The sequence below is a fragment of the Oryctolagus cuniculus genome, chromosome 5, assembly GCF_964237555.1.
Source record: "Oryctolagus cuniculus chromosome 5, mOryCun1.1, whole genome shotgun sequence".
NCBI lineage: Eukaryota > Metazoa > Chordata > Mammalia > Lagomorpha > Leporidae > Oryctolagus > Oryctolagus cuniculus.
Window position 1 is genome coordinate 18,041,980 of NC_091436.1, and position 58,150 is coordinate 18,100,129.

The 58,150-nt window shown below is 50.6% G+C and overlaps 2 protein-coding genes and 1 long non-coding RNA gene across 5 annotated transcripts; 2 read left to right on the forward strand and 1 right to left on the reverse strand.

The window, feature by feature from the left end:
• Positions 1-14,027: 14,027 nt before the first annotated feature.
• On the forward strand, positions 14,028-20,539 carry LOC108176261 (uncharacterized). Of its 2 annotated transcripts, none has more exons than XR_001792926.3 (3): positions 14,028-14,443; positions 18,531-18,741; positions 19,963-20,539. It is a non-coding gene; the product is annotated as an uncharacterized lncRNA (long non-coding RNA). The 2 variants fall into 2 exon arrangements; XR_001792925.3 differs by lacking the exon at positions 19,963-20,539 and adding an exon at positions 19,468-19,732 and having other exon boundaries at positions 14,177-14,443.
• A 1,436-nt stretch (positions 20,540-21,975) lies between these two features.
• On the forward strand, positions 21,976-37,401 carry LOC100342552 (UL16-binding protein 2). 2 transcript variants are annotated; one of them, XM_070074606.1, is made up of 12 exons: positions 21,976-22,078; positions 24,956-25,213; positions 25,603-25,878; positions 26,696-26,827; positions 27,635-30,248; positions 30,526-30,801; positions 31,615-31,746; positions 32,947-33,139; positions 35,460-35,717; positions 36,107-36,382; positions 36,749-36,854; positions 37,213-37,401. In XM_070074606.1, the coding sequence occupies exons 8-12, from the start codon at positions 33,052-33,054 to the stop codon at positions 37,223-37,225; spliced, it is 741 nt and encodes a 246-aa protein (XP_069930707.1). In that variant the 5' UTR covers positions 21,976-22,078; positions 24,956-25,213; positions 25,603-25,878; positions 26,696-26,827; positions 27,635-30,248; positions 30,526-30,801; positions 31,615-31,746; positions 32,947-33,051; the 3' UTR covers positions 37,226-37,401. The 2 variants fall into 2 exon arrangements, 1 of the variants encoding a protein (XP_069930707.1); XR_011388940.1 differs by lacking the exons at positions 35,460-35,717; positions 36,107-36,382; positions 36,749-36,854; positions 37,213-37,401 and having other exon boundaries at positions 21,982-22,078; positions 32,947-32,962.
• An 8,558-nt stretch (positions 37,402-45,959) lies between these two features.
• LOC103347344 (UL16-binding protein 1-like) lies at positions 45,960-52,313 on the reverse strand. The gene is made up of 5 exons (XM_051841273.2): positions 51,827-52,313; positions 49,417-49,674; positions 48,751-49,026; positions 47,800-47,931; positions 45,960-46,992 (listed from the first exon to the last, which is right to left on the reverse strand). The coding sequence occupies exons 1-4, from the start codon at positions 51,912-51,914 to the stop codon at positions 47,807-47,809; spliced, it is 747 nt and encodes a 248-aa protein (XP_051697233.2). The 5' UTR covers positions 51,915-52,313; the 3' UTR covers positions 45,960-46,992; positions 47,800-47,806.
• Positions 52,314-58,150: the final 5,837 nt, after the last annotated feature.

Sequence of the window (58,150 nt, forward strand, 5' to 3'; positions counted from 1 at the left end):
TTTTGCTACAGATGTCAGCATTTCCTTCCTGCTTTTTATGACTAATACACCATTGTGTACATAGACCACATTTTCCTTATGCATTCACACATCAGTGGACACTTAGGTTGATTTCATAACTTGGTTTTCGTGAATACTGCTGCACTGAACATAGGAGTGCAGGCATTTCTTTTAAATGCTGATCTCAGTTCTTTTGGATATATTCCCAGATTTGGAATAGCTGGATCAACTAGCAGATCTACTTTTACTTAGGTACTTGAGGAAGCTATGAGAAAATACAGAAATTCACAACATATACACACACAGAAACGCAGAGTCTCAAAAAGGCCCTTACACCTCAGCCTGTTTCCTGTCCCAGAGAAAGGCGATCAAAATCAAAGAACAAACACCAGCAGACCCTGTGGAAAGGAGAGAATCCGACGTTCAGAGTTACTACATCAGTAGGTTCCACTGTCCCGTTTTTATAAGAACATCACAAGACATACAAAGAAATTAAAAAAGCCTCATTCAATGAAAAAAAATACACCATCTCCAAGAAAGATAGGAAGGCAGGCTTGCTATACAGACGTTAAAACAACGCTCTTAAAGATCAGAAAGACAAATAAAGGCACAGAGAGAAAGTTAAGAAAACAATGCGGGGCCCGTGCTGTGGCAAGGTAGGTTAATCCTCCACCTGCGCCGCCAGCATCCCATATGGGCACCAGTTCTAGTCCCGGCTGCTCCTCTTACAATCCAGCTCTCTTCTGTGGCCTGGGAAGACAGTAGAGGATGGCCCAAGTCCTTGGGCCCCTGCACCTGCATGGGAGACCGAAAGGAAGCTCGTGGCTCCTGGCTCCAGCCATAACGGCCATTTGGGGAGTGAACCGGCGGACAGAGACCTTTCTCTCTGTCTCTCCCTCTCACTGTCTGTATCTCTACCTCTCAAATAAATAAAAAAAATAAATAAAATATTGTTTTAAAAAAGGGAAAATGCATGAGAAATTGGAAGTTTCAATAAAGAAACAGAGAACCTCAAAAAGGACCAAAAAATGAATTCTAGAGCTTAAAAATACAAAAAAAAAAAATGAAAAGCCCCCTAGAGGGACTGGAACACAGATTGGAGAGGGCAGGAGAAGGAATCAGAGAAGTGAAAGTTGGACAATTGAGACGATCGTCTCTGAGGAACACTGTGCACACAGCCTAGCGTCCCACGTGTGTGCTCTGTGGAGCCCAGAGGAGCAGAGAGGCAGAGGGGAGAGGCGATTCTCTGAAGAAATACTGGTTGAACACGTCCCAGATTGGAGGTCAGCCTTCCATATAAACGTGCAAGAAATCCAACGACCTCCAAGAGACTCCTGCAAAGACACACCACGACCAAACTGCAAGCAAAGGCAAAATCTTCAAAGCAGCGAGAGAGAAGTGGCTCCTCCCACACAAGGGAGCCCAAGTGAGCTCAGCAGCAGATTGCTGTTGGAAGCTTCAGGTCAGGAGAGGGACCCACCTGCTCAGGAGGCAAAGTGCTAGCAACCGTCCTCCAGGAATCCCACCTCTGGAAAAGCACTCCTTCCTAAGTGAGAGAGGAGTGAAGACACTCACAGGTCAACAAAGCTGAGGAAGGTCCGCCTCACTAGACTCGCCCTGCCAGGATGTGTAAGGGAGCCCAGTAAGGTGAAATAAAGGGACACTAAGTAATACGAAGCCACACGAGGAAACAAGGCTCTCAGAGAAGGTAAACACGTAAGCACTGTAAGAGTTATTGTTGCTCTACTGTGTGTTGTAGCTCCATTTCTTGTTCTCTACAGGATTTAAGAGGTTAACACTTTTTAAGGAAACTATTAGTAGCTCTAAAGCTGTGGTTATTGCAACCTTGATTTGTAACTCTACATTTTGATGTATGAAAAAGCGATCAGTAGTTGATGTTTTTGGACATACGATGTATAAATATATCATTTTGTAGTATCAATAACAAAACGATTGGAGATGGAGAGGAATAGGAATGTGGTTGTAGGATCTTACTGAAGTTAAGCTGGCAAAAATTCAAACTACAGTATTATATCTACAGAATGTAGAATGTGACCCCAAGACAACTGCAGAATACATACAAAAGCAAATGAAAAGGGAATTAAAACATTTCACCTCAAAAAAAATCAACCAAACACAAAAGAAGGCAGGAACGCAGGAAATGAGTGATGAAAACCTATAGCACATACAGAAAACTAACAGCAGAAAGAAGTTGCTCTGCCTTATCAGGAATTACTGCAAACATGAATGAATTAAACTCTCCACTCAGCAAAGTGTCAAAAGGCAATGATAAAAACGTATGCTAGCTCCAGGAGACTTACTTAGATCCAGAGATAGAAATGGGCTGAAAATAAAGGGATATCCAATGGTGGAGCTAGAAATGTGCTGGGGATTCCAATTCAATCTTATCAAGGAGGCATGTACCAATGCCAGCGCACTTGGTAAAGTGATAAGTATAACTACATAACCGATCAAAAAGAAGGGTAAGTGTCAAAGATATTTCACAAATAAGACCAGTGTAAGCAAATAATGAAGGATAGAATTAAAAGGGAGAGAATGATCCTGCGGGGGAAGCAGGACACACAGCAGACTCATAGAATGGCAGCAGTCCTGCCTCAGAATCAACCCTTGGGGCATTGGGATCTGGATAAAAGGCCCATGAGAGTCTCACAGGCATGGAAAGCCATGACACAGTGGCAGAAACAACCTAAATGAAAGATCCTGGTGAACAAGACCCCAGCAGAAGGAACAGGCCATCAAGGAGGGAGGCGCCTTTCTCTGAAGGGAGGAAGGAACCTCCACTGTGATATGGCCTTGACTAAAGTTCAGAGTCGGTGAACTCAAGGGGCTTCCATAGCCTAGACAGCTCATAGCAAGAGTCTCGGGTGATTGCTGACGTCATAAATAAGAGTGCCGATTGTTAAATCTACAACGGGGGTCACTGGGTACATTCTCACTACATAGGATCTCTGTCCTTAATGTGTTTTACTATGAAACTTAAAGACAACACTACTAGTCAAACAATACCCTATACCTTGTGCGGTTGTGTGAGTACAGCCTATTGAAATCCTTGCTTAGTATATACTAAGTTGATCTTCAGTATATGAAGGTAATTGAAAATGAAACTCGATGTAGGGCGGGATGGGAGAGGGAGTAGGAGAGGGGAGGCCCGCGGGAGGGAGGGAGGTTGGGGGGGCACAACAATACACAAGTTGCACTTTGTAAATTCACATTTATTAAATAAGAAAAAAGAGAATAAAAGGATAGAAACAGATACTTTGGGGGCAGGCACCTCCTGGCAATTAGGGCACTCGTGTCCCTCATAAGAGGACCTGGGTGTGATGCCCCCTTCCAGCTCCTGACTCCAACTTCCTGCTAATGCAGACCCTGGGAGGCAGCAGTGATGGCTCATGTAATTGGGTTCCTGCCACTCTCGTGGGAGACCCAAACTGAGTCCAGTCCCAGCCATTGCAGGCATCTGGGGAGTAAACCAGCAGATGAGAGCACTCAGTGTGTGTCTCTCTCCTCTCCTTCTCTCAAACAAGTAAGTAAATAGATAGATAGATAGATAGATAGATAGATAGATAGATAGATAAAACCCTAGGGGGGAGCAGGCATTTGGCCTAGGGGTTAAACCACCAATTATGATGCCCATGTCCCACACTGGAGTGCCTGGGTTTAACTCCTGGCTTCACCTCTTGATTCCAGCTTCCTGCTAATATGGATGCTAAAAGGTAGCAGGGATGGCTCAAGTGATTGGGTTCCTGCCACCCACGTGGAAGATCCAGATTGAATCCCCAGATCCTGACTTCAACCCCCTAGCTGTTGTGAGCACCCAGGTGATACCCCAGTCCCACCCTCAGACTGCTCCGCCCCTCTCTGGATATTCTACAAACAACCTTGGTTCTGGGATGTTCCCCTCCAACCTTGGCCCCTCACCCCACTGGCTACCAAGTTCTGCCTTCTCCCCAGGAGGACTCTGCCCATCCTTGGTCACTGGACACGTCCCACATCACCCAGGATATCCTGGCTACTCACTGTCTGCTGAGTGTCCAACAACTTTCTGGGATCCAGTGACTGCTGAAAACATAGATGGCCAAAGCTCAAGGTATCAACGTCAGCATAACCCAGTGCTTCCCACAGTGTCCAACAGAGGTCATTGTGTGTCCCTCAAATAGTCCAATATCCCAGGTGGGTTTGCTCCATGTTTGTCCCACAGCCTCTTGGGACCCAAACCATGGGTCAAAGAGAGAACAAGGCCCCTGGGTACTGATGGAGCATGAAGGGTCCACGCTGATACAAGGTGGTGTCCTTGGGGAGGGAACAGTGCTCCCACCCTGCAGTCAAGATGTTGTGTTGGCCAAAAGCAGACGGGTACCCTGATGGTCCAGCAGTTCAGCCCTGGGATAGATTTCTCTCTTTTATTCCACTAAAACCATTGGACCCTGTTCATCCTAGAGCCAAGGGGACAGGAGGAATGTCACACTGAGGGACTGCCCAAGTATTCCAGATCACACAGTCAGGTTGCTTTTACTGGCTTGAGAATCCTCTGTGTGCTGGGCCACAACCCCAGACGTGGTGACAGGTAATGGGGATATAGTGACTCCCCCAGTGTGAGTGTCTGTGTCTGTGTGTACAATAGCCCATCTGTGTGAATGGTGCATTGATTTCCTGGTAGCTTTGTTGTGGAGGGAGGCAGGGACTGCCATGGGACATTCTGTCCCTCTTTCCTTTTCCACAATGGCTGATTGGTCCCAAATCTAAGTATGTCTTTATCTCTCCAGGCCTCTTTTCTGGAACATGTGTCAACATCTCCCACCAAACTTATTCTTCCTTCAAAAATGCCACCACCTGAGAAGCTTCCATCCAACTCCCCAGACCCAAACTCCCTCTCCCTCTCTCTCTCTCTCTCTCTCTCTCTCCCCCTCCTCCTTTCAAATAAGCAAATAAATAAATTCTTTTTTAAAAGTCTCATAGAGGGCCGGCGCCGCGGCTCACTAGGCTAATCCTCTGCCTTGTGGCGCCGGCACACCGGGTTCTAGTCCCGGTCTGGGCACCGGATTCTGTCCCGGTTGCCCCTCTTCCAGGCCAGCTCTCTGCTGTGGCCAGGGAGTGCAGTGGAGGATGGCCCAAGTGCTTGGGCCCTGCACCCCATGGGAGGCCAGGATAAGTACCTGGCTCCTGCCATCTGATCAGCACGGTGCACCGGCTGCAGCGCCGGCCGCGGTGGCCATTGGAGGGTGAACCAATGGCAAAGGAAGACCTTTCTCTCTGTCTCTCTCTCACTGTCCACTCTGCCTGTAAAAAAAAAAAAAATACTCATAGAATGGCAGATGTCCTAAACAGCACTCTGGACTCAGAATCAGCCCTTAAGGCATGGGGATCTGGCTGAAAAGCCCGTGAGAGTATTTCAGGCATGGAAAGCCAAGACACTCTGGCAAAAAAAAATGACCTAAATGAAAGATCTCCGCAAGTGAGATCCCAGTGGAAAGAACAGGTCATCAAAGAAGGTGGTACCTTTCTCTAAAGGGAGGAGAGAACTGCCATTCTGACTATGACCTTGCCTAAATATGATCAGAGTCCGTGATCAGGGAGAGGGAGAGGGAGAGGGCAGTTGAGAGTGTGAGGGCAGGAACAGGGTAATTGTGAGTGCTTAGATGGAGCCTTAAGACAGACCGTAGCAGATGTTGCAAGAGCGGAGGGGCTGGTGACATGCTCCTTCTCACTGTGAAAAGAACTGGAGATCTTTCATCTGAAAAGAATTGGAGAACTGAACTTCCAAGGAATCCCATCTAAGAAAGACCAGCATTTGGTAGCTGCCAGATGGTCCACTTCGGTTGTGAGAGAACTCACAGAGTTGACGTGAGTGCTCTCAGGAGATGCTACAGATCGGTAACCTTGGCAACCTGGTGGGAGACTGAAGGGTAATTCGAGCTTACACTGAGGACTGCACAGATCCTTTGCACGGTCCTTGGGACAGAGCGGACAAATATTGTACCCACAGGAGTCAGAGCTCAGATGCTGACTGCCTTCAGTTCCACTCAGCTGTGTGGAATTGCTTCCCTCTGAATAAAAAAAGAAAGAAAGAAAGGAAGGAAGAAAGAAAGAGAGAGAGAAGATTTACCATGCCTAACCTGGGTGAGTCACCTTTGGCACACCCTCAACCCTGAAGAACTGAACAGAGCTCTCGGGCCACACCCATCACAAGCCTTTAAAGATCCATCAAAAGCAGAAAATCCACTTAATATAGAGTCATATTATAACGATAAAAAACACCACAGCGAGGGAAATAAAATTAGAAGAAATCAATGAATATATCCACACTGCCAAGCAACAAACACAGAAACCGAGGAAACAAGAACAAGGAAGACATTATGATGCCCCGAAATGAAAAAGACACCCCAATTCAAGATTATGAAGATGATGAGATAGAAGAAATGCAAGATACGGATTTCAAAAAATTTATGATAAGAACATCTAGGAGTTTTCAAAAACAAATTCTTGAACTACAGAAATCCTTACTGGATTGGATTGAATATCTCTCTTGTGAAAATGAAATCTTAAGGAGGAATCAAAATAAAATAAAGAAACTAGTAGAACATGAAATTGTGATAGTGAAGAGAAATAAAATGAAATGAAGAGCTCAATAGATCACATGACAAACGCATTAGAGAGCCTTAAAAACAGTCAGTGAAGCAGAAGAGAGAATATCAGACTTAGAAGACAGAGAACAGCAAAGTATACAGTCAAACCAAAGAAAAGAAGAGGAAATTAGAAATCTAAAAAATTGTGTTGGGAATCTACAGGATACTGTTAAAAACCCCAACATTCGGGTTCTAGAGTTCCTGAAGGCATGGAGAGAGAGAAAGGATTAGAAGGCCTTTTTAGTGAGATACTAGCAGAAAACTTCCCAGGTTTGGAGAAGGACAGAGACATCCTAGTACTGGAAGCTCATAGAACCACTAATAAACATAAACAAAAGAGATCCTCACTAGGACACATTGTAATCAAACTCACCACAGTGAAACATAAAGAAAGATGCTAAAATGTGCAAGAGGAAAATGTCAGATTACTATCAGAGGATCTCCAATTAGACCCACAGCAGACTTCTCATCAGAAACCCAACAGTCTAGAAGGGAATGGCGAGATATAGTCCAGGCACTAAGAGAGAAAAACTGCCATCCCAGAATATTATATCCTGCTAAGCTCTCATTTGTGAATGAAGGTGAAATAAAGACCTTTCATAGCAAACAGAAATTGAAAGAATTTGTCGCCACTTGTCCTGCCCTGAAAAAGATGCTTAAAGATGTGTTACACACAGAAACACGGTCATCAATATGAAAGAAGGTAAAGGAAGAAAACCTCACAGCAAAAGATCACAGGAAGTTCAAAGCATATATTAGAAAATATCTTTGGGAAAATGGCAGGGCAAATTCACTACTTATCAATAGTCACATTGAACGTTAATGGCCTCAACTCTCCAGTTAAAAGACACAGACTAGCTGAATGGATTAAAGAATAAAACCCATCTATTTGCTGCTTACAAGAAACACATCTTTCTAACAAAGATGCATGCAGACTGAAAGTGAAAGGTTGGAAAAAGATATTCCATGCCAACAGAAACCAAAAAAGAGCTGGCATAGTCATGTTAATTTCAGACAAAATAAACTTTAACACAAAACCTGTTAAGAGAGACAAAGAGGGACACTATATAATGATTAAGGGATCAATTCAACAGGAAGATGTAACTATTATAAACCTATATGCACCTAGTAACAGGGCACCGGTTTATTTAAAAGATTTGTTAAGGGACTTAAAGGGAGACTTAGACACCAATACAATAGTACTGGGGGACTTCAATACTCCACTCTCAAAAATAGACAGATCAACCAGACAGAAGATCAACAAGGAAACAGCAGATTTAATTGACACTATAGTCCAAATGGGTCTAACAGATATCTACAGAACTTTCAATCCTACATTTAAAGGATTTACATTCTTCTCAGCAGTGCATGGAACCTACTCTAGGACTGACCACATACTAGGCCATAAAGCCAGTCTCAACAAATTCAAAAAATTGGAATCATACCATGAAGCTTCTCAGACCACAATAGAAAGAAGGTGGAAATTGGCAACTCAGGAATCCCTAGAGCATATGCAAACACATGGAGATTAAACAACATGCTCCTGAATGAACACTGGGTCATAGAAGAAACTAAAAGAGAAATCAAAAACTTTCTGGAGTAAATGAGGATAACAACACAATATATCAAAACTTATGGGATACAGCAAAAGCAGTGTTAAGAGGAAAGTTTATAGCAATAGGTACCTACATCAAGAAATTGGAAAGACACCAAATAAATTAGCTTTCAGTTCATCTCAAGGATCTAGGAAAACTGCAGCAAACGAGACCCAAATCTAGTAGGAGAAGAGAAATAATTAAAATCAGAGAAGAAATCAACAGGATTGAATCCAAAAAACATTACAAAAAATCAGCCAAACGAGGAGCTGGTTTTTTGAAAAAATAAACAAAATTGACACCCCATTGGCCCAACTAACTAAAAAAAGAAAAGACCGAAATCAATAAAATCAGAGATGAAAAAGGAAATGTAACAACGGACACCACAGAAATAAAAGGAATCATCAGAAATTACTGCAAGGACTTGTATGCCAGCAAACAGGAAAATCTATCAGAAATGCATAGATTCCCTGGACACATGCAACCTACCTAAATTGAACCAGGAAGACATAGAAAACCTAAACAGACCCATAACTGAGACAGAAATTGAAACAGTAATAAAGGCCCTCCCAACAAAGAAAAGCCCAGGACGAGATGGATTCACTGCTGAATTCTACCAGACATTTAAAGAAGAACTAACTCCAATTCTCAAACTATTCAGAACAATTGAAAAAGAGGGAATCCTCCCGAATTCTTTCTATGAAACCAGCATCACCTTAATCCTTAAGCCGGAAAAAGATGTTGCATTGAAAGAAAATTACAGACCAATATCCCTGATGAACATAGACGCAAAAATCCTCAATAAAATTCTCGCCAATAGAATGCAACAACACATCAGAAAGATCATCCACCCAGACCAAGTGAGACTTAACCCTGGTATGCAGGGATGGTTCAATGTTCAGAAATCAATCAATGTGATACACCACATTAACAGACTGCAGAAGAAAAACCATATGATTCTCTCAATAGATGCCGAGAAAGCATTTGATAAAATACAACACCCTTTCATGATGAAAACTCTAAGCGAATTGGGTATACAAGGAACATTCCTCAACACAATCAAAACAGTTTATGAAAAACCCACAGCCAGCATCATATTGAATGGGGAAAAGTTGGAAGCATTTCCACTGAGATCTGGTACCAGACAGATGCCCAGTCTCACCACTGCTATTCAATATACTTCTGGAAGTTTTAGCCAGAGCCATCAGGCAAGAAAAAGAAATTAAAGGGATACAAATTGGGAAGGAAAAACTCAAACTATCCCTCTTTGCAGATGATATGATTTTTTATTTAGGGGATCCAAAGAACTCTACTAAGAGACTATTGGAACTCATAGAAGAGTTTGGCAAAGTAGCAGGATATCAAATCAATGCACAAAAATCAACAGCCTTTGTATACACAGGCAATGCCACGGCTGAGAAAGAACTTCTACAATCAATCCCATTCACAATAGCCACAAAAACAATTAAATACCTTGGAATAAACTTAACCAAGGATGGTAAAGATCTCTACGATGACAATTACAAATCTTAAAGAAAGAAATAGAAGAGGAGACCAAAAAGTGGAAAATCTTCCATGCTCATGGATTGGAAAAATCAACATCATCAAAATGCCCATTCTCCCAACAGCAATTTATAGATTCCATGTGATACCAATCAAAACCAAAGACACTATTCTCAAATCTGAAGAAAATGATACTGAATTTCATAGGGAGGCACAGGAGAACTTGAATAACTAAAGCAATCTTGTAAAACAAAAACAAAGCTGCAGCATCACAATACCAGATTTCAAGACATACTACAGGGCAGTTATAATCAAAACAACATGGTACTGTTACAGAAACAGATGGAAAGACCAATGGAACAGAATAGAATCACCAGAAATCAATCCAAATATCTACAGCCAACTCATATTTGATCAAGAGCTAAAACCAATTCCTGGAGCAAGGACAGTCTATGCAATAAATGGTGCTGGGAAAACTGGATTTCCACATGCAGAACTATGAAGCAAGACCCTTACCTTACACCTTACACAAAAATCCACTCACAATGGATTAAAGATCTAAATCTACGACCTGACACCATCAAATTATTAGAGAACATCAGAGAAACCACACAAGATATAGGCAAAGGCAAATATTTCATGGAAAAACCCCAGAGGCACAGGCAATCAAGAGCAGAATTAACAATAAGGATTCCATCAAATTGAGAAGTTGCTGTACTGCAAAAGAAACAGTCAGGAAAGTGAAGAGGCAACCAACAGAATGGGAAAATATTTGCAAATATGCAACTGATAAAGGATTAATAACCAGAATCTAAAATGAAATCAAGAAATTCCACAACAACAGAACAAACAACCCACTTAAGAGATGGGCCAAGGACCTAAACAGACATTTTTCAAAAGAGGAAATCCAAACAGCCAACAGACACTTGAAAAAATGTTCAGGATCACTAGCCATCGGGGAAAGGCTAATCAAAACCACAATGAGGTTTCACCTCAACCCAGTTAGAATGGCTTACATACAGAAATCAACCAACAACAGATGCTGGTGAGGATGTGGGGAAAAAGGCATACTAACCCACTGATGGTGGGAATGCAAACTGGTTAAGCCACTAGGGACGACAGTTTGGAGCATCCTCAGAAACCTGAATATAGCACTACCATACAACCCAGCCATCCCACTCCTTGGAATTTACCCAAGGAAAATTAAATTGGCAAATAAAAGAGCTGTCTCCACCTCAATGTTTATTGCAGCTCAATTCACAATAGCTAAGATGTGTAACCAACCTAAATGCCCTTCAACAGTAGACTGGATAAAGAAATTATGGGATATGTACTATATACAATTATATACATTGATAAAAAAAAAGAAATCCTGTCATTTGCAACAAAATGGAGGAATCTGGAAAACATCATGCTCGGTACTCTCTCCCCCATCACTGGGAGACAGCTCCTTCAGGACACTCACCTGCCTGTCCTACCTGTCCTCCTGCCCACCCCCACCACCCCCCCGTCACTGGGAGACAGCTCCTTCAGGACACTCACCTGCCTGTCCCACCTGTCCTCGTGCCCCCCCACCCCCGTCACTGGGAGACGGCTCCTTCAGGACGATCATCTGCTTGTCCCACCTTTCCTCGTGCCCCCCCCCCGTCACTGGGCGAGAGCTCCTCCAGGACGCCCACCCGCCTGTCCCACGTGTCCTCCTGCCCCCCCCCCGTCACTGGGAGACAGCTCCTTCAGGACGCCCACCCGCCTGTCCCACCTGTCCTCGTGCCCCCCCCCCCCATCACTGGGCGAGAGCTCCTCCAGGAATGCATTCTTCACCTGCCCACAGCACCCTAGGTGATGAAAACTGCAGTTGACCAAGTTACACATAACACAGACTGATGCTCCAATTCTGCTTTAAAAAAGAAAGTTTGTTTTTACTTACTCAAGAGGCAGCTAGCGAGAGAGAGAAACCTGCCATCCACTATTTCACTCCCCAAATGCCAAGAACAGCCAGGACCAGCGGGACCAGGCCAGAGCCAGAATTCCATCTGAGTCTCCCATGTGGGTGTCAGGGACCCAAGTGCTTAAGCCACCATCTGCTGACTCCCCGGTCACATCTGCAGGAAGCTGAACTGGAAACAGAGCAACCAAGACTCAGCCGGGTTCTCGGATACGGGATGCAGCCTCCCTGCACTGTGCCATGAACCCTCTGATGCCTCCTCTTGACTGCAATTGTGTCGTCCTTATCCCACTCCAGCTGAGTGCAGGCTGGGGTCCTGGGTGCAGAGGCAGCAGAGTAAATGCAGGCAGAAGGGCCGAGCACCCGAGCTCCGCAGCACAGCCTTCCAGGCCGAGCAGCTCCGGGGCTTCCATCTCCTCTTGGAGGGCCGCCCACAACCCTCTTCTTGCATCTCCCCCGGAATTTCTGGCCAGGTGGGCACGGTTATGTTCACACACTGCTCAGATTCATTCAAGCTGGATTCTCTGCAAAAGCAGGGAAAATCCTTTTCCTAACGTCAGAAATTCTTCAGGAAACTGGGCAAGCCACTCCCAGAAGGCAAAGCCAAGTTCCCGGGCACTGTCCCTGTTTCTTCCCTGTGTCCCTTTTCCTGTGAAGGCGGCTTTCAACCACTGCAAACCCCTGGCTGGTCTCCAAAGCCCAGTCTTGACCTGACCCCCCGACCCCGCACTGGGGATCCTTCCGGTAACTCTTCAAGACCAAGCCCTCGTCCCGTCCATTCCACAGCAGTCGCAGTGAATGAGGATGGACCACCTCACTACAGAATTCAGAATTCCTCCTTCTGGCAACTCTTGTTATTTCTTCCTTTAGAAAACAGGCAACAACAAGGACAACAAACCCACAAGCTCCATCATATGCAAACACCACCTGGGGGCATGGCCTGAGAAGGAGCAGCTTCAGCAGACCTGTCTGGAAGGTTCTTGGGGGCCAGCTGCAACCTCACGTCCACTCAAGGCCACACACGGCAACTGTGCTTGAGCAGCACGAGGAAGCCAGCTCCTGGGGGGGGGGGGCATCTTCCAGCCTCCTCATGTTTGCTTCCTGCCTCCCCTCTGAAACTAGCACTAGCCTATTGGTTTTTTTTTTTTTTTTAATAAGATTCTTTTTTTTTTCTTTTTTTTTTTTTTTTTTGACAGGCGGAGTGGACAGTGAGAGAGAGACAGAGAGAAAGGTCTTCCTTTGCCATTGATTCACCCTCCAATGGCCGCCATGGCTGGCACGCTGCAGCCGGCGCACTGCGCTGATCCGATGGCAGGAGCCAGGTACTTATCCTGGTCTCCCATGGGGTGCAGGGCTCAAGCACTTGGGCCATCCTCCACTGCACTCCCTGGCCACAGCAGAGAGCTGGCCTGGAAGAGGGGCAACCGGGACAGAATCCGGTGCCCCGACCGGGACTAGAACCCGGTGTGCCGGCGCCGCAAGGTGGAGGATTAGCCTAGTGAGCCATGGCGCCGGCCAAGCCTACTGCTCTTTTGCTTCCCTCCCGCCCCCATAATCACATTATCTTTTAAGGCACGTGGTCTTTTCTTAAGCTAGCCTGTCTAGGAGAAGTGAGCAGAAATACCCTAAATAGTCTCTTCAGGGCCCAGGCATGGCCACAAAACTATTTCGGGGCTCCTTCTAGGCGGGGGCCACCTGGTCAGGGCGTGGGGACACGTGGTGGGTCCTAAAGCATCTTCCCAGGGCTGCTCGGTGTTGTTTGTTTCCTGATTACCAAAGCAACATACGTGCCTCCTGCCAAGGCCTTCCGGGGGGGGGGGGGTGCACCTCATGGAGTCACCTCTGCCAGGACTTGACGCCTTCTTTGGCCAGAACAACTCAACTCCATCCCCCCAGCGTCATTGGCCCCTAGACAGAAACAACCCAGGCACTTTCCCAGTGCCTAAAACCAGATCCAGAGCGGCCCCGCCCTTCCTCCACCTCTAATCAGGGCTACCAGTGACCAGAGGGAGTGTGCAGAAGCCCAGCCCTGTTGGGGCATTGGGAATCACTCATTCCAAATTCTCCAATACTGGCTTAGGTATAACACGCTGAGCGGCCAGACTTCTTTTTTTTTTTTTTTTTTTTTTGAGAAGTTTGCTTTTATTCTTAATGAGTTCTTTGTTTTATGAAGACAGGAAGGGGTGGGGGGCACATCTGAAGAAGAGGCTGCACCCGCAGCCTCGGGAACCCCATATCCCTAAGGGGGTGCCTGGGTGCAGTCCCTGCCACTCCCCCTGGATCGCGCTCCCTGCTGGTGAGAGCTCCAGTACCAGAGCCCCTGTGACCCTCCCGGGAGACCCACATGCAGTTCTTGGTCCTGGATTCCTGGCCCAGCCCTGGCTGCTGCAGGCGCTGGGGAATGAGACAATGAATGCAAGGTCTCTGTTTCTCTGCGCGTACAATAAAAATAAAATATTCAAAAAAAAAAAAAAAAGCCTTAAGAAAGCGGAGAGGAAGTGCGAGGCGCGGGCTGGCGGCACCGGGCAGCGGAGCCCTGGGCTCTGAGTCACCACCTGTGAGCACTTCCTACAAGCCCCATGTTTGCAGCGGCACCGCACACCCGCAGGCTTTTCTGTGCCCCTGCCGCGTGTGGAGAAGACAACTCCAGGGTTCGGGTCGTCCGCGGCGCTGGCTGGAGTTGGCAAGTTCCTTCCTTGCTTCCGGGTTCCGCTCCAGCTGCGGGACGGCACCTCGGGGCGCGGCGCTGGCAGCAGGTGAGCTGGGCTCTGGCGCCGCCGCACCTCCGCAGGGCGCTGGCGAGGAGAGTGGGGCATGAGCGCGGTGGCCAGAGAAATCCGGGCAAAATGTGTCCTCGGGGCGAGAGGTGAAGCCAGGGCAATGGCAGCGGAAACCGCGGGGCGTCCGGGTGAAGCCAGGGCAATGGCAGCGGAAACCGCGGGGCGTCCGGGTGAAGCCAGGGCAATGGCAGCGGAAACCGCGGGGCGTCCTGCAGCTGCAGTGCAGGGGGATGGAGATCGCAGGCAGGAGCCTCCTACATAGGGACCAGCTGTGGCTGCCTCATGTCTGTCTCATATTCACCTGCCTCGTGTGCAGGTGCTGTGGGCCTGCGATTGAATCTTTACTCCCGGTGCTTGCCTCACAGAGCTAAGAGTTTAAAGCAGAGGTTAAAAAACAAACAAAAAAACCACCATGCTCACGTGGGAGCAATATATTTAATTAACAGAGAATATACACTCACACGTGCCTGTGGACCACCCCACACAGAGATACCTGTCACGCGTGGGCCCCAGTTACCTGTGGGGGGAGGGGAAGCCGGAGAGGGAGGGATTCACATGCTCCATCAGCCTCCTGTGAGATAGAGGGAGGCGCCCTAACCGAATGCCTAAATACAGTGAAGCTGGGCTTGTGTGCGGCTCTCTGGGGCTTCAAGGTGCCTCCAGGTGGAGTTTAATTTCCACATGGCCATCATGGTGTCTCCTGCTTCCTGGTCCTGGATGAGACACAAGGGTGTGGTGGGAAAGTGGGCATCCTGGGCTGACAGGTGAGGGGCACAGAGACACAGTGCGGGGCAGGCAGATCCAGCTCACCTGTCCCTGCCTGAGCTTCCTGCCGACTCCCCCCATACCCAAGGCGGACAGAGACGCCATGCAAGCGAATGGAGCCCAGAGTTGGCCGCCATCCTACTTTGCCTACCCCAGATGAGAACACCCGACTACCGGGGTGCAACCCTGCCGTGGTGGCTTCAGGGGGAGTCCCTGCTGCCTGTGTAAGACGCGGCAGTGGGTCCTATCTTGCCTGTGGCTTCTGGTGGCCTCTAGGGATAGCAGTGGAGTCCTGTGGTTTGGGGCCTACTGTCCCTTCTCTCTTACCCAGCAGCCGCGTGGCTTACGTGGGCCAGAGGGTCAGTCCAGGAACTACAGGTGTGAGCTGAGGGCAGGAGGTGCTGCCTCAGTGCTGGTATCTCAGAGAGCCGGCCACCTGCCCCTGCAGTCGCTGAGTTCCCTCCGGCCCTGCTCTGCCAGCTGAGAATCCTGTCCACCTGTGGCTGCCGGGCCTTTCTCATGACCGAGGGAGTAAGGAGTCCGGCTCATGACGGCAGCCCTGAGGCTGGTGGTCACCGAGAGCCCATGACCAGAAGCCTCCTCTCTCCCAGGGCCCAGTCTCAAACCAGGAGTACACTCACATGGTATGCTTGTCCCTGCTGCGAGTGGCACGGGACACTGGGAGCCCATGTCCTGATTCTCCATTAGGAATAGCCCTGGGGGCTGGTGCTGTGGTGCAGTGCATTAAGCCGCCAACTGCAGTGCCAGCATCCATATGGGCGCTAGTTCAAGTCCTGGTTGGTCCACTTCTGATCCAACTCCCTGCTAATGTGCCTGGGAGAGCAGTGGAGGATGGCCCAAGTACTTGGGTCCCTGCCCCATCTGCGGCCATTTGGGGAATGAGCCAGTGAGCCAGTGGATGGAAGATCTTTCCCTTTCCCTCTCTCTGTAACTCTGCCTTTAAAAAAAGGAATCACCATGAAATCCACACAGGATCTTTTGCCACCACAAATGCCTGCTGTTTTGAGTGGTCCTGAGTCAGGGCCACAGTAGCCAATGCAGCCTCACTCACTCATTCATGTACTCTCTCTGACTGCTTCTGTGCTACAAAACCAGAGGTGAGTGGATGTCAGTAGGACAACAAGGCTTGCAAAGTCTAAGAAATTTACAGAAACTTCTAGGGACCAGGGTGGGATCAAACATGAGAGAAGATAGAACACTAGTGTAGTGTCAGAGGTATTGGGTTTTTAAATGTACTATCCAGGTTATGGGGGAGGCAGTGCCCAACACTGCACGTGGCCTGCCTAGCAGGGCAGCCCTGATGCCCTGATGCTGCAAGTGGCTCACTTAAAGACTATTCATTCCTTTTTTTTTTTAAGATTTTATTTATATATTCAAAAGTCAGAGAGTTACACAGAGAGAAGTGAGGCAGAGAGAGAAAGGTCTTCTATCCACTGGTTCACTCTCCAATTGGCCGCAAAGGCTGGAGTTGAGCCAATCCGAAGCCAGGAGCTTCTTCCGGGTCTCCCACAGGGGTGCAGGGGCCCAAGGACTTGGGCCATATTCTACTGCTTTTCCAGGCCATAGCAGAGAGCTGGATCAGAAGAGGAGCAACCAGGACTAGAACTGGCGCCCATATGGGATGCCGGTGCTTCAGGCCAGGGCGTTAACCCACTGCACCACAGCGCCGGCCCTAAGACTGTTCATTCCTAATACAACTGCATGGAATGTGAACTGGCCATTGTGTGGGGTACTGACCCAGAAAAACTCCTGTGAGTAGAACCTGGACCAGGTGTCCACTCACTACCTGGCCACACTGTACCACAAAATTACAAGGCAGCCACAAAACTGCTTCAGATACTTGGGTGTTATTAATCAATATACTATGCATTATATGAATGTCTAGGTGTTGTATTTTCTTTTAAATTTTTATGTATTTATTTTCATTTACTTGAAAAACACAGAAAGAGAGAGGGAAAGAGAGAGATCTTCCATTCACTGGTTCACTCCCCACAACAGCCAGGGCTGAGCCAGGCCAAAGCAAGGAGCCTAGAATTCGGTTTGGTCTCTCTTGTGGGCAGCCAAGGCTCAACTACTTGAGCCATCACCTGCTGCCTCCCCAGGTGCACAATAGCAGGAAGCCAGAATGCAAAGCTGAGCCAGAATTCAGCCCCAGGCCCTCCAATGTGGGGTGTGGGCACTCCAAGCCACAGCTTAACCACTACTTCAAACACCCACTTTCCTGGGGTAGTTTCTACTTTGCCACTGGTTAGCCAAGCAAATGGCCGTCCACCCCCTGAGAAAGGCCACCAGTGTCACTGCCCTTGCCATGGGGTTGAAGGGCCCTTCCTGGAGGGAACGTGACCTCTCCCCTCAAGTTGTGGGGTCTGGGTCAGAGCCATGGCTGAAGTCTGGAAACTGGACACAAGGATTTCAGAATTCTTGCTGGGGCAGCTGCATTTCAGCCTCCTGAGTGCTGGCCCTTGTGTTTTGTGGGTTTTTTTGTAATGATTTAGTCAGGCAGTTCCAGGTTGGCTGCACATCTGGTTTGCCGCTAGGTCCCCACAGCATTGTAATCACAGCACCTTCCTTAGTTCCGGCAGCTCGGCACGTGCACTTGGGATCTCTTGAGTCAGGATTCTTCACCCCCATTACCACTGGGAGCCCACTTTGGGGACACCTTCTGCTATGGCCAGTCCCAGGCGTGAGCAGGAGGCATGGCTGTGGCTCTGATGATGCGGGCGCTTTTCTCTGTTTGCTTGGTGAACCTGTGTCCCGTGGAGCAGAGGCCTGGACATTTCCTTGCATTTTTGTTTTATTTCCACCCTGGCACGTGTGCTTCTCTCAACATTTTGTTCCCTCCCTGAACAACCTACCATGGAGGTTCTGAGTTGTCCAGTGCATGTAGTATGGGACATCGCCTCCTGAGCTTCCAAGAGTTGTACTAGTACCACATCAGCATCAGTGTCCAAGGGACTGAACTGTATCCTGCACCTGGAACTCTCCCTCATCCAACTCTGATTGCACCCTGACCCTGTCCCACGATGATCCAGCACCCTCCAGGGCAACCCCACACACTCCCAGCTTCCCGCAATCTGTGTGGGCTGCATCTGCAGACCCTCTGCCATCCAGGCCTGGCACCTCCCCAACAGGGCCATGGGCTAGGGGGTAGGAAGAGTGATGGTGGAGCCATATCTGAAGAGTGAGGTTTCTTTGTGGGCAGAGGCAAAAGGAGGAGCATTTGATTGATGAAGAGATGAGCCCAGGAAACTGTCAGTTTTTGACCCCTGCCTTTTAGTAGGATTTTCTGCTGTCACAGAGCTGGTGACAGCTCTTTGACCCGGACACCAGAAAGTGGACAGAGGTTCATCCTGGGGCCAGCTGGATGAAGACCACCTGGGAGAATGACAGGCAGCTGACTGAGTTCTTGCAGAAGGTGTCCATGGGAGACTGCACAAGGTGGCTGGGGAACTTCTTGTTGCCCAGGGAGGAGATGCTGGAGTCTACAGGTAACGAGGGCCAGGGGTGGCGGGAAGGGGTTTTCCCTGGAGATGAGGTGAAGCCACCATGTGCATGTGTGTGTGCAAGGTGTGGGTGCACTGTGCATGTGAGTGTGCTGTACCTGGGTGTGTGTGCATGTAAGTATTGGAATGTGTACATAGATGCATGGGCTGTGCCTGTGTGTGCATGCAAGTGTGTGGGCGTGTGCATGTGGGTGTGATAGTGTTGGTGCGATGGTGTGGAATCCGGCAGATGTACATGTGGGAATGTGGATGTGTGTGCCTGTGTGTGCATGTGAGAGTGTAGACATGAATGCATGTGTGTGTGTGTTGTACCTATGTGTGCATGTCTGAGTGTGTGTCTGAGAATGTGATCCAGTGTGGTGTGTCCTCCCTACAACAGCAGCAGCATCTGGCGCTGTGCCTTCCCTCACGCCTCTCCTCCTCCTCCTGCTCATCTCTTCCTCACGGCTTGGATTTCAGTGCCCTCACCCCGCTCTGCTGGCCTCCACCCCGTGGCTGTCACTGTTCTAGAGCTGCTCGTTCGCCGTCCTCTCTTCCTAGAATCCCGGTTCTCCCGATTCTTCTACTCTCTCTCTCTCTCCCTTGGTTCCTTCAGAACCATCTCCAATGCCAGCTCCTGCCTCCCTTCCTGGTGCCACCCCAGGACGGTCTGCATGGTCATCCCAGCTTCGTCTGGCAGATCTTTCCCATCCTCCCTCCCTTCTATCCTAGGACCTGGTTCTAGTCCTGGCTGCTCCTCTTCAGGTCCAGCACTCTGCTGTGGCCTGGGATAACAGTAGAAGATGGACCAGGTGCTTGAGCCCTCCCACATGGGAGACCGGGAGGAGGCACCTATCTTCTGGCTTCGGATTGGTGCAGCTCCAGCTGTGGTGGCCATTTGGGGAGAAACCAGCAGAGGGAAGACCTTTCTCTCTATCTGTCTCTCTCACTGTCTGTAACTCTACTGATCAAATAAATAAATACAATATTAAAAAAATGAACAAGCAAGGTCTGTTGTAAGCAAAGTCCACTCTCAGGGCAGGAGAGCGGGCGGGCAGGGGGTACAGCATCTGTGCTGAGAATCTGAGGAAGATTCCTTCTTTATTGCATCTGATGGGGTGTGTGTGTGTGTATCTGTGTGTGGAGAATTCCTGAGTCAGGAGGAGGACTCTAGGAGTAGCCAGGGCTGTCCTGGAGCAGGGCATCACCTGTCTTTTCTCTAACCAGGGCTTTTCCCAACTGTGATGCTGGAATCACAACCACAGTGACACACGGCTGACATGACGCTGCCTACCTGGGACATTCACCACTGGGTGCTTTTGGAGTTTCTGTACCATTTTGTTTTTATGTATTGATTCTGTATTTTAACCTGTCATGAGCCGTTAGCCCAAGTTCAGTGAGGCTGGTACTATGACTTGGATCACATCTCTTCACTAGCTGTGCCTCGCCATTCCCTGTTCTAACTATGGCCCAGCGACCCAATGCAGCACACTCCACTGTGGGAGATCCCATGAGACTGCCTGCCTAGCCCATGCAGTTAGCCTGAGTGCTGGCAGGCCCAGGAGCCCCAGGCACGTTTTCCCCAGCCCTGCCTCTGCCAATCAGGTAAACTGTTCCTGGGTGTGGCCCAGGCCCACCTGGAAAGCTATGAGCCTATGTGACCTTCAAGCTGATTGAGAAGCATAGTGGCACCAATACCACCTTCATCTATAGAATTAGTGCTGCCCTGAATCAGTTATGCACCCTCTGCCTGCCCTTTACAAGGTGTGCTTGGTCGTTAATAAAGCTGTCGTGTGCCCTGAAACTTGTCTCCGTTGCATCTTGTGGAAGAGTGTTGCTGCCCCACCCCAGTGCACAGGACTCCTGGGATGAGCCCACGACTGGCCCCCAACGTGGGGTCTGAACACGTATGGTGACCTAGGTTCAGGCTCGCAATGCCTCTGTGCTAGGTGAAGAGGGTACCTCATTGTTTTAGGGACCACGGACACAGTCGTGGGCTCCCCGTGTGGACATGTGAGAAATGGCTGGCCATGTTTCTAACTTATCTTTCCACCTCCCACCCTGTCCCTTATCTTCGTACTCTGCCTGAGCCACAGCCCAGGGATAGAGCTCCCATGGGGAAAGTGAGACAGCCCTGGGAGCCTGGTCCCAGCATGAGACCTGATCAGAGAGTGAGGGCTACTCCAGCCCTGCAGGCCGGGCCTTCCAGCTGCTCCAGCGAGGCGCCCTGGAGGATGCATGTATGGGGGTAGAGGTGGGGTCTATGGCAGTCAAGGTGGAATCCAAACCCCAGACCCCTCTATGGTTGCTGCTGGCATAGTGAGGGCACAGAGAGAATGGATCCCAAGCATCAAAGTGTACAACTTGATAGAAGATTTGTTTCCTAAATACTGTGTGCTTTATTTATGTACTAGTGTCCCTGAGCTGGCGCTCCATGCCATAGAGACAGCAGTGGAGAACAGCGGGTGCTCCATGGACACCTCTCACCCATCAAGAGGGAAAGGGGAGCCTGAGCTGTGCCCCACCCCGGAGTGGGGTTTTAACAAGGCCAGGAACCCAGGATGCCTGCCTGCCTGCCTCCCTGCAGCCCGCCCACCTGTTCTTCCTCTGTCTGTCCTCCTTCCCTCCTTCTCCTTCTCCCCACCCTCCTCTGCCTTTCCCTCTGTAGGTAGAGCAAGACACACACACACACACACACACACACATACACACAGAGAGAGAGAGAGAGAGAGAGAGAGAGAGGGTGGGAGGAAGGCAGAGAGGGAGAGAGCGAGCGCTCTCACCTGCAGTGTTCAGGCTTGTAGGTACTGGACTCACTCACTCCTGGCAACCTGCTTCCTGTGTGGCCTCAATGCCCTTTTAACACCAGGGCCCTTTTAGCATCCAGCGCTCAGGGCGGGACAGGGCAGGCCTAGTTGTCCCTCAAAAAGATTCGGGGGCGGGGGCAAGCTCACTGGCTGTCCCTTCGATTACTGAAAAAAAAAAAGAGACACCAGAAATCTCACGCACATTTAACTAAAGCAGCAAACTTCAACGGGGAGAAAACATTTATAACAATAGCGCTAGTTTTCCTTGGGGAAGACGGGTATCGGCACAACTGCAGACGAAGCCTTAGTGGCAGCCGCAAAGATTAATCTATAACTTAGCTGTCTTGGAGCCACTCTCACCCCATCCTCCCTTCGACCAATAAAACCACTTGACATCACAATTCCTGCACTAGAATACCCAGTGAGCTCCGAACTGACTCACACAGCCATGGAGCTGCTGGACGGGCACTGCTTCCCTTCCCTGCTGCTTCTGCTCCTGTGTCTGCTGGCAGCCGGGCTCGGGGCACCGCTGGCCGGTGAGTGCTTTCAGGGCAGGGCACAGGGCAGGGAGAGAGGGTGGGGACCTCCTCGAAGGCCTGAGCTTCCCTGTGGAGGCTTCTCCCAGAAGTTACAGGAGGAGGATGGGAGGGGGCGGTGGAAAATGCTGGTGCCCCAGCCCTGGGCACGGATCCAGTGGTCACATGGAGGAGAGCGCACCCTGCACGGAGGCAACCTCGGCTATCCCCTGACCCCTCCTGCAACCAAAAACTCCCCTTCCAACCCATCAGCATCCACTTGCTGCTACACAGCTCACAGCCTCATCAGGCCACTTCACTCCTGAGTTGATGAGTCCTGTGAGCCCCGGGGCCATCTCAGCATGAGACCAGGAACACAGGGATTCTCTGCCAGTCTGCCTTTCTCATCCAGCCACCTCCCCCCTGAGTCGCCTAGTCACTGTAAGCCTGTAGACTAGTCTTGGCACAGGACCAGGATCCCCGGGCTTCGGGTCTAATCTGTCCCTCTCTCATTGGGCCGGTCCTGACTTTTCCCCTACCTGATGGCGTCATTCGCTGCCTGAGGTCGCCCCAGGCAGGCACACCCAGACCTCAGCCCAGGACCTGAATTTGAAGGGATGGGGCCACCATTCCAACACCACGGCCCTGGGTTCAGGCACCTTCTCCTGACTTCCTCCTGGCTGCTGGGAGGAATCACTATAGGTGATGAGCCTTGTTTTGTACAGAACTGGCCAACTTTTGTGCAAAGGACGACTGTACTGGCTCTGAGTCATCTGTCTCCCCAGCTGCTCAACTCTTTCTGGGGGTGGCAGTGACACCACCAGCCAGGGACAACTTGCAAAGGAACTAGGGCCCAGATCTGAGCAGGGTCCCATTTGCTCAGCCCAGGTTCGCGGCATCCTCAATGTCCCGGCTGTTGGAGCCCTAGCCCGCAGGGTGTCCTTCTCGAGTGGAGTCTTGGGTGCGTGGGTGAGAGTCAGCAGTGGATTCTGTCCTGTGGCGGCTTCTGGTGGCCGCAGGGAGAGGAGTGGGGTCCTGTGGTTGCAGCATTACTGCTACTCCTGTGCTGTCCAGCGGAGTCCTGGGTCCACGTGGGGACACTCCCTGAGCCGCAGGTGTGAGCTCACCTCGGGGTGAGTGGTGCTGCCTCGTGCTGGCATCTGGGGACAGGCTCCCTGCTCCTGCAGCTGCTTTGCTTCATCTGGCCCTGCCCCCACACCCCCGGCTCCAGAGAATCGTGTCCAGCGGCCACTGCCAGGCCTGTCACTTGAATGACCTCGTGGGTGAGGAGCCCTGCTCATGATGGCAGCTGGGAGGCTGTGTGGTCCCCCCTAGCCCATGGCCAGATGCACCCCCTCTCTCCATTGCCCGCACCCATACCAAGAACCACCCTGAAATGGCTGAACGTCCCATTCAGAGGGAATTCTGGGAATCAGCCTGGTATTCACCCAGTGTTCACCTGCATCACTACCTGTCCAGGAGACTCAGCTATGTTAGTTAAAAGGTGACTCCCCCATAATCTGTGTTCAGGTTCTTGCAGGAGGAAATTCTTCCACACTCAGGGGAGGATGACTCACACCCTGTGTTTGGAGGGCTGCCAAAAAACTGTTCATAGCAGTGAAAACGTTCTGTTGGATTAAGAGAGGCAGATGTCCAGGTATTCCCCAACCCCTCTTGACAGGCTTCCTGTGATCTCCAGCCATGGAGCCTGCGATGACTGTGAACTAAACAGACCTGCTGCTCTGCCACCCTCCAGAGGCCCCTCTGTGGCCCAGGGTCCCTCTCCAACACCTTCCCTGCTCACTTCCTTCCAAATCCACAAGCCAGTAACCTCCAGAAGAGGTAACAAGACGCCTGCCTTTCATAGGGCGCCCACCAGGAGTTCCTCACAGGCGAGGGGCACATGTGGCTCCAGCTCAGGAAACTGAAGTTCTGGGCTCGAGTTCTGTGTTTTACCCAGGACCGGCATCCATGGGATGTACGTGGAGATCTGCGGTCTCTGGTGGTGAATGTTGGTGTCCTCGTGTGCCCATTCCCCGAGTTACCCAGGCTTTTCTACAACCAGAGTCCTGCAGTAAAAGCTGTTGCTGTCTCTCACTGTAAACCTGTGACTGCCTTGACCTTTCCTGAGAAAGTTTCCTCTCCTCTCACTGGGTCCCGCTCAGTGCTGCTGTTTTCAGTCCTCGTCTGGACAGGAGATTTGGCCTCAGGTGCGGGTAGGGGAGGCGGTCATCATCCAGCCACTGTGCTAACTGCTTCTGCCAGCTTCTTCCCGGTGTGTGGTGTCAGCCCTGGTTGGGTCCACGTAGGTGCATGTGTGCATGCACTCAGGTGACAGGTGCACTCCTGTATGTCCACCTGTCTCTTCACACTCTTCCCTGTAGGACCCCCCAGCTGACTGATCAGCCCTGATCGCGCACTCCTGCCATACTCTGGAAACCGTGTTTCTCAATCCTGCCCTCCTATGCACAGCTGTCTTGGTCTTTCTCTTGCCTCTTAGAGTCAGTTCTGCCAGATGCTCCCAGAAGACAGTGGCTGCCCAGGGACCATGCACACCATGGTTTGCACTTTCTAAGCACGTGGTGTCTGAGTTTCTGTTAAGATGCATGTAGGCTTAGGTACTGTGTGTGCTTACACAGGACTCCTGTCACCAGCTCCCTCCGAGTCTCGGGGGCATGCTGGGACCCTGTGTACTTGGTCAGAGAACCTGAATGAATCACAAGGAGCACAGGTGGGAGAAAGTCAGGAGCCAGTGATGGAGTTGCCATGGCGGGAAGTGATTTCCCTGCGTCCCAGCCCCGCCCTTCAGGTGGGCTCCTGAGTATCTTGGAGCTGGGGGAGAGGTTGAGTGTGAGCCCTTTCTCATCCCCACACCTCACTTGTGTTTCTCTTCCACAGATGCTCATTCCCTCTGCTATGTCATAACTGTCAATCCCAAGGCCAGACCTGGACAGCAACGGTGTGATGTTCAAGGTCACGTGGATGACAAGAGGATTCTGCACTGTGATTGCAGCTTCACTCAGATCAGCTTTTTTGACCCCCTTGGGAGGGAAGTGGATGCCATTGACAACTGGGCAGAGCAGACAGATATGCTGCGAGATGTGGTGGACACCCTCATCCAGCAAGTGGCTGAAATGAAACATTCCACAAGCAAGGGTGAGCCTGAAAAGACCCTGGGCAGAGGACAGGTATTGTGAACCAGGACTGAGGATTTCCATGTGCAGAACTGGATACTGGGGTTCCTTTGGAGGCCCAGTGGCAGGGCAGGAGAGGTGGGACATCAGGGCCAGGCGATGCTAAGGGGACGGGAATGCAGGATCCCAGGTGGGGCAAAGGGTCTGTCAAGACTGATCTGGGCATGGGGACTTCCTTATGTTTCTGTGAAGTTGCAAGTTGGCCCCAACCAACTACCCCCAGAGAAAGTGTAGGATACAGAGGACAGAGCAGGGCCAGGAGATACCAAGGGACAGACAGAGAAGTGGATTCCAGGTGGGGCAAAGGATCTGTCAAGACTGATCTCTGCCAATGTCTTTCCAATGGGGCAGATCCCCTGAGCCTGCAGGGCAGGATGTGCTGTCAGCGTGGAGCCAGTGGTGGCACACACGGGTCCTGGCAGTTCAGCTTCGGTGGACAGATCGGTCTCCTCTTTGACCCAGACACCAGAAAGTGGACAGAGGTTCATCCTGGGGCCAGCTGGTTGAAGACGACCTGGGAGAATGACAGGCAGCTGACTGAGTTCTTGCGGAAGGTGTCCGTGGGAGACTGCACAAGGTGGCTGGGGAGCTTCTTGTTGCCCAGGGAGGAGATGCTGGAGTCTACAGGTAACTAGGGCCAGGGGGGGCGGGAAGGGGTTTTCCCTGGAGATGAGGTGAAGCCACCCCAGTGCGTGCATGCACGGTGTGGGTGCTGTGTGCATGTGAGTGTGCTGTACTTTGGTTTGTGTGTATGCGAGGGTATGGGTGTGTGTGCATATAAGGGAGTGGATGCTGGTGGGTGTGGCGTGGGAATGTGGGTGTGCATGTATGAGAGTGTGGGTGTGATAGTGTATGTGTGTTGAGTGAGCCTATGCGTGTCCTTTGCTGTTTGTGTGCATGTTAGGGTGCTGTGTGCATGTGTGTGTGATCCTGTGTGTCTAAGAAAGCAATCCAATATGTGTCCTCACATCCGGAGCTGTGCCTGTCCTCACGCCTCTCCTCCTCCTCCTGCTCATCTCCTCCTCACCCATGTATTTCAGTCCCCTTACCCGCCCCCTGCTGGCCTCCACCCCGTGGACATCACTGTTTCTAGCCCTTCTTCGCAGTCCCCTCTTCTTAGATTCGCTTTTCTCCCGTTTCCTCCGCTCTCTCCCTTGGTTCCTTCAGAACCATCTCCAGGTCCAGCTCCTGCCTCCCTTCCTGGTGCCACCCCGAGCCTCTCCCATCTTGGCCCCCCAGGAGGGACGGTCTGCATGGTCACCCCGACTTCCTCTCTGGCAGATCTTTCCCATCCTCCCTCCCTGCTCCCCCAGGACCTGTCCCAGCAGTTCACAGTACGGGTGCCAGCTGTGTGCACAGCTGCCTTTCCCAGGAGCAGGAGCTGGAAGATCTCTCTGGGGTTTGGGGTCTGGACAGGGCCTCCAGTGTTCTGCTTCCATTTCAGCACGGCCACCCACAACCTCAGGACCAGTCCCATTCAAGGCCACGGCCACCATGCCCATGCCCTGGACCATTCTCCTGCTCCTCACCAGCTCAGTCCTCCTTGTCATGCAAGGGGAGCCATTCTGAGTGACAGGTATGGAGGGCAGCATTGGGAGGGAATCAGAGGGCAGATGGGATTGGGTGGGACGATGGCAGAGGGAATTCCCTGAGTCCAGCCCTGCCCCCTGGACTGCACTGTCTCATTCTGGAAGTGAGACAGGAAAATCAGTCCTCATGTCCCTCAGAAGCATTAACTGGGACCAGCTCAGCCCTGAGTTCTAAGAAATTTTCACTTTTAAGAGCCAGCCTGTTGGAGGGCGAGGGAGGGGCCCTTTCCTACACCAGGTTTCAGCAGCTGGTTTATGGCCTGTGGGTTGAAGAAGGCTTAGCCAGCTCTGGGTTGTGTAGCGCAGATTCAGGGCCCAGTCACGGGAGATTGGGGCACAGGAACACAGGCATAGGGTTTGTGGGCAGCAAGCAGCATGGACGCTCACTTGAGGAGTCGTTGTCAGAGATCCCACCCTCCAAGCAAAGAGGAGGCTGAGCCCATCCCAGGATGAGGGGTGGGAAGGCCTTTGGGAACCAACTCCTAAGGCAGAGCGCAGGGCGTTCCTGGTACCAGAGAACCTGTCCAAGGTCTTGGTCCCCCTGCAGGAAGAGAACTCTGGAATGCTCCAAGGTTAAAATGAACTAGCAAGGTCTGTTGTAAGCAAAGTCCACTCTCAGGGCAGGAGAGCGGGCGGGCAGGGGCAACAGCATCTGTGCTGAGAATCTGAGGAAGATTCCTTCTTTATTGCATCTGATGGGGTGGGGAGTTGAGAATTCCTGAGACGGGAGGAGGACTCTAGGAGTAGCCGGGGCTGTCCTGGAGCAGGGCATCACCTGTCTTTTCTCTAACCAGGGCCTCTCCCATCTGTGATGCTGGAATCACAACCACAGTGACCACACGGCTGACATGACGCTGCCTATCTGGGACATTCACCACTGGGTGCCTTTGGAGTTGTTGGGCCGTGGAAAGTGCTTGCAGCCCTCTTGGGCCTCTGGGGTCTACTCACGTCGAGCTGTGTGCATTGAGAGCTCCCCTACTCAGGGACTCTGGCCCCTTCCTTCTCTACTGGGAAACAGGACGAGCCTGTCTCCTGTGACCTCATCAGGCTGAGGAAGGATGTAGGCCCTGCCTAGCCCAGGAGCCCAGATTCCGTGCTGAGTGGCCCAGAGTCCTATTTGGAAGCGTTCCTTTGAGGGAATAGGGAAGACCTGGGAGACTTGGTCAAAGAGTCCTTTTTATTTATTTATTTATTTTTAGCTTTTTTCAATTGACACCTGGAAGAGCCCAGTTTAACATCCAAGTTATAAAGAGAAACACGGAATATAAGAAGGAGAGTGACTGCAAGCAGTCGTGCCAGTGAGAGTTTAGATCAGCCTGCAAGACACTACCTGTGCACTCCTTCTCGTCTTACATTTCTGTACCGTTTTGTTTTTATGTATTGATTACATATTTTCACCTGTCATGAGCCGTTAACCCAAGTTCAGAGAGTGCAGGCTACTCCAGCCCTGCAGGCCGGGCGTTCCAGCTGCTCCAGCGAAGCCCAAAGCCCAGAATGGGCGCCCTAGATGATGCATGCATGGGGTTAGAGGTGGGGTAAGGCAGTCAAGGTGGAATCCAAACCCCAGACCCCTCTACGGTTGCTGATGGCACAGTGAGGGCACAAGAGAGTCTGGATCCCAAACACCAAAATGTTTGACTTGATTGAAGATTTGTTTCATAAATACTGTGTGCCTTATTTATGTGCTAGTGTCGCTGAACTCATGCTCTTCACCATAGAGACAGCAGTGGGCGGCAGCGGGTGCTCAATGGACACCTCTCAGCCAGCAAGGGGGAAAGGGGAGCCCAAGGTGTTCTGCACCCCACACCCCAGAGTGGGGTTTTAACAAGGCCAGGAACCCAGGATGCCTGCCTGCCTGCCTCCCTGCAGCCCGCCCACCTGTTCTTCCTCTGTCTGTCCTCCTTCTCCTTCTCCCTACCCTCCCTCCACCTTTCCTTCTCTAGGAAGAGCAAGACACACACACACACAGAGCAAGCAACAGAGAGAGAGACAGGGAGAGGGAGAGAGAGAGAGCGAGCCCGTTCAGGCGTGTAGGTGCTGGACTCTGACTCACTCTTGGCAACCAAGAGACTCACTCTTGGCAACTGGCTGTGCGGCTCTGCGCCCTTTTTTTTTTTTTTTTTTTTTTACAGGCAGAGTTATAGACAGAGAGAGAGACAGAGAGAAAGGTCTTCCTTCTGTTGCTTCACTCCCCAAATGGCCACCATGGCCGGCGCTAGGTGCTTCCTGGCCTCTCATGCGAGTGCAGAGGCCCAAGCACTTATGCGATCCTCTACTGTCTTCCCGGGCCACAGCAGAGAGCTGGACTGGAAGAGGAGCAACCAGGACAGAATCCAGCGACCCAACTGGGACTAGAACCCAGGCTGCTCATGCCGCAGGCGGAGGATTAGCCTTGTGAGCTGCAGCACCAGCCCTCCGCACCCTTTTAAAACCGATGCCCTTTTAGCTCCTAGCGCTCAGGGCGGGACAGGGCAGGCCGAGCTGTCCTTCAAAATGATTCGGAGGTGGGGGTGAGCTTCTCACTGGCTGTCCCTCCGATTACTGGAAAAAAAAAAAAAAAAAAGGCACCAGAAATCTCACACACATTTAACTAAAACAGCAAACTTCAAGAAGGAGAAAACAATTCCAACAATAGCGCTAGTTTTCCTTGGGGAAGACGGGTATCAGTGCCCCTGTCAGCGCCCTTGCAGACGAAGCCTTAGAGGCAGCCGCAAAGATTAATCTATAACCTAGCTGCCTTGGAGCCACTCTCACCCCAGCCTTCCTTAACCAATAAACCCGGGTACCTACACAATTCCTGTACTTAAATACCCAGTGAGCTCTGAACTGACTCAGTACTCTGCAATGGAGCTGCTGCCCGGGCACCCCTTCACTTTTCTGTAGCTTCTGCTTCTGCGTCTGCTGGCAGCTGGGCTCTGGGCGCCGCTGGCCGGTGAGTGCTTTCAGGGCAGGGCACAGGGCAGGGAGAGAGGGTGGGGACCTCCTCGCAGGCCTGCGCTTCCCTGAGGCGGCTTCTCCTGGAGTCCAAGGAAGAGGATGGGATGGAGCAGTGGGAACTGCTGGTGCCCTACCCCCCATCCTGCCCACAGTAGGCACGGAGCAAGGGGGCACGCAAATGAGTGCGAACCTTGCACGGAGGCGTCCCCGCTCGACACCCACAAACTCCCACTCCAACCCACCAGCGTCCACTTGCTGCCAGCCACTGACAACTGGGCAGAGCAGACAGAAATGCTGCGAGACGTGGTGGACGCCCTCAACCAGCAAGTGGCAGAAATGAAACATTCCACAAGCAAGGGTGAGCCTGAAAGTCCCTGGGCAGAGGGCAGGTTTGTGAACCAGGACTGAGGATTTCCACGTGCAGAACTGGACAATGCGCTTCCTTTGGAGGCCCAGCGACAAGGTGGAGAGGTAGGAAATCAGGACCAGGCGATGCTAAAGGGGACGGGAATGCAGGATCCCAGGTGGGGCAGAGGGTCTGTCAAGACTGATCTGGGCATGGGGAGTTCCATATGTTTCTGTGAAGTTGCAAGTTGGCCCCACTCAAGTGCCCCAGGAGAAATTGCAGGATGCAGAGGACAGAGCAGGGCCAGGAGATACCAGAGGGATGGATGGGAGAAGTGGATCCCAGGTGGGTCAGGGGATCAGTCAAGACTGATCTCTGCCAATGTCTTTCCAATGGGGGCAGATCCCCTGAGCCTGCAGGGCAGGATGTGCTGTCAGCGTGGAGCCAGTGGTGGCACACACGGGTCCTGGCAGTTCAGCTTCGGTGGACAGATCGGTCTCCTCTTTGACCCAGACACCAGAATGTGGACAGAGGTTCATCCTGGGGCCAGCTGGATGAAGACGACCTGGGAGAATGACAGGCAGCTGACTGAGTTCTTGCAGAAGGTGTCCGTGGGAGACTGCACAAGGTGGCTAGGGAGCTTCTTGTTGCCCAGGGAGGAGATGCTGGAGTCTACAGGTAACTAGGGCCAGGGGGGGCGGGAAGGGGTTTTCCCTGGAGATGAGGTGAAGCCACCCCAGTGTGTGCGTGCACGGTGTGGGTGCACTGTGCATGTGAGTGTGCTGTACTTTGGTTTGTGTGTATGCGAGGGTATGGGTGTGTGTGCATATAAGGGAGTGGATGCTGGTGGGTGTGGCGTGGGAATGTGGGTGTGCATGTATGAGAGTGTGGGTGTGATAGTGTATGTGTGTTGAGTGAGCCTATGCGTGTCCTTTGCTGTTTGTGTGCATGTTAGGGTGCTGTGTGCATGTGTGTGTGATCCTGTGTGTCTAAGCAATCCAATATGTGTCCTCACATCCGGAGCTGTGCCTGTCCTCACGCCTCTCCTCCTCCTCCTGCTCATCTCCTCCTCACCCATGTATTTCAGTCCCCTTACCCGCCCCCTGCTGGCCTCCACCCCGTGGACATCACTGTTTCTAGCCCTTCTTCGCAGTCCCCTCTTCTTAGATTCGCTTTTCTCCCGTTTCCTCCGCTCTCTCTCTTGGTTCCTTCAGAACCATCTCCAGGTCCAGCTCCTGCCTCCCTTCCTGGTGCCACCCCGAGCCTCTCCCATCTTGGCCCCCCAGGAGGGACGGTCTGCATGGTCACCCTGACTTCCTCTCTGGCAGATCTTTCCCATCCTCCCTCCCTGCTCCCCCAGGACCTGTCCCAGCAGTTCACAGTACGGGTGCCAGCTGTGTGCACAGCTGCCTTTCCCAGGAGCAGGAGCTGGAAGATCTCTCTGGGGTTTGGGGTCCGGACAGGGCCTCCAGTGTTCTGCTTCCATTTCAGCATGGCCACCCACAACCTCAGGACCGGTCCCATTCAAGGCCACGGCCACCATGCCCATGCCCTGGACCATTCTCCTGCTCCTCACCAGCTCAGTCCTCCTTGTCATGCAAGGGGAGCCATTCTGAGTGACAGGTATGGAGGGCAGCATTGGGAGGGGAGCAGAGGGCAGATGGGATTGGGTGGGATGATGGCAGAGGGAATTCCCAAGTCCAGCCCTGCCCCCTGGACTACAATGTCTCATTCTGGAAATGAGACAGGAAAATCAGTCCTCATGTCCCTCAGTAGCATTAACTGGGACCAGCTCAGCCCTGAGTTCTAAGAAATTCTCCCTGTCAGGAGCCAGCCTGGTGGAGGGAGAGGGAGAGGGAGGGGCCCTTTCCTACACCAGGTTTCAGCTGCTGGTTCATGGCCTGTGGGTTGAAGAAGGCTTAGCCAGCTCAGGATTGTGTAGCGCAGATTCAGGGCCCAGTCACGGGAGACTGGGGCACAGGAACACAGGCATAGGGTGTGTGGGCAGCAAGCAGCATGTACGCTCCACTCGAGGAATCATTGTCAGAGTGGGCAGCAGCGGGTGCTCCATGGACACCTCTCGCTCAGCAAGAGGGAAAGGGGAGCCTGAGCTGTGCTGCAGCCACACCTCGGAGTGGGTTTTAACAAGCACCAGGAATGCAGGACGCCTGCCTGCCTGCCTCCCTGCAGCCCGCCCACCTGTTCTTCATCTGTCTGTCCTCCTTCCCTCCTCCTGCTCCTTCTCCTTCTCCTAACCCTCCCTCCACCTTTCCTTCTGTAGGCAGAGCAACACACACACACACACACACACACATGCACAGGGAAAGAGGGAGAGAGAGAGAGAGAGAGAGAAGGAGGGAGAGAGAGAGGAGAGCGTTCTCACCTGCAGTGTTCCGGACCCTGCAGGTGCTGGACTCTTTCTGGCTCTTGGATGGCACAAAGCATCCCAAGGAACAACTCCATCCAATGCTCCCTGTGCAGCCTCTGCGCTTTTAGCTCAGAGCGCTCAGGGCAGGACAGGGAAGGCCCATTCTCCTTCAAAACGATTGGAGGGAGGCAAGTTTCTCACTTGCTGCCCCTCCAATTACTGAAAAAAAAGAGAGAGAGAGAAACAAGAGAAATCCACACACATTTAACTAAAGCAGCAGCTTCTACAGGGAGAAACATTTCCAACAAAAGCCACTAGAGTTTCCCTGTGGAGGATGGGTGTCAGCGCCCCTGCAGGCAGCCTTGGTAAGTGCAGCCACAAAGCCAGCACGGGTAACTGCAGACAAGATTCAGGCGGCTACCTCAGAGCTGCTCTCACTCCACCCTTATTTCCAGGGCACAGGGCCAGCAGCCAGTGGCGCGAAGAAGTCCTTGTAACTGTATGTAAATGAGTTGGCTGTCCTTAAATACGCAGTCAGTGCTGAACTCACTCACTCCGGCATGGAGCTGCTAGCCCTGCGCTGCTTCACGTCCCTGCTGCTTCTGCTCCTGCCTCTGCTGGCAGCCGGGCTCCGGGCACTGCTGGCCGGTGAGTGCTTTCAGGGCAGGGGAGCAGGGCCTGGGAGAGAGGGTGGGGACCTCCTCGCGGGCCTGTGGCTACCCTGAGGCCCCTTCTCCTAGAGGTCACAGGAGGAGGATGGGAGGGGGCGGTGGAAACTGATGGTGCCCCAGGCCCTTCCTGGGGTCACTGAGCCAGGGGGCGTGAATGAGTGCGGACCCTGCAGGAAGGCCATCCCCTGAGCCCGCTCTGCAACCACAACTCCCCCTCCAACCACCAGCGTCCACTTGCTGCCAGCCACCACCCACTATCCCCACCGCTCACAGCCTCATCAGGCCACTTCACTCCTGAGTTGATGAGTCCTGTGAGCCCCGGGGCCATCTCAGCATGAGACCAGGAACACAGGGATTCCCTGCCAGTCTGCCTTTCTCATCCAGCCACCTCCCCCCTGAGTCGCTTAGTCACTGGAAGCCTGTAGACTAGTTTGCCACAGGACCAGGATCCCCGGGCTTCGGGTCCAATCTGTCCCTTTCTCATCTGGCAGGTCCTGACTTCTCCCCTACCTGATGGTGTCATTCCGCTGCCTGAGGTCGCCCCAGGCAGGCACACCTGGACCTCAGCCCAGGACCTGAATTTGAAGGGATGGGGCCACCATTCCCCCACCACCACCCTGGGTTCAGGCACCTGGTCCTGCACTTCCCCTTGCTGCTGGGAGGCAGCATTATAGGTGACGAGCCTTGTTTTCACAGGAGCTGGCCAACTTGTGTGCACACTGAAATGGGTAGACGTCCCTTGTGTAGTGGGTGTGGCCTTGCCTGTCCACACTGGAGGTCCAGGCTAGCATTCTCCAGATAGGAGTTGCCCGACACGGCCCCTTTCCCAGCACAGAGCTCTGGCCGTGGAGAATGGGGCAAATACAACCGCGTTCATTCATTCATTCATTCATTCACATCTTCAACCAATTTGTGGAGAGATGGGATGAAAAGGTGTCTAATTGGGCGCAGAAAACGTTTTGAAACCTGTGCACACAAAGTCCCTGTTTTCCTGGGAACATGTACTTTCTGTGAGCACCTTGAAGACCCACGTGTTGTCTGAGGTTCCTGTGGTGCTGGAAGCTCAGAGCGGGGTGGTTGCAGCTGATGCTACATGGCCTGCAAGCCCTCAGCTGGTTACTAGATATCCTCTCAGAGGGAATTCTGGGAATCAGCCTGGTATTCACCCAGTGTTCACCTGCATCACCACCTGTCCAGCAGACTCAGCTACCTTAGAGGGTGGTCTCACCCATAATCTGTGTTAAGTTCCTGCAGGAGGAGTTTCTTCCACACGCAGGGGAGGATGACTCACACCCTGTGCTTGCAGGGCTGCCGCTCAAACAGCTCCCAGCAGCTGAGAGGCCTCCCTTAAGGGAGGAATGTGAGCTGGCAGATGTCCAGGTCTTGCCCAACCCCTCCTGACAGGCTTCCTGTGATCTCCAGCCATGGGAGCCTGCCATGACTGTGAACTAAACAGACCTGCTGCTCTCCACCCTCCAGAGGCCCCTCTGTGGCCCAGGGTCTCTCTCCAACACCCTCCCTGCTCACTTCCTACCTAACCTACAGCCAGTACCTCCGGAGCAGTTAAAAAGACACCTGCCTTTCACAGGGCGCCCACCAGGAGTTCCTCACAGGCGAGGGGCACGGGTGGCTCCAGCTCAGGAAACTGAAGTTCTGGGCTCGAGTTCTGTGTTTTACCCAGGACCGGCGTCCATGGGATGTACGTGGAGATCTGCGGTCTCTGGTGGTGGACGTTGGTGTCCTCGTGTGCTCACTCCCCGAGTTACCTAGACTTTCCTTCACCCAGAGGCGTGCAGCGAGAGCCGTTGCTGTTTCCCACTGCCTGCCTCTCGGGAAACCTTGTTCTCAGTCCTGCCCTCCTAGGCACACCTGTCTCTGTCTTTCTCTTGCCTCTTGGAGTCAGTTCTGCCAGATGCTCCCAGAAGACAGTGGCTGCCCAGGGACCATGCACACCATGGTTTGCACTTCCTAAGCACGTGGTGTCGGAGTTTCTGTTCAGATGCATGTGAGCTTAGGTACTGTGTGTGCTTACACAGGACTCCTGTCACCAGCTCCCTCTGAGTCTCGGGGGCCATGCCAAGGACCCTGTGTACTTGGTCAGAGAACCTGAATGAATTACAAGGAGCACAGGTGGGAGAAAGTCAGGAGCCAGTGATGGAGTTGCCATGGCAGGAATTGATTTCCCTGCGTCCCAGCCCCGCCCTTCAGGTGGGCTCTTGAGTGTCTTGGAGCTGGGGGAGAGGTTGAGTGTGAGTCCTTTCTCATCCCCACACCTCACTCGTGTTTCTCTTCCACAGATGCTCACTCCCTCTGCTACAACATAACTGTCAATCCCAAGGCCAGACCTGGACAGCAACGCTGTGATGTTCAAGGTCACGTGGATGACAGGAGGATTCTGCACTGTGACTGCAGCTTCACTAAGATCAGCTTTTTTGACCCCCTTGGGAGGGAAGTGGATGCCATTGACAACTGGGCAGAGCAGACAGAAATGCTGCGAGACATGGTGGACGCCCTCAACCAGCAAGTGGCTGAAATGAAACATTCCACAAGCAAGGGTGAGCCTGAAAGTCCCTGGGCAGAGGGCAGGTATTGTGAACCAGGACTGAGGATTTCCATGTGCAGAACTGGACACTGCTCTTCCTTTGGAGGCCCAGCGACAAGGTGGGAGTGGTAGGATCAGGGCCAGGTGATGCTAAGGGGACGGGAATGCAGGATCCCAGGTGGGGCAAAGGGTCTGTCAAGACTGATCTGGGCATGGGGACTTCCTTATGTTTCTGTGAAGTTGCAAGTTGGCCCCACTCAAGTGCCCCAGGAGGAAGTGCAGGATGCAGAGGACAGAGCAGGGCCAGGAGATACCAGAGAAACGGATGGGAGAAGTGGATCCCAGGTGGGGCAGAGGACCTGTCAAGACTGATCTCTGCCAATGTCTTTCCAATGTGCACAGATCTCCAGAGCCTGCAGGGCAGGATGTGCTGCTGGCGTGGAGCCAGCGGCGGCAGGCACGGGTCCTGGCAGTTCAGCTTCGATGGAAAGATCGGCCTCCTCTTTGACCCGGACGCCAGAATGTGGACAGAGGTTCATCCTGGGGCCAGCTGGATGAAGACGACCTGGGAGAATGACAGGCAGCTGACTGAGTTCTTGCGGAAGGTGTCCATGGGAGACTGCACAAGGTGGCTGGGGAACTTCTTGTTGCCCAGGGAGGAGATGCTGGAGTCTACAGGTAACTAGGGCCAGGGGGGGCGGGAAGGGGTTTTCCCTGGAGATGAGGTGAAGCCACCATGTGCATGTGTGTGTGCAAGGGTTTTGGTGCAATGGTGTGGTTGCCGGTGGATATGCGTGTGGGAACATGGATTTGTGTGCATGCTGTGTGTCTGTGTGTGCATGTGAGGATGTAGGCATGAATGCATGTGTGTGTGTTGTGCCGGTGTGTGCATGTCTGTGTGTGTGTCTGAGAACGTGATCCAGTGCTGTGTCCCTCCCTATGACAGCAACAGCATGGTTGCCTTTCCCAGGAGCAGGAGCTGGAAGGCCTCTCCTGGGGTTTGGAGTCTGCATGGGGGCCTCCAATCTTCTGCTTCCATTTCAGCGCAGCCACCCACAACCTCAGGAGCTGTCCCATCCAAGGTCACGGCCACCATGCCCATGTCCTGGACCTTTCTCCTGCTCCTCACCGGCTCAGTCCTCCTTGTCAGGTAAGGGGAGCCATTCTGAGTGACAGGTATGGAGGGCAGCACGGGAGGGAAGCACAGGGCAGATGGCTGGCTTGGGAAATGGGAAAGGGATTCCCTGAGTCCACCCCTGCCCTCTGAGCTGGACCTGCTTGTGTGGAGATGAGTCCCGGAGAAGCAGACCTCATGTTCCTCAGTAGAATGCCCAGCCCCACCCTCTGAGTCACCAGCACCTTCCCCAGGGACTCTTAGTGTAGTCAGAAAAAATCCACACTGAGCGTCTGAACATGCAGAGCACCATCCATCCCTCTGTCTCCTCCATCCCTACCCCACCCTTTTCCTTATCAGGTGATCTCCTGCTGTTTCTGCCTTTGTGCCTTAGGTGTCTTCACTAGCTTGACCCGTGCAGTTGATGCAAGATGTGATATGGAAGCTTGAAGAGCTTGAGGCAAATGGGATGGAGACATTGGGCTGCCAGAGAAGGCTGATGCACAAGTTTCTTTTTTTTTTTTTTTGTCTTTCTTTCTTATTTAAAATTTCTATTTAATAAATACAAATTTCAAAATTACAACTTTTGGATTATAGTGGTTTTTCTTCCTATAACCACCCTCCCACCTGCAAACCATCCCATCTCCTCCTCCCTCTCCCATCCCATTCTTCATTAAGATTCATGTTTAATTATCTTTATATACAGAGATCAACTTAGCATATCCTAAGTAAAGAATTCAACAGTCGATGCATACGTACTCATCACAAAACTTCTTTTATCCAGTCTTCAGTTAATGGGCATTGGGGTTGATTCCATATCTTAGCTATTGTGAGTTGAATTGCAATAAACATGAGGGTACAGATAACTCTTTCATATGCTGATTTCATTTCACTTGGTAAAATCCCAGGAGTGGGATGGCTGGGTCATATGCTTGGTCTCTATTCAAATTTCTGAGGTAACTCAATACTGACATTCCACAGTAGCTGTACCAGTTTAATTCCTACCAACCATGGATTAGGGTACGTTTTCCCACAAATCCACACCAGCCATGTTGTTTATTGATTTCTGTATGAAACCCATTATGACAGGGGTGAGGTGAAACCTCACTGCAATTTTGATTTGCATTTCCCTGAGGGCTAGTGACCCTGAGCGTTTTTTAGGGTGTCTGTTGGTCATTTGGATTTCCTCCTTGGAAAAATGCCTGTTTAAGTCTTTAGTTCATTTCTTGACTGGATTGTTTGCTGTTGTGGAGTTTCGTGATCTCTTTTCATATTCTGGTTATTAATCCTTTAGCAGTTGCATAGTTGGTAAGTAATTTCTGCCATTTTACCAGTTGCCTCTTCACTTTGCTGAGCATTTCCTTTGCAGTGCAGAAGCTTCTCAATTTGAAGTAATCCCGTTTGTCAATTTTGGATTTGATTGCCTGTGCCTCTGGGATTTTTCTAAGAATTCTTTGCCTATGCCAATGTCTTGCAGGGTTTTCCCCAATGTTTTCTAATAATGTGATGGTATCAGGTCATAGACTTGGGTCTTTGACAGATTTGAGTGGATTTTGTGTAAGGTGTAAGGTAAGGCATTGTCTGTGTATACAAAGGCTGTTGATTTTTGTGTATTAACTTTATATCTTGCTACTTTACCAAACTCTTCTCTGAGTTCCAATAGTCTGTGGGTAGAGTCTTTTGGGTCCCCTATATATAAAATCATGTCATCTGCAAATAGAGATAGTTTCACTTCCTCCTTCTCAACTTGTATCCTCTTGATTTCTTTCTTTCTTTCTTTTTTTTTTTTTTTTTTTTGACAGGCAGAGTGGACAATGAGAGAGAGAGACAGAGAGAAAGGTCTTCCCTTGCTGTTGGTTCACCCTCCAATGGCCGCCGCGTCCAGCGCATTGCGGCCGGAACACCCAGCTGATCCGAAGGCAGGAGCCAGGTGCTTCTCCTGGTCTCCCATGCGGATGCAGGGCCCAAGCACTTGGGCCATCCTCCACTGCAATCCCGGGCCACAGCAGAGAGCTGGCCTGGAAGAGGGGCAACCAGGACAGAATCCGGTGCCCCGACCAGACTAGAATCCGGTATGCCAGCGCCACATGCGGAGGATTAGCTTATTGAGCTGAAGCGCCGGCCCCTTTTGATTTCTTTTTCTTGTCAAATGGATCTGACTAAAACTTCCAGGACTGCACTGAATAGCAATGGTGAGAGTGTGCATCCTTGTCTGGTACCAGATCTCTGTGAGAATGCTTCCAACGTTTCCTCATTCATAGGACAATGGCCATGTGTTTGTCATAAATTGATCGGGTTGAGGAATGTTCCTTCTATACCCAAGTTGCTTAGAGTTTTCATCATGAGAGGGTGCTGTACTTCATCAAATGTTTTCTCTGTATCTATTGAGATAATCGTATGGTTTTTGTTCTTCAATTTGCTAATGTGATGTATCACATAGATTTGTAAATATTGTACCATCCCTTTATACCAGGGATACATCCCACTTGGTCCTTGCGAATGATCTTTCTGATGTGTTGTTGGATTTGATTGGCTAGTATTTTGTTGAGGATTTTGCATCTCTGTTCATCAATGTGAGCACAGAGCCCTCTGTGACAACCCACCCCAGGCACTCAGGGAATTCTCAGACTCTGAATCCTCACATGATGCTTACCCAAAGACCCAGCCATACCCCACACCCTATCACACAGTCACAGAATTCCCACATTCATAGTGCGTAAGGCCCCATGGTCTCAGGTAGAAGGGGATCTGCTTGCAGCCCCTTGGGCCCCCTCAGTCCAGAGAGAGCAAACAGGATGAGACAGCTTCCTGCCCAAAAAAGTTGGCCAGTGCTGTGCCTTAGCAAGTTGAGTTCAGCCACCTTGGTTGAGTGAGGGAAGGTTAGTCCTTCATAGGCCTAATTGGCACCCTGCCCCCGACCAGTCATCCAGGCCAGACTCAAAGTCAGTGAGGACCACAGCATTTTATCCCTCCAGTAAAAATCCCCCAGTTGTGTGGCCCACAGCAGCCTCTGCCCACCTTATTAAGGTAGCATGTGCTTCCTGGTCGTTGCCAGGCACCCTTGTTGGTGATGGGAAGAAAGCAACATGCTCTGGCTTCACAGGATTAGGTGGGCACCACGGTCCCCATTAGTGCCCCAGGCTGGACTCAAAGTCATGTGGACCGCGAGTTGTCCCTCAGGCAATATCACCAGTGACAGAGCTGCTGCAGGTTTCTCTCACCTTGCTCCAAGGAGATGGCCTCTCCCTCACCACTGGCTTTGGGAGTCAAAGGTTGTGTCCTGGGGGCTGCATGACTAGCCCGCCCCACTGCTCCATGCTATCCATCTTATTTTTGTAGAATATCTATTAAGGGGCGGTGCTGTGCCTAGCAGGTAAAGCCACCGCCTGCAGTTCCAGCATCCATATGGGCATCAGTCCTAGTCCCAGCTGTGCCTCTTCTGATCCAGCTCTCTGCTATGGCCTCGGATACCAGTGGAGGATGGCCCAAGTCCTTGGGCCCCTGCACCCACTTGGGAGGCCCAGATGAAGCTTCTGGCTCCTGACTTCAGATTGGTGCAGCTCCAGATATTGCAGCCTTCTGAGGAGTGAACCATCGGATGGAAAATGCTTTCTCTGCATCTATTAAGATAGTCATGTGATTTCTCTTCTGCAGTTTGTTAATATGGTGTATCACATTGATTGATTTGCAAATGTTGAACCATCCCTGCATACCAGGAATAAGTCTCACTTGGTCTGGGTAGATGATCTTTCTGATGTGTTGTTGGATTCTATTAGCCAGGCTTTTATTGAGGATTTTTGCACCTATGTTCATCAAAGAAATTGGTCTGTAATTCTCTTTCTCTGCTACATCTTTTTCAGGTTTAGGAATTAAGGTGATCTGGCTTCAAAGAAAGAATTTGGGAAGATTTCCTCTCTTTCAATGGTGTGTCAATTTTGTTTATTTTTTCAAAAACCAGCTCTTAGTTTTGCTGATCTTTTGTAATTGTTTTATTCAATTTTGTTGATTTCTTCTCTAATTTTCTCAAAGATTTTATTTATTTATTAAAAGGCAGACTTACAGACAATGAGAGAGAGAGACAGACAGAAAGATCTTCCATCTACTGGTTCACTCCCCATATGGCTACAATGGCCAGAGCTGAGCCGATCCAAATCCAGGAGGCAGGTGCTTCTTCGGGTCTCCAACACGGGTGCAGGGGCCCAAGGACTTGAGCCATCTTCCACTGCTTTCCCAGGCCATAGCAGAGAGCTGGATTGGAAAAAGTGCACCCAGGACTAGAACCAGTGTTCATATGTGATGCTGGCACCACAGGTGGAAGATTAACCTACTGTACAACAGCGCTGGCCCTGATTTCTTTTCTAATTTTAATTATTTCTCTTCTACTAGTTTCAGTTTGGTTTGCTGTAGTTGTTCTAGATCCTTGAGAGGCATTGATAGCTCATTTATTTGGTGCCTTTCCGATTTCTTGATGTAGGCACCTATTGCTATAAAATTTCCTTGTAACACTGCTTTTGTTGTATCCCATAAGTTTGGTATGTTGTGTTGTTATCTTCATTTGCTTCCAGAAGGTTTTTGCTTTATTCTATGACACACTGTTCATTCAGGAGCATGTTGTTCAGTGTCCATGTATTTGCATATGCTCTAGAGTTTCCTGAGTTGCTGATTTTCAGCTTCATCCCATTGTGGTCCGAAAATGCATGGTATGATTTCAATTCTTTTGAATTTACTAATCTTGCTTTATGGCCTAGTATGTGGTCAATCCTAGTGTAGGTTCCATGCACTACTGAGAAGAATGTGTATTTTCTAAATGCAGTACAAAATTCTGTAGATATCTGTTAGGTCCATTTGGTCTATAGTGCGAATTAAATTTGCTTTTTCCTTATTGATTATTGGTCTGATTGATCTGTCCATTGCCGAAAGTGGAGTATTGAAGTCCCCCAATACTATTGTATTGTATTGTATTGTAAATCCCTTAGCATATTTTTTAAATAGCCCAGTGCCCTGTAATTAGGTGCATATACAGTTCTAATGGTTGCATCTTCCTGTTGAATTGATCCCTTAACCATTATATAGTGCCCCTCTTTGACTATCTTAACAGTTTTTGTGTTAAAGTCTATTTTGTCTGGTATTAAGATGGTTATGCCAGCTCTTTTTTGGTTTCTGTTGGCATGGAATATCTTTTTCCAACCTTTCACTTTCAGTCTGCATGCACCTTTCTTGTAAGCAGCAAATAGATGGGTTTTGTTCCTTAATCCATTCAGCCAGTCTGTGTCTTTTAACTGGAGAGTTGAGGCCATTTACATTCAATGTGACTATTGGTAAGTAGTGACTTTGCCCTTCCATTTGTCCAAAGATATTTTAATTTATAGTTTGAACTTCCTGTAGTCTTTTACTGAGAGATTTTCTTCCTTTACCTTCTTTGGTATTGATGATCATTTTCTGTATTTCTGTGTGTAACACATCTTTAAGCATCTTTTGCAGGGCTGGATGGATGGTGACAAATTCTTTCAATTTCTTTTTGCTTTGAAAGGTCTTTATTTCACCTTCATTCACAAAATGAGCGCTTTGCAGTATATAATATTCTGGGATGGCAGTTTTTTTCCTCTTAGTACTTGGGCTATGTCTCACCATTCTCTCCTAGCCTGTAGGGTTTCTGATGAGAAGTCTGCTGTGAGTCTAACTGGAGATCCTCTGAGAGTAATCTGATGTTTCTCTCTTGCACAGTTTAGAATCCTTTCTTTATGTTTCACTGTGCTGAGTTTGATTACAATGTGTCATGGCGAGGATTTTTCTGGTCATATCTATTGGGAGTTCTGTGTGCCTCCTGTACTTGGACGTCTCCTTCTTTCTCCAAGGCAGGAAGTTTTCTGCTAGTAGCTAAAAAGGCCTTCTAATCCTTCTTTCTCTCTCTCCATGCCTTCAGGAACTCCTGGAACCTGAATGTTGGGTTTTTTAATAGTATTCCATAGATTCACAATGATATTTTTTAGGTTTCTAATTTCTTCTTTTTCTCTTCAGTTTGACTGTATATTTTCCTGTGCTCTGTCCTCTAGTCCGATAGTCTCTCCTCTGCCTAAATAATTCTGGTTTTTTTTTTTTTGACAGGCAGAGTTAGACAGTGAGACAGAGAGACAGAAAGAAAGGTCTCCCTTCCGTTGGTTAACTCCCCAAATGGCTGCTACGGCAGGCACACTGCGCCGCTACGAAGCCAGCAGCCAGGAGCCTCCTCCTGGTCTCCCATGTGGGTACAGGGCCCAAGCACTTGGGCCATCCTCCACTGCTTTCTGGGCCACAGCAGAGACCTGGACTGGAAGAGGAGCAACCGGTACAGAACCAGCGCCCCAACCGGGAATAGAACCCGGGCTGCCAGTGCCACAGGGGGAGGATTAACCTAGTGAGCCATGGTGCTGGCCTCTAATTCTGTTTTTAAGGATCTCAAGTGCCTTTTTTATTCTATTGAATTATTCATTTCGTTTTGATTCCTTCTAAGATTTCAATTTCATGAGAGAGAGTTTCTTTCGTGTCCTGCATGGATTTCTGTAGTTCGTGTGTTTGCTTTTGATTACTTCTAAGTATCATATCATCAATTTTTTGAGTTCCATTTCTTGCATTTCTTCTATCTCATCATCTTCATAATCTTGTATTGAAGTATTTTGTTCTTTTAGGAGTGTCATGTTGTCTTTCGTATTCTTATTTCTTGTATTGTTGTGTTTGTTGTTCAGCATTTGTGGCGATACTTGTTGTACTATGACTCTGTAGATAAGTGACTGTCTGCCTTCACTGAATCTCTAGAGGCTTGTAGTGGGTGTGGCTAGAGAGCTGTGTTCAGTTCTCCAGGATTAAGGGTGTGCCTAAGGTGACACACTCAGGTTTGGCATGATAAATCTTCTCTTTTTTTAATCTGAAGGGAAGTAATTGTGCTCAGCTGAGCTCTTCTCAATGGAGACCAGTGCCTGAGTGCTAGCCCCAGTGGGTGTAATATTCGTCTGCTCTGTCCCAAGGACCACATAAAGGATCTGTGTAGTCCTCAATGTAAGTTCAGATTCCCCAATGTCTTTCACTGAGTAACCAGGACTCCCTGAGCTTGTGGCGTCCCCTACCAAGACTACTCAAAGTCACAGCCACACCGTGAGTTCTGATACACAAACCCTCAGTTTGTTTTTTTGTTTTTGTTTTTTCATAATACTGGTTCAGAAGTTCCACACAGTCACTAGGTCTTAGCCTCCTGTTATTACTCCCCACCAGAGTCAGTCCCCACAAGAGTCATGTTTCTACACTCAGCTGATTGCCAGGCACAGACACAAGCTGGCACAGCTCTTACGTATGTCCAAAGTGGTGCCTGCTCTATCGGCTTGTATGCCTTTGTGAGGTGATCAGAGAGAGAGAAACGTGTCCGTACTATGCCTTTTATTTTTTCTCTCCTCTAGTTAGGCTGGTATACTTTCCCCCACAGGGCTTCAAGCCTCATTCCCTCTAGGCACTTCCTGCCACTTTTTTAAAATTTATTTGACAGGTAGAGTTATACACAGTGAGAGACAGAGAGAAAGATCTTCCTCCAAATGTCCACCATGGCCGGAGCTGTGCCAATATGAAGCCAGAAGCCAGGTGCTTCTTCCTGGTCTCCCATGCGAGTGCAGCGGCCCTAGCACTTGGGCCATCCTCCACTGCACTCCCAGGCCACAGCAGAGAGCTGGACTGGAAGAGGAGCAACCAGGACTAGAACCTGGTGCCCATATGGGATGCCGGCACCATAGGCAGAGGATTAACCAAGTGAGCCACAGCGCCAGCCCCCCCTGCTGCCTTATTGCCAGTTTCTCCAGCTATTGCGGTCTCACCTCACCTCACTTTCCAGCGCTGGTGCGTAGGCACTCAGCAGCTGGAGTCCCGAGCTGTGGGTGCCCACACCCTCCACGTAGGTCCATCATGTCCCTTAATTTCAGAATAGCTTCCTCTGCTGTTTTGTCCCTAGCTCTTCCTTGAGACTATACTATCTCCACTTTTTGTATTATCATCTCCTGGACTAGATCAGTAAGCTCCCTCCCTATTCTGCCATCTTGGAACCGCGCCCAACCATTCCATATTAGATTGCCCGTGTGCATGCAGGAGTCCAACCAGTTATGTTTGCCCTCATTTTCCCTCTATGGTGCTGCTACGTTCAGCATTTGCTATCCACCAACATCAATAGTTTTCAACTTCCCTCCCTTGACAATGTGGTCTTAAGATCCGTTGTCATTTTTCTGCTTGTCCTGCTGATTCTAAAACAATAAACTCAATTCTTCTTGTATCTGCCATTCTGAGACACACTGACTTGCTCAGAATACATTTGTTGGCCCTTGGGGTCTATCTGATATACCATGTCCTACATTGTCACACTAATTATCTTTTTTCAGTCCAACGTTGGCAAAATCCTCAATCCCATCAAAATATAAATTTGTCAAAATGTAAATGAAAGCTGCTAATGCAAATGATCCATCCTAGAGAGCTTGCTTAGAATAGAAAAGCTTACAAGCCACAGAGCAGCCTCGCTTTTTCCTCTGGCAGGGTGAGGCCAAGCCCTTAAAAAGCCAGATGGGTGTTCTGAGAGTGGCTCTGTCCTGGAAGGAACCCAAGCTAGCCTGAAACTGGGGAGAGAGGAGTCTGGGGCTTCAGATTTCACCTAGGCTCCCTAAGAATGCACCCCTCCCCCTGGCATGCATCCCCCAGGGCTCCCTGTCCAGCTTCCCTGGAGCACCTGGAAGGCCCAGCCTGCAGGGATGGAGTAGCGTGCACTCTGTGATCCAGGTCCCATGCTGCGACCAGGTGCCCAGGGCAGTCTCACTATCCCCATGGGAGCTTCCTTCCTGGGATGGTGCTCAAACACAGTGCACACATAAGGGACAGTGTGGAGGTAGAAAGATAAGTAAAGTTAGAAACCTTGGCCAGCCATTATTAACCATGTCCACATGGGGAGCCAACGAATGTGTCTGCAGTCCCTAGAAGGAGACAGAGGTACCCTCTTCACCTAGCAGACAGGCATTGTGGGCCTGCACCTGCGTTCACACCTCACATTGGGTGCCAGTGGCGGGCTCATCCTGGGAGTCCCGCACACTGTCTGCATGGGTGGGGCACCAGCACTCTTCCATAAGACACATCGGAAACAAGTTTCAGGGCACACGACAGCTTTATTAGCACCAAGCACACCTTGTAAAGGGCAGGCAGAGGGCACATAACCGATTCAGGGCAGCACTAATTCTATAGCTGAAGGTGGTATTGGTGCCACTATGCTTCTCAATCAGCTTGAAGGTCACATAGGCTCCTAGCTTTCCAGGTGGGCCTGGGCCACACCCAGGAGCGGTTTACCTGATTGGCAGAGGCAGGACTGGGGGAAACATTCCTGGGGCTCCTGGGCCTGCCAGCACTCAGATAACTGCATGGGCTAGGCAGGCAGTCTCACGGGATCTCCCACAGTGGAGTGTGCTGCATTGGGTCGCTGGGCCATTGGTAGAACAGGGAATGACAAGGCATAGCTAGTGAAGAGATGTGATCCAAGTCATAGCACCAATGTTCCTGAACTTGGGCTAACGGCTCATGACAGGTTAAAATACAGAATCAATACATAAAAACAAAATGGTACAGAAACTAACACAAGAAGAAGGACACAGGTATTGTCTTGCAGTCTGGATTCAAACTCTCACTGGCACGGCTGCTTGCAGTCACTCTCCTTCTTATATTCCGTGTTTCTCTTTATAACTTGGATCTTAAACTGGGCTATTCCAGGTGTCAATGATACAAAGCTTAAAAAATAAAAGGGTCTCTTCGACCAAGTTTCCTAGGACTTCCCTTGTTCCCTCAAGCCTAACGCTTCCATATACAGACTCTGGACCACTCAGCACGGAATCTGGGCTCCTGGCCTAGGCAGGGCCTACATCCTTCCTCAGCCTGATGAGGTCACAGGAGACAGAGGCTTGTCCTGCTTCCCAGAAGAAGAAGTCAGAGGCCAAAGTCCCTGGGTAGGGGAGCTCTCAATGCACACAGCTCGACGTGAGTAGACCCCAGAGGCCCAAGAGGGCTGCAAGCACTTTCCATGGCCCAACAACTCCAAAGGCACCCAGTGGTGAATGTCCCAGATAGGCAGTGTCATGTCAGCAGTGCGGTCACTGTGGTTGTGATTCCAGCATCACAGATGGGAGAAGCCCTGGTTAGAGAAAAGACAGGTGATTCCCTGCTCCAGGACAGCCCCGGCTACTCCTAGAGTCCTCCTCCCATCTCAGGAATTCTCCACCCCCCCCCCATCAGATGCAATAAAGAAGGAATCTTCCTCAGATTCTCAGCACAGATGCTGTACACCTGCCCACCCGCTCTCCTGCCCTGAGAGTGGACTTTGCTTACAACAGACCTTGCTAGTTCATTTTAACCTTGGAGCATCCCACAGTTCTCTTCCTGCAGGGGGACCAAGACCTTTTACAGGTTCTCTGGTACCAGGAACGCCCTGCCCTCTGCCTTAGGAGCTGGGTTACAAAATCCTTCCCACCCCTCATCCTGGGAAGGGGTCAGCATCCTCTTTGCTTTGAGGATGGAATCTCTGACAACGACTCCTCGAGTGGAGCGTCCATGCTGCTTGCTGCCCACAAACCCTGTGCCTGTGTTCCTGTGCCCCAATATCCCGTGACTGGGCCCTGAATCTGCGCTACACAATCCTGAGCTGGCTAAGCCTTCTTCAACCCACAGGCCATGAACCAGCTGCTGAACCTGGTGTAGGAAAGGGCCCCCCCCCCTCTCCCTCCACCAGGCTGGCTCCTGACAGTGAGAATTCATTAGAACTCAGGGCTGAGCTGGTCCCAGTTAATGCTACTGAGGGACATGAGGACTGATTTCCTCGTCTCATTTCCAGAATGAGACAGTGCAGTCCAGGGGACAGGACTGGACTTGGGGAATTCCCTCTGCCATCATCCCAGCCAATCCCATCTGCCCTCTGCTTCCCTCCCAATGCTGCCCTCCATACCTGTCACTCAGAATGGCTCCCCTTGCACGACAAGGAGGACTGAGCTGGTGAGGAGCAGGAAAAAGGCCCAGGGCATGGGCATGGTGGCCGTGGCCTTGGATGCAACTACTCCTAAGGTTGTGGGTGGCCATGCTGAAATGGAAGCAGAAGACTGGAGGCCCCCATCCAGACTCCAAACCCCAGGAGAGGCCTTCCAGCTCCTGCTCCTGTTAAAGGCAGCCGTGCACACAGCTGGCACCTATACTGAGCAGCTGCTGTGACAGGTCCTGGAGTAGCACGGAGGGAGGATGGGAAAGATCTGCCAGAGAGGAAGCCAGGGTGACCATGCAGACCATCCCTCCTGGGTGGTGGCCAGGAAGGGGGGCAGGAGCTGGACCTGGAGATGGTTCTGAAGGACCAAAGAGAGAGAGCAGAGAAATGGGAGAACTGGTATTCTAGGAAGAGGGGATGGCGATGGGAGAAGGTCTAGAAACAGCGACAGGCACGGGTGGATGCCAGCAGGAGGGCACGTGAGGGGACTGAAATACACACCGTGAGGAAGAGATGAGCAGGAGGAGGAGGAGAGGTGTGAGGGAAGGCACAGCGGTGGATGCTGCTGTTGTCATAGGGAGGGACACATCACACTGGATCATGTTTTCAGACACTCAGGCTCACACACACCTGCACACAGCACCCTACCCTGGCACACACACAGCACAGGACACTCACAGGCTCACACAGCACACATAAATCGTCACACCCACACTCTCATTCATACACACCCACATTCCCACACCACACGCACCAGCATCTACACCCTTACATGCACACACACCCATATCCTGGCATGCACACACACCCCGGTACAGCACACTCACATGCACACAGCACCCACACCTTGCATGCACACACTACGGTGGCGTCATCTCATCTCCAGAGAGCACCCCTTCCCGCCACCCCATCCCTAGTTACCTGTAGTCTCCAACATCACCTTCCAGGGCAACAAGAATTTCCCCAGCCACCTTGTGCAGTCTCCTATGGACACCCTGCTTAATTTGTCAGTCAGCTGCCTGTCATTCTCCCAGGTCGTCTTATTCCAGCTGGCCCCAGGATGAACCTCTGTCCACTTTCTGGCGTTTGGGTCAAAGAGGAGGCCGATCTGTCCACCGAAGCTGAACTGCCAAGACCCGTGCCTGCCGCCGCTGGCTCCATGCCAGCAGCACATCCTGCCCTGCAAGCTCGGGGGATCTGCCCCCATTGGAAAGACATTGTCAGAGATCAGTCTTGACAGGTCCTCTGCCCCACCTGGGATCCACTTCTCCCAACCGTCCCTCTGGTATCTCCTGGCCCTGCTCTGTCCTCTGCATCCTGCACTTCCTCCTGGGGCACTTGAGTGGGGCCAACTTGCAACTTCACAGAAACATAAGGAAGTCCCCATGCCCAGATCAGTCTTGACAGACCCTTTGCCCCACCTGGGATCCTCCACTCCCGTCCCCTTTTCATCGCCTCGCCCTGATGTCCTACCACTCCTGCCCTGTTGCTGGGCCTCCAAAGGAACCCCAGTATCCATTTCTGCACATGGAAATCTTCAGTCCTTATTCACAAACCTGCCCTCTGCCCAGGGTCTTTCAGGCTCACCCTTGCTTGTGGAATGTTTCATTTCGACCACTTGCTGGTTGAGGGTGTCCACCACGTCTCGCAGCATTTCTGTCTGCTCTGCCCAGTTGTCAATGGCATCCACTTCCCTCCCAAGGGGGTCAAAAAAGCTGATCTGAGTGAAGCTGCAATCACAGTGCAGAATCATCCTGTCATCCACGTGAACCTGAACATCACACCGTTGCTGTCTGGGTCTGGCCTTGGGATTGACAGTTATGTTGTAGCAAAGGGAGTGAGCATCTGTGGAAGAGAAACACGAGTGAGGTGTGGGGATGAGAAAGGACTCACACTCAACCTCTCCCCCAGCTCCAAGTCTAAGGAGCCCACCTGAAGGGCAGGGATAGGACGCATGGAAATCAATTCCCGCCATTGCAACTCCATCACTGGCTCCCGACTTTCTGCCACCTGTGCTCCTTGTAATTCATTCAGGTTCTCTGACCAAGTACACAGGGTCCTCGGCATGGCCCACTAGACTCGGAGGGGGCTGGTGACAGGAGTCCTGTGTAAGCATACACAGTACCTAAGCTCACACGCATCTGAACAGAAACTCCGACACCACGTGATAAGAAAGTGCAAACCACATGGACATTCCAGAAAGCTGGCGCAGACGATGCTGGCCCAGGCAGCAGCAGGGGAAGCCTGGTGTGGGTGGTCCCTGGACAGCCACTGTCTTCTCCGAGCTTCTAGCCGAACTGACTCCAAGAGGCAAAAGAAAGACCAAGACAGGTGTGCATAGGAGGGAAGCATTGAGAAACACGGTTTCCAGAGTATGGCAGGAGTGGGCGATCAGGGCAGATCAGTCAGCTGGGGGGTCCTACAGAGAAGAGTGTGAACAGACAGGTGGACATACAGGAGTGCACCTGTCACCTGAGTGCACGCACACATGCTCCTACGTGAACCCAACCAGGGCTGACACCACACACCGGGAAGAAGCTGGCAGAAGCAGTTAGCACAGTGGCTGGATGATGACCGCCTCCCCTACCCGCACCTGAGGCCAAATCTCCTGTCCAGACGAGGACTGAAAACAGCAGCACTGAGCGGGACCCAGTGAGAGGAGAGGAAACTCTTTCTCAGGAAAGGTCAAGGCAGTCACAGGTTTACAGTGAGAGACAGCAACAGCTTTTACTGCAGGACTCTGGTTGTAGAAAAGCCTGGGTAACTCGGGGAATAAGCACACGAGGACTCCAACATCCACCACCAGGAACCGCAATCTCCACGCGCATCCCATGGACACTGGTCCTGGGTAAATCACAGAACTCGAGCCCAGATCTTCAGTTTCCTGAGCTGGAGCCACCCGTGCCCCTCGCCTGTGAGGAACTCCTGGTGGGGTTCAGGAGCAGGGAGCCTGTCCACTGATGCCAGTGCAAGGCAGCACCACTCACTCCGAGATGAGCTCACCCCTCGGCTGCAGGGAGTATCCCCATGTGGACCCAGGACCCCGCTGGACAGCACAGGAGTAGCAGTAATGCTGCAACCACAGGACCCCACTCCTCTCCCTGCGGCCACCAAAAGCCACCGCAGGACAGAATCTGCTGCTGACTCTCACCCACGCACCCGAGACCACTCAATAAGGACACCCTGCGGGCTGGGGCTCCAACAGCCGGGGCACTGTAGATGCCACAAACTGGGGTGGGCAAATGGGACCCTGCTCAGATCTGGGCCCTAGTTCCTTTGCAAGTTGTCCCTGGCTGGTGATGTCACTGAGGCCACCAAGAAAAATTGAGCAGCTGGGGAAACAGATGACTCAGACTTGTACAGTCACCCTTTACACAAGTTGGCCAACTCCTGTGTGAAAAAAAAAAAAGCTCATCTTCTACAGTGCTGTCTCCCAGCAGCCAGGGGAATTGCAGAAGTTGCCTGAAAGGGGCGGGGGGGGGGGGGTGCGGGATGGTGTCCCCACCCCTTAGACTTAGGATCCTGGGCTGGGGATTTGCTTGCCTGGGGCGTCCTCAGGCAGAGGATAGGCGCCAAGGGGTAGGGGAGAAGTCAGGACCCGCCCGATGAAAAAGGGACAGATTGGACTGGAAGCCCAGCGTTCCTGGTCCCGTGCTGAGACTGGCTCAGAGGCTCACAGGGACTCAGCAACTCAGGAGGGCCGTGGCCTGATGAGGCTGTGAGCGGTGAGGCAGTGAGTGGACACAGGTGGGTCGGAGGGGGAGTTTGTGGATGCAGGCAGGGAGGGGGATGGCCGCGGTCGCCTCCGTGCAGGGTCCGCACTCATCCAGGCTCAGCACCCAGTTTCGGAGGACGGGGCTGGGGCTCCAGCAGTTTCCACACCCCCTCCCATCCTCCTCCTGTGACTTCTGGGAGAAGCCTCCACAGAGAAGCGCAGGCCCGCGAGGAGGTCCCCACCCTCTCTCCCTGCCCTGTGCCCTGCCCTGAAAGCACTCACCAGCCAGCGGCGCCCAGAGCCCAGCTGCCAGCAGAGGCAGCAGTAGAAGCAGCAGGGAAGGGAAGCGGTGCCCGGGCAGCAGCTCCATCCTGGAGTGAGTGTCAGCTCTGGAGGCGTGTGAGAGCTGGTATTTAAGGACCCCAACTCCCCTCTTTCAAGGGCGGTTATTGGTGGACGGGAGAGAGGACCTTCCGTCGCTCTGAGGTAATTGTCAGGCTCCTTACAACTTCCTCTTTCAAGTTTCAGGCTAGCATTGAGTCTGAGTCTAAAACAGAGGGCAGGGCTGTCTCCCACAAGGTAAATTCTAGCGCTATTGTTGAAGGTTGCTGCTTTCCTTAAATGTGCGTGAGATTCCTCATGTCTCTTTTTCTTATTTTCTGCTCGCACGTCTTTTTGAGCAGTTTTTTTGTTTGTTTGTTTGTTTTCAGTAGTTGGAGGGGCAGCAAGTGAGAAGCTCAGTCCCCTGCCTGACAACTCAAACTACCCTGTCCTGCCCTGAGTGCTCAGAGCTAACAGGGCTCTGGTGTTAAAGGGGGGTGGAGGCTGCCCAGCGAGTGGCCAGTGGAGTTGCTCCTTGGGACGCTTCTGTCCAATCCAAAGGCCAGAGTCCAGCACCTGCACGGTGGCCCAGACCACGGTGTGCATAACAGAAAGCCTTAAAGCTGTTCTCCAAGTCAGATTCCGAAGTGATTTCGCTGTCCTGTTTAAAGCAGCCTTTTGCATTTTTCCACATTTCCATTTTCAAAATGCCTTCATGGTTAATCAGTGGTGGCTTTTTGGCACTAATTTGTTATCTTTTTTATTTTCCTGCCTTTTTCAAGGACGATAACTTAGTGGGAATGTTTGGGTTTAGCTGTCCAGAATATGTTTGGAGTTTATTTTTAGCTCTTTCAGCCTTGCACAGGTTTTATCCCCACCACCATTGGCTATTTTCACCACTTCTGCTGTTTAATATTATTATTAAATTAATGACATGAAAAAATGTCTATTTTTCCATGCTTATACATCCTGATAAAAGTGGTCTAAATGTGAATGGGGAAAACACACACTTTCTAAGTAGTCTCTTTCTTGAGTCTCTTTTGAGCCCTGGACTTCCTGAGGGACAGCAGTTTTATTCATTGAACTTAAATGTGTGGTCTCAAGGGAACACCAGAGAGAAGAGTCATTGTAGTTCACAGTCAGATACTTGAAAAATAAACTACAAAGGGTACTTTTTGGTTAAAGTTATCTTTTTTTCCTTCAAAATTCCTTTTTAGATGTTCTTTGAAGATCATATTGATGATGCCAAATAGTGTGGTCACTTGCATGGCCTTGGTTCTGCTTCGTCCTATGCACAGAATGGCACAGGGAAGTTCATGAAGAGGAAGCCGACGAGCAGTCATGACACGAAACAGTCCTTTTATTCTCTCTGAGCTACACACATGCCTGTATATTCTAACAGCCTTTTCATATTTCCAGTCTTGCACTGCCAGCTTCCTGGGCACACCGCGGCTCTCCGCCCACGCGACCTTGACTCTGTGGTGTTGGGTGCCGCTGCCCCAAGGCAAGAGTGGCAGGTTACAGGAATTGAGAGACAGCGGGACTAGCTGCGCGTGAGCCAGGGCGACTAGCTGCGCTCCAGCCGCGCCCTCCCGTGCGCCAAGCGAGCTACCCTCCGCAGCACGATGCTCATTTTTGAAAATACAGCTACAGGCTCCGCTGTCGCTGGCTTGTAAATCAGAACAGTACGTCCTGAACATCCTCCAAGAACGGATTTACTTCTTTTCAACTCTGCCTGGCGTTGGTGGCAGCGTGACTGTATCACACTGTAGGTAATCCGTCCTCATCTGTTCATGAAGTGAAAGACTGTCGCCAGGGGCTGGCGCTGTGGCGTAGCGGGTAAAGCCGCCCACTGCAGTGCCGGCATCCCATATGGGTGCTGGTTTGAGTCCCGGCAGCTCCACTTCCCATCCAGCTCTCTGCTGTGGCCTGGGAAAGCAGTAGAAGATGGCCCAAGTGCTTGGGCCCCTGCAGCCACGTGGGAGACCTGGAAGAAGCTCCTGGCTCCTGGCTTCCATTGGCTCAGCTCTGGCTATGGCAGTCATCTGGGGAAGTTAACCAGGGGATGGAAGACCTCTCTCTCTGTCTCTGCATCTCTGTAACTCTGCCTTTTTAAATAAATAAACAAATCTTAAAAAAAAAAAAAACACCTGTCTCCAGTTAATTACTGTAACAAAAACAAAATGCTGCAATAACCATCCCTGGCTAAACCTCTAGGCAATTATTGAAAAATAATATAGATACAGAATTGATATAAGAATTGAAAACAATTTACAAACATGTCATTTCACAGGTTGAAACACTAGCCAAATACTTGTCACTATTAAGACCTAGCTTAGGCAGAGGACAGTGGAATATATACTTATAGTAAGATTAAAAATGATGTCACTTTTCTGAAAGACAATGTGACACTATTTTATCAAGAGCCTGAAATGTCAGTGTAAAATTAAGAACATTAATTTTTGTATGAAAAGTTCTAATCTTAGCCATGTGGCCCATGAGAATGTATGCCAATTACCTATTGGTTTGATTATGAAATGTGAATATACTAACATGAGGAAGTAAATATAGGGGCTGGTGTTGTGGCACAGTGGATTAAGCCACTGCTGAGACACCAGGATCCCATATGGACAACCAGTTCCCTGCTGTGGCCTGGGAAAGCAGCAGAAGATGGTCCAAGTGCTTGAGCCCCTGCACCCATGTGGGAGGCCCAAATGAAGCTCCAGGCTCTTGGTTTCAGCCTGGCCCAGCCCTGGACATTGTAGCCATTTTGGTAAGTAAGCTATCATAGGGAAGATCTCTCTCTCTCTCTCTCTCTTTCTCTCTGCCTTTTAAAAAAGTAAATAAATTTTTTTACAAAAACTAATCATTTTGAGATATATTTATTTATTTTTTTCTTTCTTTTTTTTATTTAGTAAATATAAATTTCCAAAGTACAGTTTATGGATTACATTGGCTTCCCCCCCACCATGATTTTCCTCCCACTCACACCCCTCCCATCTCCCGCTCCCTCTCCCATTCCATTCACATCAAGATTCATTTTCAATTCTCCTTATATACAGAAGATGGATTTAGTATATATTAAGTACAGATTTCATCAGTTTGCACCCACACAGAAACACAAAGTGTAAAAATACTGTTTCAGTACTAATTATAGCATTACTTCACATTGGACAACACATTAAGGACAGATCCTACATGAGAAGTAAGTGCACAGTGACTCCTGTTGTTGACTTAACAATTTGACACTCTTGTTTATGGCGTCAGTAATCTCCCTAGGCTCTAGTCATGAGTTGCCAAGGCTATGGAAGCCTTTGGGTTCACTGACTTCGTTATTATTCCGACAGGGTCATAGTCAAAGTAGAAGTTCTCTCCTTCCTTCAGAGAAAGGTACCTCCTTCTTTGATGGCCCTGTTCTTTCCACTGGGATCTCACTCTCAGAGATCTTTCATTTAGGTCTTCTTTTTGTTTCCCAGAGTGAGACATGTTTATTGGCACAAAAATATGCAATCTAATGTTTAAAGGAAAAGTTCCCGCGTAAGATTTCCATAGCCTGCCAACATTTTTCAATGAATAAGGTTCTACTCCTGATGATTCACTATCTTGCACTTCTCTCATCGGTTCCCAAAAACAGGTGATGGAAAACCAAGACAAACTTTCACAGTTCTTGAGAAAGTCCAGGTGCACTCCGTCTAGCCACAGGCCACCTTTTTCCCATAAAGCCTCTTTTCGCCAGTCTTTCTGGCATGGGCACCCATCATGTTGCTTCTGCCCAAGATGGCGCTTCTGTCCTCTTTCTTTGGTCTCACTTCTGCTCTTGGTGGTGGCTGGGCTCATACACGGGGTTCCCCCAAACCCCTCAGCACAGGTGTCCTCCCCTCTCCCACTCAGCCAGCGCTGCCCACGTCCTGGAGTCCAGAGGAGGAGGTACAGGCGCAGGAGAAGGGCTCAAGGGAATTGAGCTGTGGTTGGGGCAATGGCCCATGAGCTTGGAGGGGTTGCAGACAATGAAAGCTTGTCAGGGACCAGAACTAAGGGAGATCCCTTCTGCAGGACCTACAGCCTCCACGGTAATTCCACACTGCAAGTCCTCCATCAGGTCGTCAGGTCTAAGCACTTACTGTGTGCAAATGCTTCTCCGAGAGTCTCCCCTCTGCTCAGAGAGCTGGGCAGCCCAGTCCAGGAGGCAGACAGCTCGCGGGCACCCACATCACGGTGACGCTCTTAGCACCCAGAGGGAAGAAAGTCAATTCTTTCTGGGAAACACTGGGAAACTTGAGGGGGGATGACATTGGGCCTGAGCCTGAAGAACTATGACCACTTATTTGGGTGGGAAAAGAGATCAGATCGACAAAGGAATGAGAGGAAGTTGCTGCATACCAGTGTGGGGACCAGCAAGAAGAGGGAGGAAGGCAGAGGAGCTGTCCTGAGGGCGGGGCCAGGCTGGGGGTGAGGGAGGCCGTAATGGGGACAGTCTCACAGAGAGATGCTCACTCACTACGCAGTCTTTCCGCAGACTTAGAAGCTGGGCTTGTTTGAGCACATCTGCTTCTGTAAATTTGACTTTGGGGGTGTTTCAATATTTTACAGAATAAGACGTCAAATCAAATTTGACAAAAAGCGATCTCTGAATATCAAAAGCAAAATAAAACTAACCTCTCTACACACTAATTTCATTGCATAACCTCACACACCGGTACTCGATGCTAAGTGAATCTTGTCGTAACCCCTCCACATTTTATATCCTTGCTGTTGGTAATCTCAGCTTGACTTTTGTAAATTTGTTTATTTGAAAGGCAGAGTTACAGACAGAAAGGAAGAGACAGAGAGAGAGGGGTCTTCCATCTGCTGGTTCACACCCCTGATGGTCACAATGGCCAGGGCAAGGCGGAGTGGAAGCCAGGAGCTTCCTCCAGGTCTCCCACGTGAGTGCAGGGACCCGAGCACTTGGGCCGTCATCCGCTGCTTTTCCCAGGCCATAGCAGGGAGCTGGGTGGGAAGTGGAGCCGCCAGCAAGAGGAAAGGAGGCTGCAGAGAGGAAGGAAGGCAGGACCCCAACACAGCCTTGAAAGTGGCTGCTTGCACTTGTCTGAAGCAGCTGCCCACAGTTATCCTGTCTAGGGAGGGAAGGTGTCCTAGGCTCTGCCTCTGTAACTCCAGTCATAAATCCGTCCTAGAAATCTGCCCCAGGTGTCTCCTTTACAAACACACGGGACCCACCAACATGGTCCTAAGTCACTTGGGCTGCAGTTTAAACCCACCAGTGCTGTATTGGTTACTGCATGAGGCTGATGAACCCACAAATATGGTGAGAAACCTGGGTTCCAGGCTCAGTCTCAGGAAATGATTCCCACCGAGGCGGCGCGCATTAAAAAGCTGTTTTCCCAGCACTCTGGCCTCAGAATCAGTCCTTAATGCATTCAGATCTGGCTAAAAAGCCCATGAGAGTATTTCAGGCATGGAAAGCCAAGACACTCTGGCAAAAAAAAAATGACCTAAAGATCTCTGTGAGTGAGAACCCAGTGGAATGAACAGGCCATCAAAGAAGGAGGTACCTTTCTCTGAAGGGAGGAGAGAACTTCCACTTTGACTATGACCTTGTCTAAATATGATCAGAGTCGGCGAACTCAAAATGCTTCCCTAGTCTTGGCAACTCATGACAAGAGCCTCGGGTGATTACTGACATCAAAATAAGAGTGTGAATTGTTCAATCAACAATGGAAGTCACTGTGCACTTACTCCTTAGGTAGGATCTCTGTCCTTAATGTGTTGTACTATGCGAACTAATGGTAAAACTACTACTCAAACAGTACTTTATACTTTGTGTTTCTGTATGGGTGCAAACTGTTGAAATCTTTACTTAGTATCTGCTAAATTGATTTTCTGTATATAAAGATACTTGAAAATGAATCTTGATGAAGAATGGGATTGGAGTGGGAGATGGGATGGTTGTGGGTGGGAGGGTGGTTATGGGGGGAAAAGCCACTATAATCCAAAAGTTGTACTTTGGAAATTTATATTTATTAAATAAAAGTTTAAAAGTTTAAAAAAAAAAAGCTGTTTTCCACCCTCCGCTGTCTCGGGGCCAGTTTTCCCAGCCCGGGTTTCTGTAACACTCAGAATCCAGGCATTGCTCATATGGGATCTGCGCACTGTAGGCGGCAGCTTTCCCTGCTGGGCCACAGCGCCGCCCCTACTTTAACTACTGCTGATGATGCACACTAATCTCAGAACAGGTTTCTCACTAAGGCTTTGCTCTGTGGCTTTTCAAGTTGGTTTGTTTTT

Bases quoted from the DNA above. Each gene is read 5' to 3' on its own strand.
- LOC100342552 (XM_070074606.1), top strand. From the start codon at position 33,052: ATGGAGCTGCTAGCCCTGCGCTGCTTCACGTCCCTGCTGCTTCTGCTC. The intron at 33,140-35,459 runs GTGAGTGCTTTC...TCTCTTCCACAG, and splicing joins GCTCCGGGCACTGCTGGCCG to ATGCTCACTCCCTCTGCTAC. The intron at 35,718-36,106 runs GTGAGCCTGAAA...CAATGTGCACAG, and splicing joins GAAACATTCCACAAGCAAGG to ATCTCCAGAGCCTGCAGGGC.
- LOC103347344 (XM_051841273.2), bottom strand. From the start codon at position 51,914: ATGGAGCTGCTGCCCGGGCACCGCTTCCCTTCCCTGCTGCTTCTACTG. The intron at 49,675-51,826 runs GTGAGTGCTTTC...TCTCTTCCACAG, and splicing joins GCTCTGGGCGCCGCTGGCTG to ATGCTCACTCCCTTTGCTAC. The intron at 49,027-49,416 runs GTGAGCCTGAAA...CAATGGGGGCAG, and splicing joins GAAACATTCCACAAGCAAGG to ATCCCCCGAGCTTGCAGGGC.